The sequence below is a fragment of the Erpetoichthys calabaricus genome, chromosome 18, assembly GCF_900747795.2.
Source record: "Erpetoichthys calabaricus chromosome 18, fErpCal1.3, whole genome shotgun sequence".
Taxonomy (NCBI): Eukaryota; Metazoa; Chordata; class Cladistia; order Polypteriformes; family Polypteridae; genus Erpetoichthys; species Erpetoichthys calabaricus.
The window spans coordinates 15,211,160-15,280,368 of NC_041411.2; the positions used below are offsets into that span (position 1 = coordinate 15,211,160).

Below are 69,209 nucleotides of genomic sequence, written 5' to 3' on the forward strand. Positions count from 1 at the left end.
GTTTGTGTTTATATTGCATTTATTGGTGCAGTTCACCCTCAGACCCCAGAAACAAGCTATAAACTTTTTTTCTTTTTTTTCTTCAACTAAGTTTGCATCTGCTTGTCCTTGGAGTTAAAGAGATACTAATTTATGTTGACTTGAGTTGATAGTACAAAAATCAACATAGCTGGTTGTGGGGGAAATTTGTTTCATAAAGTGACAGCTTCGACTTGCATTTGCTGGATATGTGTTCATTTAATTTCTAGGGAATGATATGTTCTCATCCTTGCATGCTCCCAATAACCGCTATCACTGAATTATGTTCACTTTGAGAATATTTATTTTTACAAGCTTTCGAAAAAATGTGTGAAAACAGATTACCTACTAGTATCTTTGGAGTGAAAATAAGTTGCAACCAGCCACTTTAAAAATGCATACTGGCATTTTTTTCTCTCCTCGTTAAGTAGAAGTAAGGAAACTGGAGAAAATTCTGAAATCTGAAAAAAAAAAAACATTTTCTTAAATACAGCTCATGCTAGTTAAGCATGGAGTTTTAACTAGTAAAGGTAGAAATGGACTGCTAAGCATTTCTAACAAATCTCCATGCCTTGGTACATTTCAGTTTATTGTTGTGATGAATGTGATCAACCGTATGTTCCAAGGGAGACCATAGTTGCTAAATCTGTTTGCCAATTCCATTTAATTTAACTTACGAAAACTTCCAAACGGCCCTTTTTAAGAAACTAGTGCAAGAAGTTTCTCAGTCAAAGTACCGGTTTCCAGAAGTTTTCTGTTAATTTGATGAATTGAAAACTTTCTTTCAGAGGATTTTTTTTATGCCCAGCATTGAAAACCTATGGTCTTTGGAATTCCTATATTTATTTTATGTTTGCTAAAAAACAAAAACTGACTCTATTTAACAGTGTGATGGGGGCACTGCTATGTGCAACAATTGGCTGAAACAAAATACTAAAAACACAGTTCTTCATCAAAAGCAAAACATTAATAATTAGTGGGATGTTTAACAAGGGGAACACAAATTACAAAAATAAATCTACAGTGTGTTAGCACCCCGAACTTTCTCTCCCTTCTTAGTGTGTGTAATTTCTCTAGCTATGCTACCTTCCTGCCAGAATGCCCTGGCCACTCTCTAACCTCCAGACTTCAGGCTTAAATGCTATCTGCTGTTTGCCTTTCTTGGAACAAGTTTAAGAGCTAACAACACTTTGCAGAAATTCCTTTGTATTTCCTTCCAGAGTGTTTTTGCTCACCTCTTTTTTTAATATGTCCCATGACTAAACTTTTCTAGGGTACTGAAGAAATTATTTGCAACATATGCCACATATTATCCACAGGAGCATCTTAAACTGTATCTGATCCTCATTTTTTCCTCCTCCTGGCACACCACAAAGTTAATGTTAACTTGAGCACCATCTTCTGCTCTTTAACTGACCATTTTCAACAGAAATTATGTTGAGTTTCACATTTCCTCAGGTTTTTCACGTATCATTAGATTAGCTAAACTTTTTATTAATTGCACGGGGAAATTCAAATTCATACAGAAGCATAACAATAAGGATACAGACTAACAGGACAAATTATTACAGCCAATCAATGAATCTAAGTAATCAATAAAGTAAACTTAACGAGTATATTGGGTGGAAGTATTGAATTGTCTGATAGCAGTGGGTAGAAAAGACTCCCTGGGGTTCCTCTTAGCACACTGTGGTGGAATGAGACTGTGGCTAAAAGTGCTCCAAATAGGATTGTTTTTTTTTTTTTTTGTGCCATTTCTGACATTGATGCCCTAAAATGAGATTAGGGTTGGTTTTAAGCATTTACCTTTTGAAATAATCTGTAATGTTTAGAACCCAATTGTCTATAACAAGAAATTATTTTCTAACAAACCAAAATTGCATCTAAAACCACATCATTTACAAAAAATGAGTAGATTCTTTTTGATCTTATTTTCTAATGAAAGTCAGTCACATTGGCATGCTACCTAAAAAACAGAGCAAAACTATACTTGTAGAAAATGTATATTTTTCTAATTAATCTGTACAAAGCAATTAAATGTTACCACCTCCTCGAAACGTGGATTCTAGACATTCTCTTCTCCAAATGTAAGATTGTAGAATGCTCTCCTTGTCAAAAATTCACTCTCGTTTCCCCATCACTGTTTGTCCTTCTCAAATGAGAGAGCCTGACTTCTTCCCTTGCAAGAAATAGTCCAGTCTGTGCAGATTCTGTGCTGAGATCCATTAAAATTTAATATGCTCCCAAGGTGTTCCGTTTCTTGTCTTGTTTCTTTTTTCTTGTTATGTTAATTGGATGATTATGCTCACATAATGGCAATTTCTGCAAGAAAATCTGTTTAAAAAATCAGTTTGGTTCACTTATTTTACAAAATGAAAGAAATTGAATGTTTTGAAAATGTTGTTTCTATGTGGGGTGTTGTGGTGTGTGTTTTTTTTATTTTTTTTATTTAAGGTAAAGTAATATGCCAAAACGGTGTCCCAAATCCTACAACTTGGCTTTTTTTATCTCAACTGTTAACATTGTGCAGATTTATCTCTACTACTTGGTGTTCCCAGTCTGAGCCCTCGAGGCTATGCACATTGTCCACTTGTGCTGTTAACGTGGACAGATTGCAGGCTGTCGAAGCTGAATATTTCAGAATTATTTAGCACCTTGCAGACTACTACATGAAATGTTATCTCTGAACAGGGTACTCTTTCTAGCTCAAGTTACCATTGTTTTCAGGAGTTTTGCATGACATTAGGCCTCATTACTTTTAAATATTGAGTCTTTTAATCCATCACATATAGTGAATGACTTGCTTTTAGTGTTCTCGGCTCCAATTTCCCTGAGGTGCAAATTAGACTCCCATCTGTTGTTCTGAAGACATTTTTTAAATCTAACAATTACTTTTTCAGAGATTTTATTTTTAGACCAGTAGTCCAGTGTATTGAAGCCAGTTTCTCTGTTTCTTTCTACATCCTTGTTCCATGAGGAGTTTGGCGGAACTCCTATTTTGACACGTGAAGTATTTCATCTGACCACATGATGGCACTGTTCACCTCATTTCAAATTTCAAGCGTCGGCTAGACGCACGTTTGGTAGTACAAAACATTTCCAGAAGTATTAACATTCTCAGTACTATAAAATGCATTTCTGAAAAGTGTTTTTACAGTGCAGCATAGCACTATCACAAAGCCGCAAAAGGCCATAACTTACCCAAAATCTTTTTCTTGTGACTCAAAAGGAAATCAATTCTTGAATACATCAGTTCCACCAAAATGAAACACATTTCTAGTCGGAATGCATCTTCATCTGTTCTGCTGACTTTCTATACCACCACTAATCTACTTTTCCACTTGAATCAGCATGCAGTTACCCTTTGCAGTGCTTTCTGAGCTGGTTCCTACACGTTCAGCAGTTAGAGAAATTCTGTTGTGGTCTTGCCACATAAATGTGTTTGACAATAATGAAGTTAAGGATTCAACAGATGTGCAATTTATCCCTTTATCAGTCATTATAATAGCACATCACCACAATTTATAGAATATGTGCTCGACTAATTACGACTGTTGGGTGATGACTTTTGCTTCACATGGTTTACACAGTGATTTATATGCATACATTGTTTTGAATGTACTGTACAGTTTTTTGGCTGAGAATTTACTTAAATCTGCTTTCATGGTTATTGAACTGTACATGAACCTTTTGAGTGTTCAAGACACCCTTTTCAGTATGTGTGAAGACACATGTGAAGATATGGATGCCAAGTACAAAGCTTTTGGAGACTTGATGAGGAGAACCTAAGAATTGGTCTTAAAATTATTACAGGCCAAGTATATCTTAAACCTATATTACCTATACCTTAAATCTATATACCATGCATGTGATGGGGGTTTGAAAAAACTAAATTTAAATGTTTATAAGAGCAAACAACATGGTAACAGGTCTTGAAGAATGCTCAGTTAGTCTTCCTGTCTGTAGAGCTTCTGTTCCTTGTCTTCCTTCACCACCACCACCCCCAAAGGGGTATTCTGTCCTCCCTTCACATTTTATAAGGCATCCAGGTTTTGTTTAATGACCTTTATAAATTAACCAAACATGAGTCTGTGTACATTCCTTTGACAGACCTGCACCAACTTCAGGACTGGCCTTTATCAAATACTTGAAGACTCTGCACAACATGAGTTTGAATTAAGTAGGACTACTAAAATAATTTTTGTCAAATCATGGATTGTGTTTAGCCATGTTGCATTTCCAAAAGGCACTTTTCCGCATTTATTTTAATCTGGATCATTTTCTGAGAAATGTCTGGTTCCAAAATTGCATTATGTAGTTTTGCCAAATCCTTAAGTAGCAGTGTTCATTTCTTCCTACCAAAAACAAATTTAAAACTTCTTGTAAGTCATAAATAACTGGTTTTGGTGAGTCTCACTATTTCAAAATTGCACTTAAAACATGACCTATTTGAAAAGAAAGGTCTGTTTTGTTTTGTAGACAATGTAAAGATGGTAATCAGTAGCTTTGGGCCACCAGATGGACTTCATTTTATTAATCTTTTTTTTTTTTTTATCGATGCAAAGCCTTGTTCTTTGGGAAGAGTGGACACTGCATATCGATATTAAGTTCTGAGTATAAATCAACAACCAACTTTAATGGCTTTTTTTAGATTAGAAAAATTAAAGGTGGGAGAGAGAGCACATGCCATGATGGAACACAATGAACCCTAATTTTTTTAATAGCTGAATGAAATGCTGTTTCTCAGAACGTGATAGAACAGCAGAAGATGGCCCTTTAGAGTCAGTAAAAAGTAATTAGTAAATTTTTCTTTTTTGTAGACATTTATTCAAACCCACTGTATAATTACATGGTACTAATTTTGACTTTGTTGCCAGTACAGAATTTAGATATTTAGCAGTTTTTAAGCGAAGAATGTACCAATTTTAAATCGCCTTTATAACATTGCCACCGAATATTGCTATTGGTTATTTGGTATTGATGCTCCAAACCCACAACTTCAGGAAACCCCCCCCATCACCTGCCAATTGTAAATGTGTTGTATGGTCCATGTGTATGTGTGTGTTCTTTTTGTAATTTAACTCTTCAGATTATTAATTGTAGTTGTATTTGTGCCTCCATCAAAATGTGCTGTTTATAATAGCATAAAAATAATTTGCATGTTAGGCTGTTAGTTTATATTTGTCGTTTTTTCCTCAGGTGCTTGTCATTATTCATGTTTAACTTTGGTTTTGTGCATTTGTATTGCCTGTCTGTAAAGAATATCCCGTTGACACAAGTAGAGTGACATGAGCCCTGTGGGAAAACAAACCGCTCTTAGGCTCCAACCTGAGAGGTCTAAAAGTGGTTGGTTAAAGGTAGTGGCTGTTAGAGAGGTTATTGTGGGAACCACTCATGCTTGTAATGTTCAGAGGTTTCCCAGTGATACAAGTATACTGACACTCTGTACACAGTTGGTTCTTACCCTTGTGCCCAGTGCCACAGGAATAGGTGCCAGCGATAGCCATCTATTTTATGGAATTGAGGGACATCCAGAGTTGGACGGAGATCACTTCCAATATCTCTTGTTGTTGAATCATGTGGAATGCAAGGGTAGAGCAATAAGAAGCATTAAAAAGGTAATAGTAGATGTAGAAGCAGTATTGTTTTTAGGTGAGCTCACATTTTGATTGTTGTGCAAACAATGGTCAAAAGTAGTTTTGAAAATGCCAAATTGGGAGCAACTTAGGAATCCAATCAGTGTACCAGGAGAATGATGCATAAGGTATATGCCAGGCCTAGGCAGGCTGCCAGTTCAGGTTGTATACTGGGTTTTGGTGCTACATTAGACAAAGGAAGGATGGCTGCTATAGTATTGCCCTTAAGTCTAAAAAGAGCACAGAAATGTGTGCACAAGTGAAGCATATGTCTGCCTTTGAGAAGATGAGACCGTATGTTAAGCTTTGCTGATAGATAATGAAAACTGTCAAAAAGAAGTTGTAACCCATTTGAATTGTATAGTGCATGGTTGGCTGTTTTCCTATCAGGCTTTAGAAAGATTTCAAATACTCTCATGCATTTTTTAGTTTTCTGCTACACTACACCTGTCCTTCTGTTCACTCAGATAGGACCTTGTTTGCGTCACACATCAAGTCTGGATGGCATATAACCATGCTTTAGTAGCAGTGAGTGCACACAGTAAGACTAAGCTGTGTTTGTGAATTGGCAAGCTAAGTAGCATTGTGTGAACATAATTCATTTATTATAGAATATATGTGAATGAGTAATTTGTTCTTTTAAATTTTGAGATTAAGGTATAACTTTAATTTCTTTCCCAAATTCTGAATATATTTAATAAATGCAAAATATAGATATAAGTGGAAATCCAGTCCTATATTGTAGAGCTTCAGTATTGCTTAGTTATCGTCTAAATGCCATTACCCACTAAGAACACAGAAAAATTGTCAAGTGAGCGGCAATGTTGTTCATCATTAGTAATGTTGCAATGTTAGTGATACTGCTCCACAATCCTGTCTTAACTAAATCATCAACGTGAATCTGCCTGTCTTGTTGCTATGACAAGTTCTCCATGAACCTTTCCCTTCATGCTGTATTCTGTACATTCAGTCTTCCAGCTCTCTATACCAAATTATCACAGTAGTAACTCTGAAGAATTCATTTTTAACTGCCAGCACTTGTATGAATGTTTTCCTCCTTGTTTTGAGTACTGGCACCTTGTCCAGGATAGCCTTGGATTTGTAATAGTCTAGTCCAGACATGGATGTGCTAGGATGATCTTCTTGATGGGAAATGTTTAAAATAGTCACCGATTAGTGAAAAGTGCACTTGATCCCACAAAATAAACACAAATGACCAATGTGCTTAGTCGCTCCACTGGCCATCACACACCCACTTTGTATAATTTAAACCCATGCCCCTGCCCCTAACCCTAATTTTTCAACCTCTATCAATCAAAATCCCTCAGAGCTTCAAATGCTAACCCAGACTATGTTTTCTCCTCAGATCTTAAAGGTAGGTTTGCTCTAACTTAGACTAAAAATAAAATGAAAGATACATTAAATCAGTCTAAAGACAGGGTTTGCAAGAAGCAATCTAGGGTGTGTGTGTGTTTATTTTTTTCTTTTCCTTCTTTTTCTCTATGTCATAATTATAGGCAAATGAAAGCAACTGATGCCAGTGTTCTTTATTTGTAGGACAAACTTCTAATTTGGGGCTTGCTGAGTCTTTCATGTCTTTTGTTATTTTTAACTGCTTGTGGATCGCTTGTTCTAATAAAATAGAGCTGGTGCTTTGAAGCCAGCTGAAAAAAATTATCCTGAGTTAGCAATTTTTTAAAACCAAATACTACCAAAAAATCTCTTAACACTGATTTATTATGAGGAAAAACTGCTCAGCTGGTAAATCTCATTTTAATTCTGGATTGCAAAATAGGGATTCCTTTATCCATCAGTAGTTCCATGACTAACCTCTGAATTAAAGCATGGTGGTCTTGTGGACTTTATGGATACTTATATGTGCTATATTGTCAATTAAAGCAACCGTTGTCACATACGGGGTAAATGTTTATTTTATTAGTATTTGTATGAAGGTGACTGATTTGACATGCACAACCAGGGGATCTACTTCCTGCTGATTGTGTGTGTGTGTGTGTGTGTGTGTGTATATATATATATATATATATATATATATATATATCTCTTGGCCAAACATGAAGCGTGCCCCCAGAGAAAGAGGTTTGCGGGTGGGCGAGCGAAGTGAGTAGGGGCAAAGCCCCCTAAGTGTGTGTGTGTATATAATATTTTATGTATGTGTGTGTGTGTATATGTGTGTATATATATTATGTATGCATGTATGTACAGTACTGTGCAAAAGTTTTAGGCAGGTGTGAAAAAATGCTGTAAACAAAGAATGCTTTAAAAATGGAAGTGTTAATCATTTATTTTCATCAATCAACAAAATGCAATGAACAAGAGAGAAATCTAAATCAAATCAATATTTGGTGTGACCACCCTTTGCCTTCAAAACAGCATCAATTCTTCTAGGCACACTTGCTCACAGTTTTTGAAGGAACTCGGCTGGTAGGTTGTTCCAAACATCTTGGAGAACTAACTACAGATCTTCTGTGGATGTAGGCTTCCTCACATCCTTCTGTCTCTTCATGTAATCCCAGACACACTCGATGATGGTGAGATCAGGGCTCTGTGGGGGCCATACCATCACTTCCAGGACTTCTTGTTCTTCTTTACGCTGAAGATAGTTCTTAATGACTTTGGCTGTATGTTTGGGGTCGTTGTCCTGCTGCAGAATAAATTTGGGGCCAATCATACGCCTCCCTGATGGTATTGCATGATGGATAAGTATCTGCCTGTATTTCTCAGCATTGAGAACACCATTAATCCTGACCAAATCTCCAATTCCATTTGCAGAAATGCAACCCCAAACGTTCAAGGAACCTCCACCATGCTTCACTGTGCCTGCAGACACTCATTATTGTACCGCTCTCCAGCCCTTCGATGAACAAACTGCTTTCTGCTACAGCCAAATATTTTAAATTTTGACTCATCAGTCCAGAGTACCTGCTGCCATTTTTCTGCACCCCAGTTCCTATGTTTTTGTGCATACTTGTGTCGCTTGGCCTTGTTTCCACGTCGGAGGTATGGCTTTTTAGCTGCAACTCTTCCATGAAGACCACTTCTGGCCAGACTTCTCCGGACAGTAGATGGGTGTACCTGGGTCCCACTGGTTTGTGCCAGTTCTGAGCTGATGGCACTGCTGGACATCTTCTGATTTCGAAGGGTAATAAGGTTGATGTGTCTTTCATCTGCTGCACTAAGTTTCCTTGGCCGACCACTGCGTCTACGATCCTCAGCGTTGCCCGTTTCTTTGTGCTTCTTCAAAAGAGCTTGAACAGCACATCTTGAAACCCCAGTCTGCTTTGAAATCTTTGTCTGGGAGAGACCTTGCTGATGTAGTAGAACTACCTTGTGTCTTGTTGCTGTGCTCAATCTTGCCATGACATGAAAATGTCTTCCATAACCTCACCTTGGTAGCAGAGTTTGGCTGTTCCTCACCCAGGTTTAAGCCTCCTACACAGCTGTTTCTGTTTCAGTTAATGACTGTGTTTCAACCTACATGTGACATTGATGATCATTAGCACCTGTTTGGTATAATTGGTTGATCAGACACCTGACTATAATCCTACAAAATCCCTGACTTTGTGCAAGTGGACCGATAAGAATTGATGCTGGTTTGAAGGGAAAAGGTAGTAACACTAAATACTGATTTGATTTAGATTTTTCTTTTGTTCGCTCACTTTGTTTATTGTTATCAATTTACAAAATGCAATCATTATTTATATTACTGAAAGCATTCTTTGTTTACAGCATTTTTTTCACACCTGCCTAAAGCTTTTGCACAGTACTGTATATATATATATATATATATATATATATATATATATATATATATATATATTATATATATTATGTATGTATATGTATACATGTATGTGTGTGTGTGTGTATGTATGTGTGTGTGTGTATATATATATATATATATATATATATATATATATATATATATATATAAGAACACCTCTCCAACTATTAAGCGCATATATATCCATAAACATATATATGTATGTATGTATATACTGTATATATAATATGTATATGCGCTTAATAGTTGGAGAGGTGTTCTTTTCCTAGAATTCGGCACCTGTTTTTGTCTTAACATATCTTTGCACATTGTAGCCAAACCGTTCTATTTTGACTTCATCAGTCTACAGGACATGTTTCCAAAAGGCTTGTTTAGATGTTCATTTGCAAACTTCAGCCTCTGTATTTTGTGACTAGGACACAGGAAAGGTGTTTTTCTGCCGACTCCACCATGAAGGCCATATTTGTTCAGGTGTCTCTGCATAGTAGAAGAGTGCACCACCAGTCAAGGTTCTGCTAAATCTTCCTGAAGGTCTTTTGCAGTCAAATGGGAGTTTTTATTTGTGTTTCTAGTAATCTACCGAGCAGTTCTTTCAGAAAGTTTTCTTGGTCTTCTAGACCTCAATTTGACGCCACTGTTCCTATTAACTGCCCTTTCTTAATAACATTACAAACTGAGGAAACAGCTATCTGATAATGCTTTGCTATGTTCTTGTATTCTTCTCCTGCTTTGTGAAAATAAATTATTTTATTTTTCAGATTGCTAGGCTGTTTCTCTGAGGAGCCCATGGCTGCTGATTGTTGGGACAAGGTCTGAGGATTCAGATAATTCATACAGCTTTGTAATCCGCATAACCGGGGGTTTCCTGACAATGAACGAGAACAAACCATAGTCCTAATGAGCTAATTTAGGTCTGAGACCTCCGATATCTTGGGATGCCCAAACGTTTGCATGGAGCTCCTTTCCTTTTTTTTTTTTTTTTCTTTTTTCTTTCACAAGGCTGCAACCAACTTTAGACAAACGATTTCACAGGGTGACTTAAAAAGAACTCAACACTTAACTACCGAATAACAGATTTTTTTTTTTTTTTTTTTTTTTGTATCATGAGCGTTGGCATGCACCAAAGTCTAGAGTTAAGTTTGTTGTGTGGGGTTTTTATTTATTTATTTTTGTTAGCCAGAGATGGAGCACCTTGTAGCTGCTGTACCATCAGTTGAGTGTAATGTGCTAATCAGTAAGAAAAGGCATAAACCGGTGGTCTCCAGAATTGAGTCCTGTGGCCCACTTATCAGCTGGTGATCTGATTTTTAACTGGACTCCTGCCTTCATTAAGCAGTTACTACTTGTTTTCCTGTTTTTTTTTTGTTTGTGTTAATCCAGAAGTTCTAATATTGATTTGGTACATTTTCATTGGAATGTAGCAAGCATTTTTAGTTACACATACTTGAATTGTTTTTCCTTCTTTTTTTTTCTTTAGGATTTTGCTCTTTTATATTTCTCTTGTTTAATTCTTTTCTTACTAATAAGCACACAAGTGAACCTGACCCTGAAGATACTGCTCTACTTCAGCCTTCAGTGTCGCTTGTATCTGTATGTTTATCTACTCATCATTTTGAATGTGGATACAATTAATGGAGCAGCTTCATATAAAAAGGCGATGAATTCAACAGAATAGGGTAAAAGAGAGCAATAGCAAAAATACAGCCTCAGTTCATTTTATATGTACAGTAAATATCACCAATTTTTTTATTTTTAATTTAAAACGGGAAAAGAAAATAGTCCAGTTAAATAATCAAATTAATTGCGAGTAATGAGTGACCTATTAATTTGTGGAAACTGGGTGGAACAAAAACCTGCAGCCACATAGGGGCCCTGAGACTGAGCTTAAAAACTCCAGGATGAGACTACATGTTCATATGATGCTTAGTTACTGAATGATACGTTTTTGACAATTTCCAGTTGTTTTTAAGTCACCCTGTACCTTGGGGTTCACATACACACATACTTTGAACAGTTTGCCCCTTTTTTGAGATCTTTGAGCACCCAGAATAAATCCACAATGATGCAGTTGGAACGTGTAAATAGTAAATTGAACTAAGATGCCTGGAGCTGTGAGGGGGGCCACTCCAAACCACTGTTCCATATTATTGATTACTTATTTTCAAAACCGAATGCAGAATTTCTGGGGGTCACATCAGGGAACAAGACAGAAAGTAGCTCTGGAGAAGGTGCCATTGCTTTGCTAGGTATAACCATACACACACCATCAATCATTAACAGACTTTTTTGTAGTACCTGAATCTGCATGAATTTGGAATTATTGAGAACTCATACCGACTTGAGGAGGACCTGAACTAAGGTCCTTCGTGCTGTGAACTGACATCCCAAACCCAAAGTATTGTGCCATCCCTCTGATGATTCATTCATGGCAGCGCACCCAGTTGCATGTGCACACACTCTAATATGCCTCTGTATGAATAACCTGTGTGCTCAATACAAACTAGGGTCAGGCCATGACTTTTACATGTTCACCTGCAGACTAACTGATAGTTGTTACTTTCATGTGTTTTGTTCTTGAAATCATCCAAGTGGAGGCGAGTGTCCTGAATCGGTTGCCACAGTCGGTCTTTTAGCAAAGAAACGTCATTCATAATATGTAACTGAAGCCAAACGCCAAGGATGAATTACCATGTGATGAAGCGATGATGAATCTTTTTTTTTTTTTTTTGTATTTGGTATTATTGTCCTGTTTACGTCTCTTTAAAGCATCTGCACTAGGCAACATTTTAAAAAGAATGACTCACTAGCTTCTTCAAGTCAGTATGTGTTAACCACTTCTTTTAAATCTGAGTTCCTTTTATTTTTATGAGTCATTTAGAAGGAGGAACAGGAACACCACAAATTCAATCTTGATGTGAAAGCTTTATGAAGAATCAAAAGAAACTTGAAAGTTGCAGGTAACTTGGAGGACCTGCAAAAGACAACCGAGTTTTCATTTACACGGTAGCACCCCTTGTAAGTATGATTTGTGCATATTCCTTGTTTACACACGCCATTATAAAATGCCAATGATGAACTAGTGTCATGTCTACAGTTGATTCCTGCCTTTTGCCTGATTGGTTCCAAACCCCACGATTCTGAACTGGAATTAAGTGAGTATGAAAATGGGTGGATATATGGATTATAGAATAGAACAACACTGGTAAAGGCACTGTGTTCATTATGTGTACATAGAATTAAGTATTCAAATAATATCCTTAACAATGAAACATTTTAGCTTTATTTTGGCAAATTTAGCAGTGTAATTATAGTGAAAATATTTTTTTTGACTTTTTAAATAAAGACACATTTTTATTTAGGAATGAGACAGATTATTAGTTTCCCCATTGACATGTGATAGCTACATTTCCTTGTACCTGTAGTAATAATAATAATTCTTTACATTTATATAACACTTTTCTCACTACTCAAAGCACTCAGCAATTGCAGATTAAGGGTCTTGCTTAAGGGCCCAACAGAGCAGAGTCCCTATTGGCATTTACAGGATTTGAACCGGCAACCTCTTGATTGCCAGTGCAGATCCCTAGCCTCAGGGCCAATGACAGTAAAGTTGAATCATCATCATCAAATGAACTTTAAGAATACACCAAAAAGGCCCTTTCGTTATTAAAACTGCTGAAACAAGAAATAAAAACGTGCAACAAGTTAATGCATGACAAATTCAATGGCAAAGGAGGCAGTGCACATAGGTTTTTGTTCAACATATCTATCTATCTATCTATCTATCCATCCATCCATCCATCCATCCTAACTACAGGGTCACGGGGGTCTGCTGGAGCCAGTCCTCACTATCTGCTTATATATACAGCCAGACATTTGGGTAATTGTAAGTGCAAAATTATAAGGAACAATCCAAAACTTATTAAGATTGGGGCAGGCATTTAGTAATTTTGCCATTGATTCATCCCTCCTGCTAAATAACTAAAAATTATTTTAGTGATTACTTCATAATTCCATCCATCCATTTTCCAACCCGCTGAATCCGAACACAGGGTCACGGGGGTCTGCTGGAGCCAATCCCAGCCAACACAGGGCACAAGGCAGGAACCAATCCCGGGCATGGTGCCAGCCCACCGCAGGACAGACATTCACGCGCACACACCCACACTAGGGACAATTTAGGATCGCCAATACACCTAACCTGCATGTCTTTGGACTATGGGAGGAAACCGGAGTACCCAGAGGAAACCCACGCAGACACGAACCCGGGTCTCTTAACTGTGAGGCAGCAGCACTACCCACTGTGCCACCGTGTCAGCCAGTAAAGTTTAATTCCAGGTCATTGGCAAGCCTGGGTAGGTACTAGGGTTAAACCCGATCTTTGGTACAGTGTTATTCACTAGAGTAACTGAGATTCAATCCATTTGGCCAGAGTATAATATAGGGTTGTTTGCTGAATGGGGAGTCCTGTGAATTATGTTGTCTTTAATTTTGAATTCAAGCTTATTGTCAACTATACTGAAATTATTTAATGCATGTCTCTCACAGAGTAGTGACAGCAGTATAATGACTAAAAACATAAGTTGTCATCTGCCAGAACAGAGTAGGGGCAAAAGTGATTGTGTGCGGACATTTTAAAGGTTCTTAGTAATCTTGTTTGACTTTCTTGGACAGTGTATCTGAAGAGAAGTTCAGTTCCTGAACTGAGTAGGTGCAGGATCTGGATTTTCTGTTTCCAGTTAGTATGGCCTTTGCTATATGCCTGTAGAAGAGTGTGAGTATGGATATTTGAGCTTTCCTCGGACAAGAACACTGAGCTGTCTTCACAAAAACTGAGAAGTGTTGTGTTCACTTATATTGATACTGACTCTTAAAAAAAAATAATTAAAGCTGATGATCCTCTACAGGGCAACCCCCCTTCAGTTAGGGATGCCTCCTCCTTTTTGAAGTCAGTGGTTAGCATCTTGGCTTTGATATCTATATGTGTGTATTGATCCACTGGCTTACCAGACTCCAACCCCCTTATCTATAAGAACAGAGGGCACAAGGTCAATATGTGTATGGGAATGAATTGTGTGGATCAGCTGTTTTCTGCATCTGCCACATTATCAAATTGTTGGTTCATTGACTCCATGTTTTTGTGAGTTAGTCTCTGTCCATCAGTATACACCCCTCTGACTTTCATCCGTCCTGAGCATTCAGTGGCCACTCGTTCAAGGCTTCCTGTGCTTGCAATGAGTGACAGAGTACTGACATTTCCTAAAGCGTCTCATTTGACTGATTGAGCCCCCGTCACCATGAAGCAGTCATAAACACTCAAACATAGTTGGCAGACCCCAAACTCATTTCTGTCCCCATGGATAGCACTTGTGAGTCTCACAGTTTCAATATAAGACCCAATACCACCAGCATCAAAAAAACATCTAGGAGTACTGAAACCCCCAAGATTTTTTTCTTGTCTTTTAACTGATGCAGCTATGTCTAAATCAAAGGTGTAAAAGAGCATTTGGAGCCAAAAAAGGCTTTCCGGAGTTAGTCCTGAGGTATTTGTGGTGAACGGAATGAGAAAAAATTAGACTATTTCATGGGTGGAGAAATATTGGTCAGGAAAGGCAGATGCATCCACCAAGGAAAAGGGTGGGGTGAAAAAATGAAAGGTACAGAATGTAAGTAGGCCCGAGGTCAGTAACGTCTCAGTCCTTGGCTCATCTTACTGCTTAGAGTACAACATTGGTGCGCTCCACCCAAAGCTAAAGCAAGGGAAGACTGGCAGAGTGACGTGGAGTGGGGTGTGGGAAATTTATGGTTGGTTTTAACTTGAGCCTCCCTGCTGAAATGAAAGTCTGACAGTAGCGTTGGCTTATATCCCAAAGGAAAAAAAATACAAGGCTAATCCCGCTTATGAATGTTTTCATCTACCAAAGAGCACATACAGAAATAACAGAGCAAGTGCATTCATTATTTTTATTCAATATGTCATTAGTATGTTTTTATTGTTTTGTGCTTGTGTGGAGTTTTTCCATTTGAGTTCTTTAGGTTTCCTTCCACATGCTAAAGAGGTCCGTCTGTAACTTGGTCCAGTATAAGTGAATATGCTGTGTAATAAACTGGCACTCTGTCCAGGGTTGGTTCCTGTCTTCTCTCCTTTGTGGCCATAATCAGCTTTGGTCCAGCTGTAATCCTGAATTGATTAAATAGGTTGGACCATTGAAGCTTGAATGGATGCCCTTTGTACTTATAGCTTCACTACATAGTTTATATTTTGCTTTGTCATAATACCAACAAAAATTTGTTTGCAAAAAATGTACAGTAACTGGATAAGCACTCATTGAGTAGAAAAAAGTAGGTTCACTAAACATGGGGGAAGCTTAGTTATATATACAAATAGATACATGGAGGGAGAGAGCATCATTCAAACCCTTTTCAAGTTCAGAATAACAAAGACCTAATGTTTCAATTCACTGCATAAACTAATAGTTTTCCACCAGTGTGTCAAACTTGCCATTTTATGAAAAAGAAGTAAAAAACCACAGATTTCCAAAACATGAAGAAAAGTAGTCTGAATGACTGGTGTCATGGGCTTTGGGAGGGCTCAGAGTTACGTCAATCCTATTATTCTTAAATGTGACTCTTGCCTAATACAATAGCATGTGGTGGTTGGTGCCATCTCACTGGTCCTCCACACTGCTTTTGAGCACCTTCATGAGGTGAGATGCCTTTAACACAATTGCTGTTCTTGACACGTAGAGGCTGCGGCCTGCACTAAACCACCTGCATTTAGAATGGACAAATGGGGTGTGATCTAGAAACCCAAAATGAATACTGATTTAACTGCACTACCAGAACCTTCAACTGCCTCTACTTCATCCCTAGAACTCCTCACATTTTCAAAGTCACTTAATCCATGGAAAACTAGCATCAGAGACCTCAAGGGTAACTTAGAGCTCTGACATTATTCTGACATGGCCTAAAAGATAGATAATTGCACTGTAAGCATTTTAATTCCTACATCTACCTTCCTACGTTACCATGAATCCGCTCCAGGACCTGCCTTTAGCAGGATTAAAACGAAAGTATAAACAGCTGAAATATAATATAATGCCTTCCTCATCAACAACAACAACATTTATTTATATAGCACATTTTCATACAAAAAGTAGCTCAAAGTGCTTTACATAATGAAGAAAAGAAAAATAAAAGACAAATAAGAAATTAAAATAAGACAACATTAGTTAACATAGAAAAGGAGTAAGGTCCGATGGCCAGGGTGGACAGAAAAAACAAAAAAGAACTCCAGACAGCTGGAGAAAAAAATAAAATCTGCAGTTGTTCCAGGCCACGAGACCACCCACTCTGGGCATTCTACCTAACATAAATGAAATAGTCCTCTTTGTATTTAGGGTTCTCACGGAATCACTTGATGCTGATGGTCATTGCTAACAAAAACCCTCCCAAGACAGGGTACTCCATGGTGGTTGGAAATAGAAGATCCAAAAGGTGTCCTTAGCATAATAAAAAAGAGGAAAGATAGCAAGTCCGCAATGTATTCTAATATAGAGGAGTTATTGGGAGGACCCAGTCTTTATGGTGGTAGTTAGAATTTGCAGGGAATTCTCCATTGGTAAGAAACGACAGATTAGTCGTAATGAGTTTCTGTTCAGTGTGATAACAAAGAGGGGTTTTCAGGAGTTTGCCTGATGGTGTGGTGATGAAGAGGAGTCTTAGGGAAGACCTTGTTAACATGACTATGATGAAGATCCTGTCATCACTCTGTCTCACAAAACCTGTCATAATGGTTGGCACAGAAAGAAAAGACCAGTTAATGCCGAGAGACACTTAATTTGAAGTTAGTTCTTTATTGGTCTAATTATTTTCATTTCAAATTGAAGTTTCAAAATTCAGTCCAGAAAAAAAAAATGAGCAAAAGACAATCCATTTAATGAACACATTATTAAAAACATTCCAATGTTCTATGAAGGTATAAATATAAGAAACAGAATATTTGATGGTTTAAAAAGCACTGCAAGAGCTTTAGGGTGGCATAGCTGCTGGTGTGGAAGAATGTAATTTTTATTGCAATGTTCTTTTCAGAGTAAAGCACCTTGTGATCGTGCAAAGTGCTAAATAAATAAGGACTGAGTGAGTGAGTGCTTGTGGCTCGTTGCGGTGTATCGTTTGTTACCATATAGAACACAAACTAACGAATTGCAGACTTGAGGTGAAGCTCCCTTCTTGTAAGCATTTGTTAGTGGTGATGTGATTTAAAAAAAAAAAAAACCCTAAGTGAAGTAGAGAAGATGAAATCGAACACCTCCATGGAATGGTGAAAACCTGCCACGTTGGGGTATGGGCCTCTGAAGCAACAAAGAGACTTTTTACAGAGCTGAAAGAGAAACGTCTTTTGACAAGAAGCCACCAAACAGTCTCGGACACATCCATTACCAAGCACATTCTTTGAAGGATATGTAATGTAAGTTGATATAAAAAAGACATTTTCATTTCCCTGGGACCCTCCTGAACAGCTTTGGCAGACTCTCTTGGGTCTCCATAACACACCTGGTTAGGCCACAAGGAAAAAAAACTCCAAATATGTTCCTTATATACTGATCACAATTTCTATAGCAATATGATATGATATGATCTTCCTACATGCACCCTTCCCCTAAACTATGGTTAATGTAACATAAGATTAAACTAAAACATAAAGTTGAGATACATACTGCATTCCTTTTTTTTTTTTTTTTTTAAATACGGTTTCCTACGTGAAAGATGCTGCAATGCAAATTTGAGAATTGAAGAAATAGTTAATGACTGATACTCATGACAAGCTGTAGCCCATAGAGTCTCATGTGAACGAACGAATACAAGAATCTTATTCTTTAAAAAAAAAAGTATAGGTGTTTAGAAAACAATCTACAGTATACACAAGAACTGCATAAGACTCAGTCCTACTCTTTGGCTTTGTATAAAAATCATTGAGCGTCTGTGAATGCTTTCAGTAAAGCATGGAGTGAGTGAGGCTCCAGTGCAGAACGTTACCCCACATTTTCCGTATCGCCAGGCTCTAAAAAACAAAATCATAAACAGGTTCAACCTCCACGAGTGTAAGCAAAAGAAAGTGAACGTTGGAATGTTAATGGTTACCCAAAGTGAAGGAGCACTTGTCAATATTCCACTGTAGGCAGGTCACTGGCATAAACGGAGTCCCTGTTACCAACAGTGTCCCATTGAAGGGGTTCTCATATTATTTCCGATGATCAAAATTTGAATCTAAGAAAAACTGTAAAAGCAGACATTTAGGAAGCTAGAAACTGGCACTGTGGTGTTTTGTCATGATGAACAAAGAGCAGAGCCTTTGGGTTCACTTATCCGCTGCTTGTCCGTTCCTAAAATGCAGTGGTCTCCCCACTAATATTTGGGTACCCTGGGGTGGCAGAGCTCTGACTTTCATCACATAGTGCAGCTGTGGTTGGCTCACTTGTCACAGAAGCACCTTGTACTTTCTCAGTTTCAGGACAAACTGTTTCCGGGGTCTCCTCACTGCTGGCCTGAACGACTTCTTGGGTCTCACAGCCGTTTGGCTGAATCACTTCCTGGGTCTCCTGGCTACTTGACTGAATCACTTCCTGGGTCTCCAAACTGCTTGGCTGACACTCCTGGTTGCCGTGGTGAACCCCTGCATTTTCTGGATTGACCAATTCAGCCTCTTGACTTGCAGCTTTATTCTGAATGTCTTGACAAATGGATGTAGCTGGTGGGTCTGAGTTTTGGGGAGTTGTTGTTTTATTCGGACAAGCCTCTTGCAACTGATGGTGACTGATCTCTGGGGACCTGTTCACCGAAGGTGATGATAGTGTGAGAGAATCTTTTTGTGTTTGTAAGGAGTTTCCTGGAAGTTCAGTATTGCTTTGTGGAGCTGTGACTTCTGCATTTTGCTGGGATAGTTTAGGGTCTTGAGTGTTCAGTGGAGCCTTAGAAGGAGATCTTAGGCTTTGGGCTGCTGCTTTAATGTCTGCTTGGAGCTGCTTAGTGGAATCCACCTGTTCCACTTTCTGGCAGTTAGTGGTCTTCTCCGGTATTTCATTGAAGCTTTTGCTGCCTCCTGACTTATCCTGATGATCCACATATTTTTTGGTGGGAAATGATGATGGATAATAAGCATTGACTTTATGTTTATGGCGAAGTACGGAAGCACAACAAACGATAAAAATGATGACTGCTAGCAATGAAGCCACAACGATGATCAGTAACATGTTCTCCTGAAGAAACTGCACAATCTTGCGTAGGTTGAAAGGCTTCAATGGAATTCTTGTGGCACTGGTAGTCACTGTAGTAGAAATCTGAGGAGTGATCTCAGTTGAGTGGGTTGTAAAGACAGAAATCTCCTCGTCACCGCTCTGTTCCTCGGAGGTCATGGCTATCGTAGAGTGCAGTGATCTTGACTCACAGCAGGAGGGCCACATTAGCAAGAGACACGGCATGGACAGTAAAAGAACCCTTCTACCCACGCTGCCATTGAGCCTGAAATGTAAAGATGGGGAAAAAACAAATAAATTTTTTTTGTTTTCTTAATGCAGCAGAAGTTAACATTTCAAGTAGACAGTTTTGACCTGTCCATCTACCCTCTAATGGAAACATACCAACATGTCAAAGTTTTCATGCATAAGTCATAGTAGAGATTGCTTAAAAAAAATGAAACAAAATGAAGACCCTTGAAAACATTTATACAGTAATGAGCTGGAGCTGAAACTGTCACAATGGAGCAGAACTGTGGCCATGAAGGAATAAGGGGTTTGTTTTTAATCTCATTTATTTTTAACACATAATGAATGGGTGGCGTGTTTTGTATTTTATAAAAATATTTTATAGGAAAGATAGAACACGGTCCGTGTGTCCAGGCCCTCACAGTGGTCTTATGTATGAGTGAATATGTAGATACGTACATATATGAAAAAGATGGACTAAAACCACAGGCTGTTATGCCCATAACGTTCCTACAAAGCACATGTTTTTAAGTGGTGGTACATTTTTAGGGGTATTAAATAGTTGATGAAAGGTGACCGTTTTTTTTTTTTTTTTTTTTTTTATCCCCATGTATACAGAATCTTTTTATTTGTATTTTTTCTATTCATTTTTAGACCTGCTTATTCCAGTACAGTGTCATGGTAAAGTTTGAGGAAGACGTGACAGTATCAGACACAAGACAGTAACCAGCCCCAGAATGTATGCCAGCTTTTATATTATGTATATAATATTGTAAAATTTACACCAAATACTTTTAACAGTTTTTTTTAGAAATACAGCATCTGCTAAACTGCCTCCTGTGCTACAAACCTACAAGAGTCTTTGATTTACTGTAGACTTGTGGTTTGCGCTTTAAAGTATTAAGTATTAAATAATATATGCAGCATGTGCAGCATTTGATTTATGGTTCCCTCAGAAACCGAGCTAAAAATGTGACTTGCTCGTTCTGCGATTCCAGATGTTTCTGTTTTCCTTAGACTAGAACTTTTCCACTGACTTGTCCCAGATCTGATTACATACCTCAGTCAGATGTGGTAAGTCCAGCAGGTCTGCTGCCTGTTGCACTGCGTTCATACACCTAACTTACTGTACCTGTGATTAATCGGAGTCTGATATTTTTCTAACATAAATATATACATATAAATGTTTTTTCAAACTAGTCTAATGTGAACTTTTCATGTCTTGTAGGCATTTGATAATTCCTGAAGTACATGCTGTTGCGTCAGTGTTCTACCATTTAAGCTGTAATGTAAAGCGCAGTATTTGCCGAGTTATTGAGCTATTATGCCAGATGTCTAAATGGAAAGTATTTATATGTAGCATTTAATATACGGTGGATTTGATGTACCTCACCCAGGTCATTTCCGTAGTATCTCAGTAACATCCAAGAGGAAAAATAAAAGGTTCAACGTGTCCCAAATGCTTTGTTTAAAATAGGATTTACAGTATAAGAGTGGATCTGATAATTAAAGATGAGGTTGTCAAGATCTCCAACGGTGACAGATTCTCAACAAAACACTCCTCGTGTAAAGCACAGCGCAACTTTTTAAATCATTGTGGCCAGTATCAGGTCAGGATCACAATAGTAAAAGTGTAAAACCATCAGGCTTCTAATTATTTTATGAACTTCAGAAGATTTTACAAATTGTAAATGGCAGCTGTGTTTTTAATGTGGTGATCACAAAAGCATCAGTGAAGTAAAAGATAATGGAGTTAGTGCTGTTGATGTGGCAGGAGAGCTCAACTGCAGGTACGATGTTTGGACAGGATACTGGAAACAAAAGGCACTCTCGTGTCTAAAACCTTAAAGCTGCTGTAACAATGCAATATGAACAGACCTTTAATTACAGCAGACCCACATTATCATATTAAATCCTTACTATGAATAATAATAATACATTTTATTTATTCATAGGGTCCTGCAGTGGGTTGGCACCCTGCCTGGGATTGGTTCCTGCCTTGTGCCCTGTGTTGGCTGGGATTGGCTCCAGCAGACCCCTGTGACCCTGTGTTCGGATTCAGCGGGTTGGAAAAAGGATGGATTTATTCATAGGTGCCTTTCTAAGCACAATAGATAAAACACACAATACAAACAAAACTAAAAATGCAAAAATTAAAATCAGACCGAGCAATGGTAATCAAAGAGAAAAAGCAGTCTTAAAGAAATGAGTTTCAAGTTTAGATGTGAAGAGTGAGAATGATTTGATATTTCTAGGCTCAGATGGTAGAGAGAGTGGTAAGACGGGCGAAGGGGACAGTCAAGTGGATGGAAGATCTAAGGGTGCGAGAGGGAAAAGCAACATGGAGGAGGTGGGACAGATATGGAGGGGCGAGGTTATGGAGAATGTTAACAGGAGAATGTTGAAGTAAGACAGCAGTGGCTATGTCTGAGTCATTCGAGCAGTCTCTAGACCAAAGTGGTTCATTCTTTACTCGGTTTGATTTTCATTTTATCCATCCAGATGTTCTACTTTCAAGACTGTAATGAAAAGCCATTGTTTAAATTTAGGGTTTTGGCAACAGGAAAAGCATGGAATATATAATATACTAGCAAAATACCCGCGCTTCGCAGCGGAGAAGTAGTGTGTTAAAGAGGTTATGTAAACATATATATATATACATAAACATATATACTTATATATACATATCTACATATACACATATCTACATATACACATATATATACATATACACATCCACATATATATATATATATATATACATATATCAACATATATATACACATACATATAGACACACACATATATATACATATACACATACAGACACATATATATACATATACATATTTAAATATCTACATATATATACACATATATACATATCTACATACATACACATCTATCTATCTATCTATCTATCTATCTATCTATCTATCTATCTATCTATCTATCTATTGTCAGTTCAGCACTCCGGTTGGAATATGACCAAGCTGTGCAAGCTTACTGTTAAGAATGCAACGTATAGTTGTACAGGAGAAAAGCAATCTTGCCTCAAATCAATGGCAACCTTTTGTAGGTCTATGAACTTAATTTAAACTTTAGGTTTACACGGTGCTCTGTTTCCATAGTACCTGCACTCATGAATATATCTGTATGTGTCAGTCGCTGAAATCCCCGCGCTTGGCACCGGCGAAGTACTGCTTTTAAATTTTTATTAAGAAGAAAAGAAAACCTTTTTAAATTGAGGTAAAATATACCACTAACAATTTGTTAAGGATCTGTTTTTTTGTGTAGCTGACTTCACACAGCCTCTCCGCTGTTTTATAAACGAACGTCATATAAGGTGTTCCTTTTTCGTTGCTTCGCCAACAGAAGCCGCCTTTTTATTTAATCCTGTTTTTATGATTGTTCTGTTTGTATACCAGTTTGTCAGTTCAGTACTCCGGTTGTAATATGACCAAGCCGTGCAAGCACACTCTTGAGAATGCAACGTATAGTTGTACATGAGAAAAGCAATCTTGCCTGAAATCAATGGCAACCTTTTGGAGGTCTATGAACTTAATTTAAACTTTAGGTTTACATGGTGCTTTGTTTCCGAAGTACCTGCACTCATGAATATGTCTGTATGCGTCAGTCGCTCAAATCCCCGCGGTTCACACCAGCGAAGTTCTGCTTTTAAATTTTTATTAAGAAGAAAAGAAAACCTTTTAAAATTGAGGTAAAATATACCAATAACAGTTTGTTAAGGATCTGTTTTTTTGTGAAGCTGCCTTCACTCGAGTGATCACTTCGAGCTTTAAGGCTGAGAAATCGCCCCGTAAATGCACACGTTTAATTGCACATCTGTTAATATGTATGCTTACACAGTATTAAAAGACACTCAACAATTAACGTCATTTACCTTCGTTCCCGTGTTTGACTCGTGCTGTAAATCTCTTCCTTGTTTTCACTTCACGTGATTACGTAGGAGGCGTAATACGTGATGACGCGATACGTGACTCCGCCTCCTCTATTAGAGTATATGGACAAAAAACAGGTTCCAGTTATGACCATTACGCGTAGAATTTCGAAATGAAACCTGCCTAACTTTTGTAAGTAAGCTGTAAGGAATGAGCCTGCCAAAGTTCAGCCTTCCACCTACACGGGAAGTTGGAGAATTAGTGATGAGTGAGTCAGTCAGTCAGTGAGTCAGTGAGGGCTTTACCTTTTATTAATTAGTATAGGTATATATTTGCTCCAGGAGACCCCCGTGACCCTGTGTTCGGATTCAGCGGGTGGGAAAATGGATGGATGGATATATATTTTTTTTTCTTTGCAAGAAGTGATGTCTCTAAATAAGCATTGATGTAGGATTTGTTTTGTTACTAGAGGCCACTAATACTGGTTTATAATATTTCACTGGTTAAAGGTTTAATTGAATAAATATCAGACAGGGTGATTGTGTCCCCACTGGGTATCTGCACTCCCTCCTGGAGTCAAAACTACAACCTCCCCTGGTTCAGCCGAGATAAACGTCTGGCCAACCCTGCTGAGCTAAAGGACCTCCATCTGTAGGCTGGGAAACTACAATCAGTTTCTCTGTGTGGGGTGGTGATGCCACAACTTAATTTGCTTTTTGAATTACAGACATTAATTAGACTCTTCAGGCACTGCCACAGTTGCAGGGTTCTTTCTGAAAATGACAGACACTGATGTGTATGAGTTGTATCTACTGTATATTTGTGGTTTATTTAGCATATGCATTTACCCAATGCGCTATACAAATACGGGTTTATGGTAAAGTTTGTTTGGAATGGCCTGCTAAGAGAGGACGCCCTGCCAAAGTTTCATTTTGTACATACTAATAGGAAAGTCTACTTCATTTTTATGTCTATAAAAACACAAAAGGTGCCTCATGAATGCAGAGCAGTTATGGCTTCTTGTATACCACTGCCTGTGAAAACTGGATTAATGCCTCTGTAATATTACTAGCGGGATGTTGTACCTGTAATGGATAACATGGTAGAATGAGAAGTGAGGCAAAATGGCACCTTTTATTGGCTAACTGAACAGGTTACAATATGCAGGCTTTTGAGGCAGCTGTGGCTCCTTCTTCACTTGTCTGAAGGCTTACATATTTGAATGCGTTCAGTTGGTCAATAAAGGTGTCGTTTTGCTCCACTTCTCAATTCCCCTGTAATGGTGAGTTGTTTACGGCTCAGAAACAGATTGGCACAGATTCCAGGGTTGCTTTCAGCCTTGTGCCCAGGGCTGCCAGGATGGGCTCCAGCCCCCCGTGACCTTGAATAGGATTAAGAAGGTTTGAGAATGCAAGCATGCCTTGTGTTACAGTGTCATAGCTTTGTAATGAGTAAAGCGTTCATCCCTACAAAGATTCAGGTTTGCTTTGTCGAAAGTGGAGGGTCCATCACACTAGAATCAGGAAGGATGTATGAAGAACCAGAATTCATACTCACATTAGAAGTGACCTAAAGGAATACCAAGTTCATTGCAAAACTGGAAAAGAAGTGGCTGAGGTGTTTTGGAATCTGATAAAGCTTAGTTTGAAAACTCTTTTGGTAAAACCAAGGTACTAGAAGGAATGGTCATGAAATACCTTTTTCTCATTTTGCCTGGTTGGAGATGTTGTGTAGAGTTTAGCAATTCTTATTCTAATCATTTCACTGAATTTCTAAAGAAATGATTATTCTGTAATAATGTATGCCTAAGCTATTCAACTTTAAAAATATACACTTACACGTATCCCTGTAGAATCGGCACACGTGTCCTCTAGAGGGTTACTTCAGTAAGAAACACGGTGGTCTGCTGTGTATAAAGAATAGCATCCATCAGCATATCGTCAAGAACTCTGTTAGCAGTGTCTGCCAAAGAGCGGGGTGGTCATGCTAAAGATCTGGAGATAAAAGAAGAACAACAACGCCAACCTTTTCTGTGTTGTTCTTACTAAAATAAAGGAAAAATGGCCTGCACTGGTAGCCACTGAATTAGCAAAAGTAAGATTATGAAGCTACTAGAAAATGAATTCTTTTACTAAGAAACCATTTGGAGCAGGGGAAGTGCAGCAATTATTATATAATTAAAAACAGACATCGGGAAACTCAGATCAGGAGTCTGAGTAAAAGCAATTTGAAAATTACAGATGGTGGAGACCCTTCTGCTAATTTATTGTATCAAACTTTTAGACGCCATAGAGTTCGTTATATGTGCAGGCCAGCAAAATAAGGAAAGCCTCAAAATGTGGTACACGTTAGTGAAATATATTCACAGGCAAAACAAAGTACTTGGATATGGCTTAAAATGTGTTTGTGTGTGTGTGTGTGTGTATATAAATATATATGTGTGTGTGTTTTATATTTTGCATGTTTTAAGAATTGTGCAGACAGCAGCTGTTTTTACAAATCTGTACCAGCTGTGTAGGTCACATGATGTACATTCAGATATCGAAGCTTTACTGTAAAATCTGGATGGGCACTTCAGCCAGTGTTTAAACATCTCGCCCCGCTCCAGTGTGGTACTGAGGTGTCCGGGGGCCTCGTAGTGTGGCGCGTACAGCGACGCACTGAAATCAGCGCATGCTCCCGGCCTCCTCTGTCTGTCTCTGCACAGTGGATTTGGATCTTAGCACATATCATTACTGGCTTTCCAAAATGTTTGCTGCTGTCTGTGCAGCCCTGCCATACCCACATATTAGACCGGAAATGATAAAGTTAAGGCTGTCTTGTGGGAAAAAATGTCATGCAGGCTATTTTATAGACTACTGTATGATCATCGTGGTACCAACTTTAACGTGGGGAGGAAGGGTTTGGTGTTTGTGTGTCATGAATCTGACACTGCCTGACAGACACTTTTTTTTTTTTTACTGTAGTTGGAAATTAATGAATTTTTCATGAATTAGTTGAGAAATGAACATCATATAAGGCTGCTTTAAAAATGAGAGATGTTCTCATACTGAGGCCACAAACATTGAATTTGCTTCCTGTAAGCGTGGAATTTAGAAAACCCAGTGAGCCAAATCATGACAAGCAGCACAGACGTTGACGTTGACTTGTGTTTGTGTGTTTCCAAAATCAGGAGTGCTGCTTCAGCAACAACCAGGTTGTATTCTGGAAACTACATGTGTGGTTATTGGTAAAGCTGCATTGGGGCTTTATTGCAGTGATTTTACAAAGTCCAGCGATGTCTGAACATTCAGTATTTATCTGCAGATGGACTATTTCAGCATGACACTCCTCTTTGGTACGCCACATCTACTGGCTACCATTGAAGAAGGAATACACAACCAAAAACAGTGACTACATGCTGGAGCATTAAATGATGTGATGCTAAATTTACATCATATAGTAAAATGGGGGTGGCACGGTGGTGCAGTGGGTGGCACTGCTAACTCAGGAGACCTGAGGTTCGCTTCCCAGGTCCTCCCTGCGTGGAATTTGCATGTTCTCCCCGTGTCTGCGTGGGTTTCCTCCAACAGTCCAAAGACATGCAGGTTAGGTTGCTAAATTGTCCCGTGTGTGTGTGTGTGTGTGTGCCCCCTGCGGTGGGCTGGCACCCTGCCATGGAGTTTGTTTCCTGCCTTGCGCCCTGTGTTGGCTCCAGCAGACCCCCGTGAGCCTGTAGTTAGGATATGGCGGGTTGGATAATGGATGGATGGATGGACAGTACAATGGCCATCTAAAGCAGGCCAGGCTTTCTCTGATGTAAAGAAGCCCTAAACTGAAAACTGGAACAGCAGGGTCAGCGGTCAAACAGCCTTTAGGGGGCTTACCAGTTTATCTTCATCACTTAACGTTACAGATAAATGGAGAACATGAAAGCTACATAAGTATAGTAAATGGGATAGTATTCACGCTGTCTTTTGGAGTTATAAGCCGTCTTTCCATGAAAAGTGTCAATATTTTTGTATTTGTAGCAGGAATCACCGCACACTGAACAGAATCCATTACCTGGAGACAAGTGAGAGTTAATCTATGAGCAAGACTTCATAACAAGGCAAACCAGAACTCCTAGTTAATTGTGCAGGAAGTTAGGAATTTGAAATGAGTAGCAAAACTGATATATTTTTAAAAATTTTGAAGTCATTGGCTTTCTCGTTTGCCTCTGCCATTGCTAATCGCACAAAATCTTGGGTGCATCATCATGTTATTTAAGTGTGAGCGTAGCTTCGGTGGCTGGTGTTAAATTTGTTTAAAGATAAAAGGAAAGTGTCTTTATGAAAGAGATTATTTAAAAATTAAAAGGAATTCAAGGTTTGACCTTCATATCATTCTAATAAACGTGAGTTTTGATCTTACCTGCTAAACACAAAGCACTTTGCTACTTTAGTGTTTTGAATTGTGTTCTTGTCCGACTCCAGCTCAGCTCGGTGTCTTTTGTGAGTCCCTGCTACCTGCTGTTATGTTATATTTATTGTATTCACTCAATTCATTTTGATTTAAATTGTTAGACACATACTGTGAAAACTGGAGAATTCCTATGGCTGACTCGTGGTTTGTAGTTGAGGTGGTGGCTTTGGACTTCTCATCCCAGTACTGGCACAGCGTGACTATGATGAGCAAATCTACTCACCCGCCTGTGTCACGATTGGAAAAACAAAAAGAAATAAGTCATCAGCTGATTGCTACATTTTCCCAAGTGTCCTTGAATAAAGCTATCCGTCAAAATAAGCAAATGTGGTCGACTATTTACCGAACAGTACTGCAGTATTGTAATCGTGGAAAGCTTTACTTGTCATAACGAGATTCTCTCTGCCATTTCCTTTTTGTTCTTCATTTGTGTTTGTGAAAGAAGAGCAGTGCTGTGCAATAAAAAAGAACAAATGTAAATCCTGGACTTGACTCGATTTGGATTCTCTAAGCACTTGGATCAGAAAGCTAAGCTGATTTCCAGGTTCAGCAGGAAATTTTTTTGTTGACTCTGCGCTTTTGGAAGTTCTAACTATTTTAGCAGACGGGAACGCAGTAAACAAGTGAGGACTATGTGTCCCACTGCGGAGGGCCCAGCTTGTTCTTGAAAATCCATTTGGCAGATGTTTATGTCGTGTGTGTGTTTTGTTTTTTCCTTACTACGCCTTTTTAGCTCTTGGACTTTTCAGTATTGACAAATACTCTGTTGCTGCTGCCTTTTGCTTCAGGCCTAACAGATTTAAATGACCTTTTCTAGCTGAACAGCAGACCTGCACCTCTACAGAATGTGTTTAGATTGCAGATCAGCGACAACCAACTTTCTAAATGAAAGGAAACTCAAGTCAGGATAGAAGGGGTGAGACTGAGGTAAAGTAAAAGGTTGGCTTTACTCCCATGATATTCTCCAGATCTCTCTTTTAAAGGTTGCAGGACATTAGCAGTGAACAATGAAACAGAAACTCTCCGTTTTCTGAACTTGGTGTTACTCTGGTAGTATCAGTTGCAAGATAGAAACTAATCCTGGACTGGAGACTTGTAATGTGGAAAATGGGCTGACGGGGTAGCCAGTGGGACTACAAGTTATTTTGTGGAGAAGTAGACCCGAGATAACGTCTCTCTTAACAGACTGAGTGAATCAACGGTCTGCTGAACTCGTATCTGACATCCGTAGCAGAATCCTAAATGCTAAGTTAAGATGATACTAAAATTATTAACTAGAGACTGTTTCCCTCCATCGTGGGGTGTGTGCACCAGTGTCTCACAAAACATTTTTATTGTTGCAAAAATATTTCACATTGCCACACGCAATGGACTGAAATGAAAAGGAAAAAAATAATATAAAGCAGATACCGAACAACTAGAACCAAACGGATCTGTTCATAAAAGATCTGCCGAAGTTCTTACCAACTTGTGTGCCACAGAATGAGGGTTCTTACCGCAGAACACATCCTGAACCAACGCTGTGCAGAGCATCTCAGGAAAGTGCTTTCCAAATTCCTCACAATACCAAATTCTTTTCCTTTGTTATTGTGGTAGGTGTTCAGATGTCCTGACAGCGTTTGTGGTGTGAAGCTCCTGATGATAGTGAGTACAGTGAACGACGCTGTGTAAAATAACAGCTGATAGGTAACAAATGTCGTGCCAGTCCTGAGCAGAAAATCCAGAAGTCACCTCAGTAATACACAATCACTCTTGTTGTACACTCGTTTTAAAGAGTGAGCTAATTCATTTCCTAGCAAATGCGTAGTTAGATGTATTTTTCACCAGGGTTTGAATGTTTGTAGAGTATTTTACTTTGGCCACTACTGAAATCTGGCTAACTTTCAAATGCTATGTTGACAATGGCCGCTAATCTAGAAGCTGTACTGCATTCGCTTGTAAGCCGTGTAGTGAAAGTCTGCCAATGTGCTGGTGACCAGGCAGGTTTGGAGCACCCGACTTGGTGACCTCTGATGGGGCTTTGCAGTTCATCACAAACTTATCTGTGTTGCCTTCCTCTGCTGTTACTGACACAACAAAGGTTCCCATTTTTAGATTTTGTAGGATTTCACATCTTGCCTTTTATATAGTGGGTCCTTTTAGCCGTTTTAGGCTTGTTAAAGTGTTGTTGTGTAAATAACAACATGAGAGAAGTACGCTGGTTTGTCAGTCAGTGGTCCGCTGAAGGGGGGGGGTGTCTGAAAAGCCGAAATCAGGAGGTCCGATAAACAAGTTATTTTATTTGTGTCTTTGAGACATCTGTTTTCCATTTGTGATGAAATGCCATCATTACAAGAGCACCAGTATTCGTAGAGCGATCTGCTGCTCAGTTAAAAATATAACGGGCAACATCTGTGAGCATCTCGGCCCAGACAGGATGTGCTACTGATTAAGATAATGAGCGCAGCGTTAAAGCACAGAGCTTTGTAGGAAATTGAGGCACATTAACAGAAAGCAGGACCTGAAGAAAGTTAATTAACAAAAAAGAAAAAGAAGCTGTTGGCCCATCAGAGCTCATACTTTATAGTCGTATTTGAGGCCTGGCTGGTTTGTAGTAAGTTGTCTAGGACAGGCTTTCATCGTCAGTCCAGCCACGTATTGTTTCATGCCTATGTGTATGAGACACTTGTTGGTCTAATTCCAAATGATCTTCCGAAGATACAATATTTTTTCCTTATCTAGATTCATCCAACGTGTTAACATTATAAACGTGAATCATCCAGGATGACCTACTGAAAGACTAGAAGGGCTTGAAAAAGCAGAAGACGTTTCTAGCTTTCAAATCGGATAAGTCACAGAAAAATGTTAGGCCTCACATATCGTAAAACAGAAGAGATTCTTGTAGAAAGGTCACCGTAAGCAACTCCTGCCAGCCTTGGGTTTCAGTAAGAGAAGAAAATCATTAAAAAAAAGAAAACTATTCCAGATCTGTTTCAGTCAGAGCTAATCTGAGTGAACTTCAGACAACAGGCCTTTGTGTTTAAAAGGCTCCGTGCAATTTCTTTCTTGATCTAAGCTCAACATAATGAACGTTTTTATTGCACATTTTTTACAAGATGTGTCGATATCAGGTATCGGAAAGAAACCCTCTTGACTAACGACTGTCTTAGCAATCAAATATTTAAGCCAACTCTGGATACGTATTAAAACGGGCTAAGGAGAAGAGTAAAATCCTTTGTTTGAGGAATGAAAAGTATTTAAAGAAAAAAAAGAAAGTTCAACAGCAAAATTAGACATTTCTAATTTTTTAATTTCCAGTATGGAATTACTTTTCATCTGTTTTTCCAAAATAAATCAATATGTTAGTTGTGGAGTAAGAAAGTCTATTGTTTTCTTATTTGTTGTGTCAGCACAATAGCAACAGACCTTCAAAATAAAGTTGTATTTTAGCTCACTTATACCCATTATACACAATAGGTAATAAAAGAATGAATAATAACGTCTGTAATAGTTGTATTCCTCTGTACAACTAAACATCAACTTTTTCTTTAGATATTTGAATATAATAGAAAGTGTTTATTTTGTAAAAGTGCCGAATCCCATTTTATACATTTTGCCTGTGGCTGAGCTGGCGCACTAAACAAATCTGTAGTGCCAGTTGGGAGTCCGACTCATAGCCACAAGATCAGGGCTCATCATGGAGTTCATCTGCTCTCTGCCAGAATTTGGTGTGTTCTCTTTGTCTGGGTGGACTTTCTCCATATACTGTAAACCAAAGATGTACTGGTAAGGAGTTGTGTGAAGGTGTGTGCCCTGCAAAGGACTTGCAGCCTGTACAGATGTCGTTCCTGCCTTGAGCCCAGTGCTGCCAGGGTAGGTTGTTGCTGCCTACATCACTGTAATGGAGAAAGTAGTTTCATAAAAGTTGACGGGTGGATGGAATTCCAATATTCACCGTTCTATAAACATGTATTATGAATCCTTTCTCATTCTATAAATGTGCAGGTTATATTAACTTGAGAATATGTTTATGATGCTGGACATGCAAGTATTCATTTTTTGACTGCACTGTATGCATGATAGTACTAGAGCTGCTGCTGCTACTATGTGTGTGTGTTTTGATGTGTACTGTGGGCTTCTTTTATATTGCTGATAGTTGCAGTTTTGTGTGTGTGTGTGTGTGTGTTTTAAAAATTGTGCAGATATAAGCTTCTCTCTCTCTCTCTGTATGTATATGTATATATATGTGTGTGTGTGTTTTGATGTGTACTGTGGGCTTCTTTTATATTGCTGATAGTTGCAGTTTTGTGTGTGTGTGTGTGTGTGTGTGTGTTTTAAAAATTGTGCAGATATAAGCTTCTCTCCCTCTCTCTCTGTGTGTATGTGTATATATATATATATATATATATATATATATATATATATATATATATAATATATATGTGTGTGTGTGTGTTTTCCTTAAAATGCTCAAATTCCCTTAACGCTTTCTGTTCTCTTACTCTTCAGTGTTCAGCACTCGCAGTGTTAGTTCTGTAATTCTGTGCCACCATTGTCAGTTACTGATATAAAAAAAAAAAAAAAGAAAAAAGTTCCTTAACAAAATATAACGAACAAAGGCGCAGAGACCAAACATTTCTCCGAAATAAAAATAACGGACTCAGGGGAATACCGCACGGGCGCAGCGCCACTGAGAGAAGGTCTTTTGTGTTCACAGCTGTTCGGGTCCCGTTTTACTGCCGCCTCCCACCTTTAAGCTGCGGTCGCAGCCTCCACGTCGACGCGTGGCGTTTTCCTCTTCCCCTTTTTATTTCCATTAATTGCACAAACGCGAGTTAAAACAACAACACAACTCCATCGCTTCTTTCAGCGCCGACCACTGCTGGCCTGCAGTCCCCGACCCCGCCGTCTGTGTATTGTTCTCCGCGGCCGCGCGCGCGCGTCCCTTTGGCCCAGACGCTCGTCTCGTGTGCGCGCGCGGCACACCCTTTGCCCCCTCTACCCACGGTGCTGGGCAGCAGATGACCGGTTGGCGTTTTTTTTTTTATGTTGTGTAAATAAATTTTTTTAACCATTCAAACAGCATGTGGTTGGCATGCTTATTAAAGCGTTTGGTGTCACGTCCTAAAATCCCACTTAAACAGTTAGTGGTCAAAATTACAAGTGAAAATAGACGCGACAAAACTGTAAGAGCAAAGGTAAGCCAGCAAGAGACCTTTTCTTGAAAATTTAAGTGGCGTCTGCCTATGTAACTTATTGCAGAGTTTCATTACACGTTGGGGAAAATATCTGAAGTCGTGTCGTATTTATTATTATTATTATCCTCCACTCCGTGACGGCTCACCGCGGCGTTAGACAATACTGAGAGAGCGCCGCGCAGCTTTAGCTTTCCAGTTCCCCCGTTGAATGTGTGCAGGCAACTTTTATTTTATATGAACTTATTACAAAATTCATAATGCTGTCATTTCTGTGTGTTTTTTTGAGCTAATGGTCAGATTATAGACCCCTTTGTTAAATGCAATACCAATTAAGGACACGTGTATGTTAGGATATTTTAAATTTCATTTTTTTGCTCAGTCAAGTCTTTAAAATGTAAATATGGTCATGAAATTAGTTCCTTGTCATTTACCTCTATGCCCCCACCTTAATGCTCAGATTACAGTTAAAGGAGTAATTTGGGTCGAAAATAGTGAATTAAAATGAAGATCATTTTAATTTTTACACTGTGCTAAAACGTTCACAATCTTTGTTGATTTTTTTAATATAAATTAATGTAAATTTCACACTGGCACAGCTTTTTAAATACAAATCTCGAACAGAAGAAAGCCAGCTAAGTGAGAGTTGAGATCAATAAAAATTAAAAATAACACGCAGACGTGGAAAACTGTTTGAATGAAAACTTCTCTACAGAGTAAATAAAAAACCAGGAGTGATCTTGATAGCCACCACTGCACGGGCACTTACAGTGTGGCATGCATTGGGTATAATGGACTGGCACCCTGGGTGTGTTTCTGCTGTTCCCTATGACCCTAAAGCAGATAAGCAGGTTAGAAAGTGGCCGCTGAGTGGTATTGTCTGCACTCTGAGAACAATTTGAAGTCGATTACACGTCACATCCTAGTAGTAGTTAGTCTGACAGAACATCTCTTACTTTGTTAAAATCCATGCCTTACATCTTCTTTCTTTCGTATTACGTGTGTTTCTTTGTTTTCTTTTAAAATTGTGTTCAAGCAATTAAAAAGTTTTACATCCTTTGGTCTACCATTAGGACCAATATGTGCCAGGTAATAATAATAATATTTTATTTAAATGGCGCCTTTCCCGTGTTCATGTAAATCAGCGTACGTGTGGATGTTTTTGTACCTACTTGTATGCAGTTGAGTAATATTTAAAAGTTAGGGATTATGTGCTCTTGAGTCAAAGTTTGCTTTCTAAATGTATGCGTTCTGCCTTTATTTAATGACTTTCTTATACATCTATTTGTTCAAAAGTCATGTCCTACATTAATTACATTTCACATGCGTTGAGGTGAGCTGTGATTTGGTGCCGCCGGCTTGCAGCTGACCTTCTCAGTTGCGTGTTACTTGCACACCGATGCTGCCCGTCGGCTCACTCTAATGGTTTCAGTCCCTTGTCTGTCTGTGAAGAGCCTGCACATTTTCCTTCTGTCTGTGTGATGTTTCTCCAGGACTACGGTAGTTCTTCCATGTTGATCCCACTTCTGCTCCAGACTTGTGCTGTTGAGGTTGATTAGAGTCCAGAGACCGGCCGAGCAGAACTGTGTGATGCGGAGAGCCTCCTGATCCATGCATTAGAATAAGCAGTTTTAGGAAATGAATAGATACCTCAGTGACTAAATAGATACAAATAGCCACGTGCAGCCAAAATATTGCAAACTTGTCCCTTTTCAACGCTAATTCAGCTTTTCTCATCTATGATGTGATGGGTTTCTTGTCTCTTTAGTCATTCATGATGTTGGTAGCGTTGGCCCTTTTTTCCCCAATTGATTTCATCTGCCAAGCTTCTTAAACAAAAAAAATAAGAACGTGGCAAATAAATCACAGACAAACGTGCATATGGATGTAAACACAGATATGCAGCACGTTTAAAAGCCATCAGTCGGGTAAGCAGTGTGTGTGTGTGTGTGGAAGGTTTTTTATTACAAAAGAATTGACTGCCGATGTTCCAAAACCAACGACTTTACACGAGAACAATGTAACCTGAGGAACGCCGTCGCTCACTCGTGTTCTAAGTGTGTGTTTTATTCACTGGGACTGAAAGTTGATGTTTTAGTTTCCCTGAAAATATTAATTTGAAGCAAAGACTACAAGTAGAAATTCCTACTGAGAGAGGTTTCAGCATTGTATGAGGTGTCGAGTGTTAGCCCTTTTTATTTAAGTAGAACCCACTTTATGTTTATGTAGCATCGAGTACAGAGAGAGGCGCCGCAGGTACTTACAGTTTACAGCTCCTCGGTGTTTGTGTCTTCTTCATGGTATTGATGAGATGATCGTATATCCTTAAATACTACAGCAAGGTTTGGATTACTGTGACTTTTTCTCCCCCCCACGTTTACTGCTCTTCTTCTTTCTCTTTGTCTTCTTCTACGAGTTGCTTTGATTCAAATTTTGTTGGAAAAAAAAAAAAACCCCAAAACTTTCCGCCTGCAGGACTGCGTCTTCCTCCCCTCGGCGGATGTTGAGCGGAGCCAGCAGAGGATTTTATGAGCAGATTGTTTTGATTAGACTCGGTCTCAATGTGGCTCAGAGAGAGGGAGAAAGAAACACCGCAGACTTTGTGCAGCTGATGGAGTCGCAACCTTTTAAACAACACATCTGTCGGGGGGGTGCTAGGGTCTGTGCTTCTCTTAACTGCTCAGGGAATAACTTCAGTGCGGCCAGAAGTCCTCACCAGGGTGAAGCACATGGCCTTTCTTAGTCGGCGCCTTGCAGATTTCATTACAGCACGAAGCCTTCAGTGAGCTGCCAGTTTATTTCATGAAGTCACTAATTCTTCACCTAAATGCTGCAGGTGACAAATGTCCTGTGTGTTGTCGGTGCAGTAGGCTACGCTTGGGCAATCGATAATTGTTCTGAAAACTGGACAGGCCATTATGTTACAATAGCCGGCTACATCACTGTATGCACATCACACACACGTCACTGCAGTACTCGGGGTACGACTGACAGCTGTGTGAATTGTGTGTTCTTTGTTTTAATCAGCAGATACATCCTGCTGTTTTCTGTTAAAAATGAAAGCAAATGCCTTATAAATGAAGAACAACTGTAGACCCCTGTATTACTAACTCTAATTAACAAGTTTAAAGAGAATCCACAAACTATTGGAAAGAAGCTCTTAATAGAAGTGGTCAATACTCACATCCCATAAACCCAAATACGACCCCGGTGAGTTGGTGCTGATCTGTTAGACAGCAACCTGGAAATGTCAAACTAGAAAGAAATCCAAAGTAAAAACCAACAAGTGCGAACTCCGTCATCCCAATGCAAAATGTGGTCTGGCGGGTTTTAAAATCGATTTTTAATATTTTTTTTTTGTTGCAAATCTGTTTTTATTTAAACAAAACGCACCGGTGACGTCTCTTGTGTTTTTGCACTTGTTGCTCCAGTTGAGCGTTGATTCAGCGCGTCCCCTCGAATGCTGCACTAAATACGGGGTCTGCTCTTTAAAATACAACACCATTTACTTCTGTAGAGCCCAAAATCACACAAGAAGTGCCGCAATGGGCTTTAACAGGACCTGCGTCTTCACAGCCCCCCCGCCTCGACTCTCTAAGAAGAGAAGTTAAAATGGGAGAAACGTCAGGAAAGGCAGGTCAAGGAGAGACCCCCGGGCTATTAGAGTTCAAGATGGCCAACTGCAATTGTGTACGATGAAAGCTGCCCTTGTGCTTTTTGTTATGGACGTCAGGTTTTGAATATTTTCATAACACTTTATTAGATATGCATTTGTTTAAACATCTTTCATTATAGTCCTTACCCTTAAAATGCTATTGTATTAAATGTTAATGTGCTAAAGTATCAGAAAATATTTAAACTAGCCTGACAATGAAGAAATGAATTTCAGTCGACTATTGGCCTCCTACATGGTGGCGCAGTGATGGCGCTGCTGCCTCACAGTTAGGAGACCTGAGGTTCGCTTCCCGGGTCCTCCCTGTGTGTAGTTTGCATGTTCTCCCCGTGTCTGCGTGGGTTTCCTCCCACAGTCCAAAGCCATGCAGGTTAGGTGGATTGGCGATTTTAAATTGGCCCTAATGTGTGTGTTTGGTGTGTTTGTGTGTGTCCTGCGGTGGGTTGGCACCCTGCCCGGGATTAGTTCCTGCCTTGTGCCCTATGTTGGCTGGGATTGGCTCCAGCAGACCCCCGTGACCCTGTGTTCGGATTCAGCGGGTTGGAAAATGGATGGATGGATTTGCCTCCTACAATGCAATATAAAACTTTTGTAATCCTTGAATATGCATTTTACTTTCCTGCAATTCTCTGAAGACGAGGCCAGTTATTGGACACAATCAAACCGTGCAGGCCATCGACAGACTCGGTATAAACACACCGCACCGGATACAAGTCTTTACATTTACTCATTTAGAAGACACTTTTATTCCAATGGATTTACACTGTAAGGGTATGAAAACATTTCTGTTAGGACCTTTGACGTTCAGTCGCTTTCACATTTTGGAGATGCACATTTATATTACAGTTCAAGGGAAGTCGCGTGTCCCCCTCGTGCGCTGGCTGTTTCGTGATGCTAATGGCTGTAGGAGTCCATTAGCACTTTTGTGGGACTCTGATAGCCCAGTTAATGAGCTGTGAGGCCTAAAGACGGTGGGCAGCTCTGAGGTCCATTAGCAGCTCTGAATTAGACACATGGGATTTGCTCCATAAAAGTAGCCTTACAAAACTGGAAGGGAGGGCCGGTGTGCCTCAAGTGTAAGACCCTGTTGAATTAAAGAACGGCTATTTTCTTTTTACAGAGGTGACACGTAAACAGTCCTTTAATTTTGGATTACAAACATTTTTTTAATAATAATTCTTTACATTTATATAGCGCTTTTCTCACTACTCAAAGCGCTCAGCAGTTGCAGGTTAAAGGCCTTGCTCAATGCCCTATTGGCATTCACGGGATTCATACCTGAAACCTTCCGATTGCCAGTGCAGATCCGTAGCCACCACTCCGCCTTTTATTCACATGATCTGTCAGAGATGGAATGTACCTTCAGAATTACAAAATTATATTTAGTGGCAGAAAGTGTATATGGATACCGCCAGAACGGACCAGTACATGTTTAAATGTTTCTTTGGCCTTCTGAATGCCCAGATGTTCTCTGGAGTGATGAACCCGATGCCTCAGGCGATGTTTTCACGTCTTCCCAGTTAATCATATCCAGTCTTGCCTTTGAGACCATTCCACCCAGCAGGTATAACCAGGGAAGGGAAAAAAACGCACTTTTCATATCTCTTGGCCTGGGCCTTGCTGCACATCTCGTAGGCCGTAAACCACAAACAGATTGAGGTGGAAGAGAGAAGGACCTCCTTACAGTCCCGGCAGGCAGGTGTTGGTTTGGCCCGAGTCCTCTTTATCCCACGCCTGACGCCCTTCTGCTGACTGCTGTAACCAAGAAAACATGAGGTGCAGATAAACGTTTTTAATCCTTGTGCCCCCCCCGGTAGTCATAGTAGATACAGTATATCGTTTTACCAGTGCATCAAGTACCATTTTATTCTTTCTTAAAAACATTGATTGACGTTCTTGTTCAAATATAAGCAGTATTGTGTATTTATAAGAGCCCCATATCCAGTCAGGGGACGATGTGGAACATAAAGAGCAGACGGGGCTGGTGCTGTCCACAGACTGGACTTCGTGAGGTGACATGGGTCTGTTGATGAATGTAGCCATCTGTTAGAAATGTTCGATCAGTCCATAGCGGCCAGTGTGTTCCATGCTGTGGTCTCCCAGGGGAGTAACCAGAGCTCAAAAGATGCACAGATGCCTGAATGTACTTCTCAGGGAAGCCTGTGGCATCACACGACTAACTCTGGACACACATGAAGCTGTTATCTTGAGAGATCCCCTCCAGGACGCGCTCTTTAAGCACTTCTAGCCACAGGCCCGTTCCTCGGAGTGTCTTTACAGATGGCTGCTGTCAGGAAGGTCCTGGCCTGGTGAACGACTCTGCTAGCATTTCAGGAACTGAGCAGCCATATGAAATGTTAAAGAGGAAAACAGAGAAGTTGAAGCAACCCTTCACAAAGTAAATGGATTAGAAGTTGAGGTGGTACAGAATGTTTTCTTTGTTAAGGTAGAAGACTTAAAAAAAAATTCAACTGCGCTTTTTAAATGGAAGTAAAATGGAAAAAACCGTACAGTGTGCACATTTCAGAACATCTCCGTGTGTCACCAAGCCGTCTCGTACAGACAGACTAACGTGTCCGTGGCAATCACTGATTTCATATTTTATGTGAGTACACCTAATAAGTCTAGTTCGTACGTAACCCCTCTAATCGAGCCCCCCATTCAGCACTAGTTTAAATACACGATTTAATGTTTCATAGGGGAACCTCCGCTGCAGGTTTCTTTTGAGCACATGCCTGTTAAGCAGGAATTGCGTTTATTGTTCCCCTGACATGATCAAAAATATCAATGTCACATTTAGGAAGTCTGACAAATCCTCCTTTAATTTTAAATAACCCATCCAGTCATTGAGAGTGAAACCCTTCTGGCACATTTCTGAAATGAACTCACTTTAATCTGCGCCCGTCTCTTCTCGAAACGTTCTGTCTACCGTCCCTTCAATACTGCGACTTTAAGAGGAGACACAATACACAGATTCAGTGTCCCTACACTGAAGCCATTCCTCACTCCCCTGTCCCCTAGAGTTTTGTATTGTGCTTAGTGCTGTAAATTTGTTCAAATGCGGAGAACGAACTTGCAGCCATCTTTCCAGGTGTGGCCTCACAGGTTAGACCCTAGACCGCTCAATAACTCGGTACGCTGTTCACGTTTGTTTTATTCTCGTGTATTTTTTACTATCTGCTTGTGGACAGGAACAAGTCAAATCGAATTGCTTTTCTTAATTTCTTTTAAGGCACAACTCAAATGTTAAGATCTCCCTCACTGCGTAGACATATCTGATATTTTGACTGTTAACGTTAAATGTTGTTAAATGGTCCGACTCAAACCACCTACAACTGAACACCAGCAAAACCAAGGAGTTGGTGGTGGATTTTAGGAGGCCCAGACCCCTCATGGACCCAGTGATCATCAAAGGTGACTGTGTGCAGATGGTGCAGACCTATAAATATCTGGGAGTGCAGCTGGATGATAAATTAGACTGGACTGCCAATACTGATGCTCTGTGCAAGAAAGGACAGAGCTGACTATACTTCCTTAGAAGGCTGGCGTCCTTCAACATCTGCAATAAGATGCTGCAGATGTTCTATCAGACAGTTGTGGCGAGCGCCCTCTTCTCTGCAGTGGTGTGCTGGGGAGGCAGCATTAATAGGAAAGACGCCTCACGCCTGGACAAACTGGTGAGGAAAGCAGGCTCTATTGTTGGCATGGAGCTGGACAGTTTAACATCTGTGGCAGAGCGAAGGGCGCTCAGCAGGCTCCTATCAATTATGGAGAATCCACTGCATCCACTAAATAGTATCATCTCCAGACAGAAGAGCAGCTTCAGCGACAGACTGCTGTCACTGTCCTGCTCCACAGACAGATTGAGGAGATCGTTCCTCCCCCAAACTATGCAACTCTTCAATTCCACCCGGGGGTGTAAACGTTAACATTTAACATTATACAAAGTTATTGTCTGTTTTTCACCTGCATTATTATTATTCTTTAATATTATTTATTGTATCATTATGCTGCTGCTGAAGAATGTGAATTTCCCATTGGGATTAATAAAGTATCTATCTATCTATCTATCTATCTATCTATCTATCTATCTATCTATCTATCTATCTATCTATCTATCTATCTATCTATCTAATATCTTGCCATATTCCAAGTTGTATTTGCTGCTTGCTTATTTTGATGTTGCACGGTGTCTTCATGTAGTTGTACATTTGCAAATGCATGCAGCTTGTTGTGAATATTAATTCTGAGTTACAAATATTAATTAAAAAGAGCAGCAATTGAAGCATTGAGGACACTTACTGTATCTGAGCTGCAGCTAAGTCAGAGACGGACGTTCCTCATGTTAGGGGTGTCGTTTGAGCCAGAAGTCAATGTTTTAAAATACGTACATCTTTAATATGGATCGGTGAAATCTCAAAGTGGCTTGAAAGTTGTAGAGGATGCACGTCGTATCCAGTGTGCGATGCGTGACTGTAGTAATGAGAGACGTGTTTTAATATCAAACAGAAGTTCAATGTTAATTAAGCTTGACGGAGTCCTGGCCTTCCTTGGCCTGCGACTATGGAGTTCTCTTCATTGACGCGCTCATGCAGGAATTCCTCAGCAGCTCTTAGCAAACCGCCTGCTCTTGGACTTGTTTAGGTTGGCTGGAGTATGAAGTCTGTTAGCGCTCCTCTGAGCCTCTCGGCCATCAGCCACCCGCGACTTTGCTGTGGTGTGCGGCTAACTAGCACGAGGTGTCTTGGGCTTAACCTTCACAACTTATAATCTATCACTTTTGTAACATTTCAGCCATACGTAGAACATGTTTTATATACTCCATTGTTTTAAGTTGGTGTGAATAAGTGATTTTCTGAAACGTTGCAAATCTAACATTAGCTCACTTATTAAGTTGTGAAGCACAAAGAGCTTATACGTGAGAGCGAGAGACGCTGGAGGACGCCGTCATTTTGTGTTGTGGACTCCGCTCCACTCTACAGTCTCACATTTATCTTTGTGAAATTCACACAGCGAGACGCAGGCCTCTCCAGCAGCGCGATGTTTGTGCGCATCGGCGTAGAGCTTTGTAACGCAATGAAGGTTATCCATGTAACTGATGGTACGTCATTGAAGAGCTGCTGTTACCTACCAACTAAAAGAATCACAAGTTATATATGATTATGAGCTGATGACTTAGAATGTTGGAGACATCTGAAACTTTTTTGCAGAATTCAATATAATTGAATTGTTTTTTTAAATATAAGAAGTTTGAATACATTTTCACAATTTAGATGAGAATGTGAGCGCCTGAACTCTTACTAGAAATCATTGGTTTTAGTGTTTAGGACGATTCTGCACCATTCTTGAGGTACCGAATAAAAACACTTTGAAATGTAAGGTTGAAAAGTCTAAACTTCAGTATACAAGTGAAACGCGGAGCGACGCCGTGTGCGGTCACACTGGACGGCTGGTTCTCGGTGTTGCTCATTGTCTTGTCTGATGGGACATTTGCATCTCGTGCTTTCAGTCTTTAGCTCTTTTCTCAGCATGCAGAAGTACAAGTGAAGGGTTTGCTTATTTCACTCAGCAGTAAGGAGACAAATGATTGTCCTTCAGTCACCGACATTTATTTTGGCCCTTTGAACCAGAGTTGTGGCTCATAATCTATAATCATTCAATCATGTTTGTGTCCTGTAGCAACAGACAACGTATCTCTTCAAATATATAAACGTCTGAATAATGGTCTGCTACCCATGCTGCCCTCCCTCTGATGGATGTCCTCCTTCTACTATTAAAGCTGAAGGCACAGCTTAGGGATGATGTCTGCACTGTGAGCTCTCTTGGTATTGCTCACGTATTCTGATGGTTAACTACGCTGATGTTCTGTTTCATGTCGAGTATCTGTTCTCATTACCCACTCCGTCTGATATTAGGTTTCCTATTCTGATTTTACTGCGGTGGGCTGGCACCCTGCCCGGGGTTTGTTTCCTGCCTTGTGCCCTGAGCTGGCGGGGATCGACTCCAGCAGACCCCCGTGACTCTCTGTTAGGATATAGCAGGTTGGATGGATGGATATTCTAATTTTAATTGTAGTGAGACGTCACGCAGAATGACCCCTCTAACTGGCTACCTAGAAAGATTACAATAAGTAGGACTGCCGAAGCAACTCAGGCCCCTTCTTCAGGTGAGAAACTGGAGTTCAGGTGTTTATAGACACACCAGGACAGGTACAGCTTTGGAAAACCTGGAAGTGAGACATCTTAGAAGGGGCCTGAGTTGCCTCGGCAGTCCTACTTATTGTAATCTTTCTAGTTAGCCAGTTAGAGGGGTCATTCTGCTTGACGTCTCACTACACCCATAATGGCTAACACAGTACAACACCCCAGTACTAATTTTAATTATGAAATTCTACTGCTTTGGGTAAGGAATTCTGTCAGACCAGCCGTGCTGCTCCTCGTCTCCACGTAGGACATTTAACACACGTTTGTTTCATCTGTTTGAAATTCACTTTGTTAAAATACGTTTTTGTGTATTAGATAGATAGATAGATTATTATTAATCCCAAGGGGAAATTCACAATATTCACTACTGTTTAGCAAAATATGGAAATGTCAGATCCCCTAAACTATTAAATGTTGTAGCGTTTAGGACAGATTGCACATAACTTGCAGGATTGTAAGCTTTCATCGCACTTGTCAGGACTGGCAGGGCCAATTTGTAGCTTGCTAGAATTATGAAATCTTGATAATTGACATTTTCAGGATGCGCTCTGTAAAGTTTGGTCTGTTATATTTTCAGTACTTTTTACACTACAGTGGTAATTAAGACTTTATATCTCAGATTTTATACTTTTATACAACATGCAGGCTGTCGAGTCAACTCGGCCGCTTCTTCAGGCCTGTAATCTTTATTACATCTGAAGATCACATCTCGCCTGAGTGCCTCGACAGCCTGCATGTTGTAATATTTCTTAGTTAGCCAATAAAAGGAGTCATTCTGCTTGACGTCTCACTACATCCCATAATGGCTGACACGGTACAACACCCCAGTGCTACAAAAATGAGAAAAACGAATTACTGGCTTAAAGAGGCCTTCCCTCCATTGTGCCGGAGACGACGACGCCTGATTTCTGCTTTTTATTTTTTTAAGTGAAGGAAAGGAAACTTGAATTTTGTTAACTAAAACTAGAAAGTTCTAAGTGTAGCTTGTATGAGTTTTGTTTTGTTTTAAATTGCTTTTGAACTTCTGATTGAACTTGCACTGTTTTAGAGATGAGCTCAAGCACATTTCTTGGCTGTCTTCATGGTCACCTAGAAGACGTTGGTGACATAAAACGAACGTAAACATGCGTGTCCATAACTTATTTTTTCTCCAGCTTTAGTCTTTGAAGGTTTCAGTAGCCATCACGACGCTTTCCCATGATGAAGTCTTTATTCCGTGTATCCGCAGGTCACTGAGTGGACTCTTCACCGACTACACTTGACACATTTAAATGGCAACTGGAAGAAATCCTTTTTTATAGTAAAGCTTTAACCGTCTTTGTTCTTCCACTTGCTTAGATTTATTTGTGACCAGAGCCTTCCATTTAATGTAATAAAGCAATGCCAAGCATAGAGAAATGCAAACATGGCAGGGAAAGAAAAAAAAATAAAGTATTTGTGGATTTTTGGTTGACGGAGTGAAGGCCAGACATCCTTTAGTGGTCGGGTACAAAACTATTCAGCGTCAGATCGTCGCCTTCGTTTTCTTCCAGGGAGGCAATAAGAAGAGCGTTACTTTTTGGTAGCTTGACTTTCCTGGGCATTACTTCGCTGTCTGGTAGGAGAGATGATATACAAACCATCTCAGTCCCCAGAGAATCCTTCACTTTGTACGTTTGTTTATTACTGGAGAGCTTGGTGCACAGAACGATTGTGCTTATTATAAATGCAGTTGCAATCCCAGAGAGCACAGCAATGGCGATCAGACAGTGGCTCACCAGTTTTCCCCTCTTGGTCGACTCGATTGTGCACTGCGCCTCCCCTGCACTGGTTGCTGAGCTGTTGACATCAGTTTTTGCAGCCATGGTGGGTCCAGGTCTTCTTGATGTTCCTTGTGTACGCCACTGCACGTTGATCTCCTTAGACGAGTTTGTCACAAGCACTGCAGACGTACCTCGCGCAGTTGAGGTGGAAGGAGGCTCATGACCCACAGTTGTGCCTGAAGATGAAGAACCTAATTGGACATCGGAATCTTTTGTTGTTCCTTCCTGAACTTTGTGTGGACCAGTGGGGTCTGAATCATCTTTGGCTTCTGCGTTACCTAATGGAGTCGACAGACCAGAAATGCGCCCTTTGTTATTTGACGGGGCTGTGCTTTCAGATGGAGCTGGTGGAGTAGATTCCTTTTCATTTGTGGTGTCAATGGCCGGATTGCTTCTCACTTCTGTGCTTTCTTTGGATTCTTGCAGCAAAGTAGAGATGGGAGTTGAGATTGTAGATGTTTCTGCGCTATGGCCCAGTGAAGTGTTTGTTGCTGCTCCCACCATAGTTGTATTCCTGGGGTCCTGATTTGCAGCAGGGGACACAAACGCAAAGATGACTGACAGAGTAAACCAGAGACTGGCCATCTCAAGACTGCGTAGTTACTCTAAAAGAAAAAACAGAAGATACTTTAGTATCACTGTAGCTGCGCTAAGCAAATTATACTTCTATAGTCTCTTTATATAACACGCTAGCGTGGCAGTCCGTTTGTCTGTCCAGGATTTTAAATCACCTGTCGCTCGCAAACCGTTTGGACTATTGACCTGAAATTTGGTACACATATACTACGTGACGTCTACTGTCCACTTTCAGGTGAGGATTGACCTCCAAGGCGATTCCTCTTTTTATTTTATTGTAGAATCGACTCTCGACAGCAGCCAGCAGGGTGGCCGTGTGGTACATGTGTATGAGCGCCGTTCTCGTTCCCTACCACCTTCGCCATCACTTCCCCTGCCTCTTCATGTCATAAATCATTCTTGACGCTGATTGAAGACTTAAGTGCCAGCTTAAATGAACAATTAAAGAAAAGTACCAAGTAATTGTAACACAAACACTGACTTAATCGGTTTTAGCGTGAAAAGATGGCGATGGAAGAAGGGGGCCACTAGGGTGGAGAAAAGTAGAAGAGCTGCTCAGGAAAGAGCAAGTGTATCAACCTCTGAGCAAACGAAAGATAAACGTACAGATAAAGAGGAGGAAAACTGGGAATGTCAAGTGTATTCACTGCACGTTATCGTTACCAGTAATAACATAATACGGCACGGTGGCGCAGTGGGTAGCGCTGCTGCCTCGCAGTTAGGAGACCTGGGTTCACTTCCCGGGTCCTCCCTGCGTGGAGTTTGCATGTTCTCCCCGTGTCTGCGTGGGTTTCCTCCGGGCGCTCCGGTTTCCTCCCACAGTCCAAAGACATGCAGGTTAGGTGGATTGGCGATTCTAAATTGGCCCTAGTGTGTGTTTGGTGTGTGTCCTGCGGTGGGTTGGCACCCTGCCCAGGATTGGTTCCTGCCTTGTGCCCTGTGTTGGCTGGGATTGGCTCCAGCAGACCCCCGTGACCCTGTGTTTGGATTCAGCGGGTTGGAAAATGGATGGATGGATGGCCTGTTATGTAATGGACACTCTATAAAGATTGCGTACAGCAGGATGGAAAGTAATGCCAAGGTGCCAGCATGTGTAAGTGAAGAGCTGCTAAATACAAAGAAGCTTTTTTAAGCATCATGTGACTGAGCCTGACAAGTGGCACCTTGTTGATGGCACCAGGGTTTAAAAGATTAGACAAATACTACAGACGGTACTTTATAATCAAATCAGATCTCAGCTTTCTAAACTCCAATCTCACAGAGGCCTCCTGAACTTGGCCTTCATATCACATCATATCATACAGGAGTAACAATTCAAGTGTTCTTCTCTACGTTACGTTTTCACACCAGCGTAGCTCATGGTTTGCTGAAGGCGTCTCATTTTAATTTTTGCATTCCGGTTATCATTTGTTTGAGCTTCACTACTCCGTTATGAGAAATGTGCTAAACAAGGGGATGCGCCATCTTAAATACGCTTAGTGCTGGGAGTTTTTCAAACGAAAGCCAAAGGTCTCCATCTACCAAAGCAAAGCAAGTGGTGCGTAAAACCAGCGGAGAGCGGCTCGGCCTAAATGAGGATGTGAGATGTTTTTGTGTCTCCTGTCTAAGGTCAGTTTGTCCGAATCCCATGGCTGCTGTAGGTGTGTCTCATTTTTCTTTCCAACCACAGACTCTTTCCTCAAGTAGAACATCAGTGAAAATCCACATGCAGCCATAAGAAAATTAAAAGTCATTGCCAACTGTCGACATGACATCCAGAAGCACCGCGTCTAATGTAATCAAACGGTCACAGCATTATTAGGGCAGCTGATGTACGCGACGTCACCCTGACTGGCCCTGAAGCCAAGCCCGGCTGATTCCTTTTTGTTTGCAAGCCACCATGAGTTTGGTGACGCGGGTCTACTTTGTGTCCCTGATCCACCCGTCCCAAGAAGTCCTTCTACATAAAGGTCCACCGGCAGGTCATGTTGTGTGATACTGTTAATGGCTCTTGAATGTGTGTGTGTGTGTTTGTGGGTGACGCTGGGACTGGACGGTTATGTCTGTGTGATCTGCTTGACCACCAGGTCTGTCTCTGTGTTCGTGTTCAGTTTAAATCTTACTGATCTCTTGGATTTCATTGAATGCTTGCAGGTTGACGTCCCTCACGGAGATCAGAAAGCAGAACAAAGCTAACTGTCTGTACTGCTGGTTATTAACTAAGAGGTGGGAGATTTCTCTGTGGGGCTCAAGTCCAATCCCCCCAACCCCATAGCCCAAGGACCTCCGGTTCGGTGAATTGACCCGCGGGTGTGTTTGGGGTGCATGGCGCAGGTTTTCATCCTGCCTTGTGCCCAGTGATCGCTGGGATACCGTCCAACTGCCCCACAATGCGCCTGTAAAGAGGTCTGCACAGCCTGTGAGGGACATTTAATTAGAATTTAAAACCACAAATGGCAAGCAGCTAAAAGTAAAGCTTCTCACAAAAAGGCAGCTAGACATTAGTGCAGGGTAGTAAAGAGTTGCTGACCATGGAAGTACCCCAAAGTACACGAGGGGCCTGTGTTTGGGACAGCTGCCCCAAGCAGTTGTGCTTAAACTCGCCTTTAATTAGTGGAATTGGATAACGTCATCGGCAAACGGCAGTTCCTAAACTTTCTACCTTCCACACCCTGATATCCTGCCCATGAAATTCACAAACAGTAGAGAAGATCAGACACACCCAAGGCCGAGCAGCCAAGTACTCTGTGCAGGTACGGCGACTGATGAGCACACAGCAAGACCCCCAGGACCCCCTGTTTTAGTGACACAGCATACGCACAAGTCCATAGAGCAGACGTAGACGGGGCTGGCAGCCCTGCTTAGGTCATCTGTGCCAGGACTGAGAGTTAGTCGGTCCACTACTCCATAGCTAGGACTGATTCCTTCTGAAAGCTCCGATTTGGAAGGAGCGACAGTCGCATCGGAATCCTTGTTGCAGGCGAAGTTTCTTGGGTGCTTCGGCTGTGGACTGTTGACATCTCTCTGTGCCCACGGGTAGTGTAACTGTGTCTGTAATAGGTGCCCAAAGTCGAGCAGCTACGGAGTTGGCAAGGCAGGATCCAGCACGAGTCAAACACCTAACATAGAAATCTCTCTGTTTTCAAAGTTTAGTGAAAATTTAAAAAGGAAACGTCACAAAAATTCAGAAAAAACACACAGAATTAAAGGCAAAAACGGACAAAAGGTTTCTCCTGTTTCATTACAATCTTAGCTCTTATTATTTTCTACTTTTCTGTGGCCAACTTCCATAGGCTTCACTTTACTACGTCGGCACGTTCCGTGCATTCTGTACGTTTTGTCCTCCAGGCCTTATTAACTGCAAGGCAGATCATAAAAATGAGGGACAAGAAACAATTGAAGAGCTCAGTTCCAAAATCAGCTAAGTACAAAAGATACATTTTGGAGATAAATAGGAAAATCTGGGTCCGTAAGCAGATTTTGAAACTAAATCCCCAAAACTATAGCGCTACACTGTTGCAATTAGCAGGTTTTGAAGCTCAAACATATTTTCGGCACATGACCAACTGCATGAAAAGTCACAATCACGTGTTCACTAAATTTTAACAAAAGGTGTAATTAGCAGATTTTGGAACTCACATCTTCAATTAGAATATTCCATTTACAATTTAGTTATAATAGTCTCTCATTGACTATGCTCTGATATATAGGCAGACATTTTAATTTAACTAAGAAAATACTTTTATCAACTTAACCTAACTTATAATAAATGGCTCTCGCAGGAAGGAAGACGTGCATTTAAAGCCCCCGTAGGTTTGGCTTTTCTCCTGCAATGTCAGACACACGAGAGGAAACGCCGCTCGTCACTTGTTACCGTTATTTCCTGAGTCTCCGGAAACGCCGCTTTCACGTAGTTGAGAGAGTCTTTCATGTGCATTGAAAGCCTGAGTGGGCATGAGTACCACCGTCCACTGGCACTGCGGCCTCCTTAGCTGACTTGTTACCAACCTCTGAGGTCAGTGATGAAGATGAGAGCAGAGTGAATGTTAAATGATGAAGTTCATCGTCAGGGAAGGAATTCCCGTCCGTTAGTAGAAAGGCTAAATACCCTGCAGTGGCCCTCATTTACGTGTCCTTGGCAGCTCAGTGCCATCTGCATCTGGCAGTGCAGGGGCTAAGACTAGCGGTCTGCCCAGAGCCCACCATGTGGCCACTTCTTGTGTGCGTGTGTGTTGTCTTTTATGATTTCTGCACTTCCTTTGAGCTGAAGACCAACACAAAAAGACCCCTTGCTACACCCCTTTGTTTTTTGCACCCCCAGTGTATCTCGTGTACTTGCTGTTGATACATCATATACAGCTCTCTATTATAAAAAAGAAACAACTTGCGACGAGATGTCACCTTTAGAAGAGAGACACAGAGACACTTTCACGTCCCGCGAGACGGGCAGGTCACGTCCTACACATGCAGCGCAGGTTAGAGATGATGGAAGTGTGAAAATTCAAAAGTCTCAAAAAAAATGGAGAGTAAAGATCACATTAGTGCAAACAAACGGAAAATATTACTCGGTGAAATAACGGAACAGCGAAAAGAGATCGAATGGTGTTTGAGGATGTCTGGGGGGAAAAGAGAGACAAGGCAGTGACTTTCAAACGTTCAAAGCGCCGCACAAAGCGCAGGTCACGCGACACGGGAGCAACAGCAAGCCAGCAGCTGAACGAGCAAAGAGGAGGTAAAGAAAGCAACTTGTTATTTGATTCCTGTCGTATCGCCGTTAAAGAGGGTTTCAGAGGAGCGAACAAGTGTCCTTTGGTGTGTTCAGACCCCTTCTTCACAATGGCAGATAGCACTTTGGGGGAGAGGTTGGCAAGCAAAGTGAACAGGGGGCTAAGCCCCCTATGTGTGTGTGCGTGCGTGTGTATACAGGTAGACTGATAGATGTACTGACACATGAGCTTTGAAGGAGTTCATTGTGCATAATGATGAATGTTTTAAATCAACTCTTAACTGTTAAATTTGTCTCTTAGACTCTTGTGCTGCTTCATATCTAATTAGTTAAAGTAGTAATCAGCCAACTAAACAGCGTACATACTCGCGTATAAAAAAAATCGATCATAAAATCAGACCCCAACTTATACGCCCGTTCAAAAATACGACACTTCATTTTGTTTTTACATTTTCTTGCCTCCTCCGATCTCTCATCAGTTTCTCAGACACATTCTTGCAGCAGCGCGGTTACCAATTCCTTTTCACCACTTTGACTTTTAATTTAAAAGCAGCTTCATGTTTTGTTCTGATCGAATGCTCCGTCGTAGATAAGGGATGCTCTTACGATAAAGGTGTATGAGGGTGTGAGATACACAAAATGGTGCAAACGTCCCTTCGGAGTAGTTCAGGTATCACCATGTGGTCACGTAGGCACAATAGAGAGAATAAAAAGGCCGTGTGCTCCGTGGTTACTCTCCCAGATTAGCATATCATAATCTCTTGGACCAACAGCATTCGACTTTAACAACCAACATTATAAAGTACCGTAAATTATACATCAAAATCAAGTCCCGACTTATCCGCAGGAGAACTTGAACACGAGTATATACGGTACTTGTTAGCTGTAGTCCTAATTAGTTCAGAATCAGAAAACGGAAAAAGGAAAGCTTGTCATTCTTAAAATTCTGCTCGATCCACTTGTATTTGTGGCAACCTTGTGGGACACCCTTGGGATGCATTCTAAGATTGAAAACCTGGAAGAACTTTCTGGAAATGAGCGATGTGTTCACACAAACACAGACATTCAGTTCTTGTGTATTGAGTACAGAGTTGAGTTGATTAGCACTATAAATACTGTTAACTTGAGTGAGTGATATAAATCAATCCCATGAGTACTGGCGTCTAATTGGGAGACCACCGCAAGGAGTGTCAAAGGTCTTAGGACAGTTTGGAGTGACGGGGGTTTCATGCCCTCGCAGGTCACCACACCTCAATACCCGGACCCCCAGGAGGACAGAGACCTGCGGCCTTCTCACCCCCAGTCAACGCTGTAGGCCAAAAGTAACTGAGTGACGTCTGATATCACACGATCAGCGGAGAGGACAGGCACGTGTGAGGTTCTGTGTAAGGACGTTCACATCGTGGGGGAAACGCAACATTTGGGATAGAAGTGTTGGTCGCTCCTCAGGATGAATTTACTGCTCTACACATTTTATTACAATATACAAACATCAAAATCAACTTGGACTTGGAGTCAAACTCATTGTTTGTAGCTCATTCAGCAGAGAGTTAATATGCAGGGTGACGAGTGTGAAGAGTCGTCTGTGATGAAGGACGAGTGCTCTTGTGGTTTTTAGTGATTCCTTTATTTTTGATGTCTGTGCTCTTACGTCTGCCGTCATTCCTGCACAGTTTATTGATGGAGAGTTTAGCAAGTCCTGTCAGCGTTCTGAGGAAAGAAGGTGCATTTCATCAATAACTCGCTCTTGTAAATGAATATTAAAGCACTCTATGGCCGATACTTTTTGGAATAATCGGAAGATCATCGTTAATAATCAGACAATCCAAGTTTGTCTTTTTCCTCTAAAAGTTGATTTTTCATAAGGATTATGCATGGACTACAAAACTAAGTTCAAGCTGATGGACAGGCTACAGTTAAATAGGCGTAGTTGTCAACGGCTGCCTAGTGGACTATTGACATCTTTCAGATAAAACAAAAGATCTCGTATTGCTAAGGTGGACACGATGCCAGCCGGCATTCCTCAAAAATATTTCCAGTCAGCCATAAAGCTGATTGGCATCGCTCATAATGCGCTCAAAGTGGAAAGTGTCAGACGCTAATGAAGAAGTGCGGCCTGCGTTGAGATGAGCTGCGCCTCCAGTGATTTGACGTCGGTACTCTCATTACCTACAGCTTCATTCACACGCTACTGGAAAACTTCCAGTCTGGTTTACATGCTGGTCGCGATACGGAGACAGTCGTAAGTCGAGCGGCTGATGATGTAAAGTCTCGTCAGAATTCACACATCTAACCAGTAACTCTCTTTATACTGGCAGCTTCCTAACATTCTCCTAGTTGCAGCATTTCTTTATATTGAGTTTATTTGTCAAAGGACGACATTTGCTGGGCACTTCCTGCTACCGTGTCGCCACCTTGCTGCTGTGGGGGTCCCTGTAGTTGTAGCCTCCTCAGCGTAGCCAAATACCTTCTTCAAATTATGAGAAATGGCTAAACGTATTCATTGACCCAGACATCCGATGAAATTGCAATTGAAAATTTTGTTTTTGAGAATTGGATTAACGGTTACTTTTAATGTTAGCTTTGTCTTCTGTAACAATGAGAGACTTTTCGGCGGCTTGGAGACGTTTTACATGAGCGGCAGAATTTTTATTTATGGACAATTGAGCGAAGCAATCGTTGTATCCATGACTCACTCTCGACGCACAGCTTTGTAAATGAATACCACAACTCTCTGTTTCATGACGGGATATCAGCAGTACTTGTGTGTGTTGGATTATGTCGGTACCTGACTCTACATTTGTTTTTTAGAATGGAAATAAAATAACAGACCTAAGAATGAAGTCAGTGGATGGCCAGTTTCCTTTACGTCACTCTTACCTGCCGTAGTTTGATTTCCCTTTGTATTTTATGACAAGTCAATTAATGTTAGTGAGGCGTTGTTGTGATGTGAGATTTTGCATATAAGTTGATAAATATTTTGTATGTCTTTATTTGTAATTTAGGCAAAGCAAATGTAATATTAGTGTTACATTAGTGAGAAGCATCCATGTTTAGAACCCCAAAACCAGGACTGAGTCTATTTGAATTTTATGACGGAGTTGGTGGAAGTGCCTTAAACAAGTTTGATAATTGTTACTCTGTAGTCTCTCAACCCCCACAGGAAAGCCAGGCTTCACCTTAACATATGGTTTTGGGGAATGGCAGGTGTTAAGATGTTCTTTGCCCCATTGGTCTGAAGCATGGCTGTTTGGAATTGGCTTGTATCAAAAGCCTTTATGTACCATGATGCCCTATTGGCTGTAGGGGTTGGACAGAAAACCCATAAATTTGCTTGCTTTATCTCACCCTCTCTCTCTCTTACCAAACTGATGAACTGGAAAGGACAACACAATGAAGAGCACAGCTCGGCAGCCATACTGAGACAGGCATGTGGCCTGTTCTGAAGAAAGCTGACGTCAAATGATACCTTAACTAGAGACATTTTAAGTAACTAACAAGTCTGTGTGCTGCCTGAAACTACACATCACCATTTAATCAGGTTGTATGGTTGCAAATACAGTAATCCCTCGCTATATCGCGCTTCGCGGCTTCACTCCATCGCGGATTTTATATGTAAGCATATTTAAATATATATCGCGGATTTTTCGCTGTTTCGCGGGTTTCTGCGGACAATGGGTCTTTTAATTTCTGGTACATGCTTCCTCAGTTGGTTTGCCCAGTTGATTTCATACAAGGGACGCTATTGGCAGATGGCTGAGAAGCTACCCAACTTACTTTTCTCTCTCTCTCTCTTGAGCTGACTTTCTCTGATCCTGACGTAGGGGGTGTGAGCAGGGGGGCTGTTCGCACACCTAGACGATACGGACGCTCGTCTAAAAATGCTGAAAGATTATCTTCACGTTGCTATCTTTTGTGCAGCTGCGTGGTGCTTCGCATACTTAAAAGCTCGAAGGGCACGTATTGATTTTTGCTTGAAAAACAAACTCTGTCTGTCTGTCTCTATCTCTCTCTTTGTCTGCTCCTGACGGAGGGGGTGTGAGCTGCCGCCTTCAACAGCTTTGTACCGGCGGTGCTTCGCATACTTAAAAGCCAAACAGCCCTATTGATTTGTTTGCTAGAGATTGTTTTCTCTATCTATGTGACATTCTGTGCTCCTGACACGCACTCCTTTGAAGAGGAAGATATGTTTGCATTCTTTTAATTGTGAGACAGAACTGTCATCTCTGTCTTGTTATGGAGCACAGTTTAAACTTTTGAAAAAGAGACAAATGTTTGTTTGCAGTGTTTGAATAACGTTCCTGTCTCTCTACAACCTCCTGTGTTTCTGCGCAAATCTGTGACCCAAGCATGACAATATAAAAATAAACATATAAACATATGGTTTCTACTTCGCGGATTTTCTTATTTCGCGGGTGGCTCTGGAACGCAACCCCCGCGATGGAGGAGGGATTACTGTACTCAAATGTACTTTGCACATTGTTACTATTTATGAATATTATGTAGTTTAACTTCTGCTTGTCTTTTACTACACCTAATTGCCTGAGGTTATAGATGTAGAAGGGAAGGTAGGGAGAAGTTATATACTATAATACCTCATAAACAGTGATAAATCTGTGAGATTAGAGGCATTCTGACAAAGGCTACATATTAATAATACAATAGGGGAAAGTAGAGTAAAATATTACTCTACCAAGACAAAACATGCGTTTATTCATTTAGATTGTGGATCAGATCACAGAAATCTGCAGAGAAACCAACTGTGAAAGGGAAGTGACGTAAGGTCACGTTAAAAAGTTACAGACATTTCTGAATTTGAGACGTGGGCTTAGGAAAACCTTGAGAGCCTTGTCATAGACTCTGAATCCAAATATACGAGACGCACCTTGGAAAAGCCGCGGCTTTAGTTTAGTTGAGCCGCTCTGTTCAGTAGGAAGCGTAAACGCCACATGGCGGTCTGGCTTTGTATCAGGTGAGTGAGTTAGTGTTGGCACTGAGGCAGCGTGAAGCCTCGCGGGGGGCCGAGTCCTGGAGCGACTCTTAATCTGTGCAGAGTTAAACTTTGGGGGAGAAAAAGAGACGAGTATGTGAACAGTAAAAGCATGTGCAGCTAACTTACTGCCCAGTGTTGGCGCCAAGTCAGAATACTTTCAAAACACTGGACTGCAATTCTCTTCAGCTGACATCTGAGAGTCGAGTATTTAGTTGAAAACGACACGCAGGCAACGAAACGAAGACAAACTCGCACAGTACTGGATACTCCGACGTCTCTGAGTGAGTTTTGAACGTGTAACAGTCGAGTTACCGGGACTGACCAGCGACTGCCACCCTGTTGACGTGAGTTCAGCCAAGTCAGACGTTGAAAATCAAAAATTCGACGTACAACGGGCCAGTCAGTACGTCTGTGTAAATTGCACTTTGGTGATATTGTAGGAAATCTCTGACTCTACTTTATATGGAATCGAGTACATTACTCTGTGTAATAAAGATTTACTAATGTGGTCTTCACACCACCTTCAACATCCTTTATCATGAAAAGTTTTGATTGTCTTTTCCATAAAACAATGTTGTTTACAAAATACGATTTTATTTCTCAATATTTTATATTAAATCTTCTTTTTAAACTTATCTTATTTTGCTCTTTCCCTAACCCACCAGTCACCTTCGTAAACTTATTGAGAATACGTGGCAGCCACTGTTGTTGTGGGTGAGTCTGTGCTGCGATGCCAGGACCGCTCTTAGTCCAGATGGTAAGGGCAGGGGGAGCAGATCATTATTCACTCATTTGGTGGCATTACTGGCTGGCATGTGAATAACAATACACAGGTGAGAACTGTCACTGAAGGTCACATTTCAAACGTGTCCTCTCAGAAATACTAGAGTATGACAACGGTTTACAGCTGACTGATCAGTCATTACGTTTGGTAAGCTGGAATGATGAGGGTCTCAGCAGTGGGCTTCTATATCTCGGCCCTGAGGTCAGTGTGATCTCCTAACCCACTTGTAATCAGGGCAGGGCCGTGGCACAGATGGCACCTCTCTCATTAGTTTTCAGGCACAGGGCAGGATTGCCGCGCCAGCCTAGCGATGCCAGTACTCCTGACCTACACGTCTTTGGACTGTGGGAGTAAATGGAACTCCATGAGGACATGGGGAGAACATGCCAACATACACTGGTGTGCCAGGCTTGGCTGGAAGAGAATTTGTGCGAATTTCCAGTAGAATCTCTTAAAACTCTATAATGTCAGAATATGAGTGTGCTTGAGAGCCTGGTTTAGGTGGGCTACTGACATCGTAACACTCGGGGTCCCATTTTATCAAGGATCAGGGCCTCTCAGACCCAAGGATGCTTGCCTGCCCATCTTTGAGACGGCTTTCCTGTTTCTGTTCGTCTTACTACACCACTCTTCCTTACAAATGGCCCGATTTTAAATGGCTGCCCCCTCTGAGGTAACTGGTCCTTATGGCCCACCATACTCTCTTGTCTGGCAGGCTCCACTAATACATGAACACTGGTCAATGACAAGCTTTGTTTTGTTTTAATTTGTTCTACACGTATTGTTGAGGACAATTATGTGGGGACAAACGATTGTATTTGTTGTGCATGAAACTAAAGTACGCACTAGAAAGACGGCAGAACACTTCAGTGAAATCCCCAAAGCGGATCACGCAGACCCGAGCTCAACCAGCTCTTAAGTGGCGCCGTGGAGGAGTAGCTGCTGATCGTAGTTTGGTCCATCAGTGCTGAAGGAGACGCTCAGTAAGCGATGGCAGCCGTGGACAAAGCGCGATTGTTAACCACAAACACAACGTCTTTACCGTTAGTCCACTTCCTCAAGTGATTTTCTTTTTAATGGTGTAATTCTAATCTTAACACTTACTCAAATGAAAGAATCACATTTTACTCTTTATAACTTGGCAGGAAAATGTTTCACTCAAAATCAGTGAAGAGCAAACATTCAGGCAAAAAGAAGCAGCAGCACATTCTTGTGCCCCTACACTCCCCAGCAATGTGTCATTTAAATCTATTATAATAAAAAAAACAATCCTGTGACGAGATGAGACTTTGCGCCAAGAGATTTAACCGCGCAGGGGGCCGGAAATAAAAGACAAAGAGTAGAAGACAAAGTAGAACATCGTAAAGAATTCAAAAACGTTGGCACGATGCACAGGCAGCACAGGTTAGAGATAATGAAATACGAAAATTCAAAAGTCTCAAAAACTGATAGTAAAGATCACATTAGCGGTAACCAACGGAAATTATTACTCAGTGAAATAACGGAACAGCGAAAGAGATCGAATGTATGGACATAAGTGATATGACAGAAGTATGTAGATATTGTAAGGCTGTAAACTTTAAGTCGGAGACTCGTAGATCGTTTAATTCATGTTGCCATCTGGGAAAAGTAGGGTTTGTACACAATGAAGTGAGCGTCTGAGACGTGAAGTGGCGGGTGTGTAGCGCCAGCCGGGGGGGGGTTGGCGTGGGTGTTTTAGGACCCTTTGCTCAGTTCTTGTCAGGTGGCTTCACAGGTGTGCTGTGGTCCGTCTGTGTTTCCCAATTTTCTTTACTGAAAAAAAAAATCAAAGGGCTGAGTGCTTGACGTCTAACTAAAGAACGTTCAGACTGCACATGACGTGTCGCATGGCGTTCAGTTGTCACCTGACCATTGTGGAGCAGCTCGTGTCGTAAGGTGGTCCGAGTTAAACCATTTAAGGTGGTCTGTCCAGCTGTGTGGATGCCAGTGCCGTAGTTCATAACAACTGCCGCCCTTCCTTCTCGTGGTCCGTGACCGTAGAGGAGGGTCTGTGCAGGACCAGCGTGCCAACCATAAAAGAACGAGATTCAGTCGACAGAGCAAAAAGGGAAAGGCACCAGCAGGCCTTCACCGCCGATGGAACTGCCAAAAACCAACAAAAGAAGGACCCCCGCGCTCACCAACAAAAGAAGGACCCCCGCGCTCACCAACAAAAGAAGGACCCCCGCGCTCACCAACAAAAGAAGGACCCCCGCGCTCAGCATTTTGGCCTTCCTTCTGCTTTTAGGACGCGTGTTTTGTTTTTTTTGCATTAAAGGCCTTCTGAAAGTCGCTCTTCTTTTGAAATAAATTATTCAAATAAAAGAGAGAAGTGAAAACTCATCTTTTACGGTGAATGCGCTTAGAAACCTCAAGTAAGAAGACCACCGAGTCCTTAGTGCCACAGCGAGTTTTCCTGTCTTACTAAACTCCAACTGCTGGGACCAGAGAGAGTCCGGTGAGGTTACCCACACACAGCCCACCCTATTCTGGATGGACTTCAGCCCCCCTGCCCCATGGACGCCGTGCCCAATCACCGTTCGCCTGCTGTTTTCTCCTACGTGCCGCTCGGCCCACTCGTGTCCTGCCTTGAGCTCAGCACCCCAGGACCCTGAATTGAAATGCAGGCCTGCAGTTTAGACCTCCAAGGGGCTTCTGTTCAAAAAACAAAACCAAAAAAATAAAAGTAGAGCTTAAAGATGGCAGAATAGACAGATTTGTCTGAAGAAACAGGGGGTTGTGTTTGTGTTTATAAAACGCAGCGGTGGGCACACAGTTCGCTCCTTTTGAGTTAATAATCCTAACCTGCACGTCACTCGCCACACAATCCGCTGTAAACCTTCTTTTAGTGTGTGTGTAATACTAGGAAGGCTGGGGGGCAGCACTGAGCCCCAGACCCCCAGCACAAACACAAGTAGCTGGCATAACAACTGAGCCCGGCGGTCCACCGCCCTGCTGCTCCTCCAGTCGAGTGTCGCCGTCTCCACTTTCAGCTCATGGCTCGCCTGGACAGGGCAGTGCAGCCCCCCTTACTGAAGACCACTTATTTCCGGCGACGTGATAAACACTTCAGGGTTATAAGAACATCAGGGAGATCCCATGCCCCCCGCAGTGCCCCCTACTATCCCCCGGTGATCCCTCCAGACACTGGGGGGGGTGCACTCACCCCATTTAGTCCATCTTGGCCAGGTAAGGACTCCCCCTCTGTCCTGGGTGGGATGCCCAAGTGTCCTCATGAACGCCCCTTTTACATATCAGCTTTTTGGACGCACACAACCCACCCTCCCGCTCAGGCCAAACTAAAGTGTCCATCACCAGGAGCGGACCTCCATGTTTAGATAAAGGGGTCCTCCATGTTCAGTTTGTGAAAGGAAACATGAAAAGCAAGCGGCAGCCATTGGTGTTTTTTTCTTTAACGTTTGCTCAGCCCAGAGAGCCGCAGTTTAGCGCCCACTAAAGCAGGGGGTCTGCTGGCACACTGAGAGCCTCACGATGGCCTGCCCACCTCAGATGGCCTCTTTAGGGTCTCAGTGTGCTGCAGTGCTCTCTCTGGCCCCCCATGTGTGTTGTGTGACTGGCGTCTCGGTTGTGTTCGCCCGTATTAAGAGGCTCCTACCTTGGTAAAGCTGACCAGGCAGAGGCTGGCGGTTCAGTAATTTCCAGTGTGAGGGTCTCCCGTCCGCTGCCCCGTTACATCTGATTCTGGGTGGGTGTCCTCGTGCGTGTTGTTCACTCGCAGCATGACGCTGCCAAACTGCTACCTGCTCTCGACAGCACAGGAAGTGCGTGAGCTTCAGTTCACAGAAGCGGAGTTGAGGTTTGAACAAAAATAGCCGAGCTGCTCACTCACTCTTATTGCAAATCAGAAGTGACGCAAGTGTCAAGTGACGGATCATGAAGAGCAAAGGGAAGGAGCTTCTCGATTCATGCTCTGCAAAATGACATTCTCCTCAGGTTGTGAACTAAAATCCGAGAACCCGAGCGCGCTGTGCCAGCACTCAACATGAAGTGAGGCCGAGGGTCCTGGTGGGGCGCCATCAATACAATACAATACACAGAACAGAACAGAACAAATCCTCAATACAGTATAAAAATAAAAATTTTAGAAGTACTGAGCAGAATTTAACAGTAGATGATATCACATAATAAGATTTGGATTTGTTTAGAATCCTGGAGAGCTCATCCATCAAGCTGCCTCCCCCATTTGGCCATTCCACAGGTGAAACAGTGCTGGGCCAGCCAATCCGATGAAAGGACCCCTCCTTCCCACGATTCCTGCGGTCCTCCATCAGGGATGACTTTACCTTAGGCAGGCAAAACAACTTGGCAGGTGAGTCGTGGCACCAAGTGCCACATTTGAGTACCTAGAAGAGAAACAGAATAGGTGAGGGTTAGTATCAAATTATAACAATCGTGTTACTTATGTTTTAGTGCTAATGACTAACAACAGAGATGCAGTCTGTACAGTTAATCAGCAGCTCTAGTCAGGGTGTGCTAAACTGAAGTAGTGAGTCTTCAGCCAGGATTTAAATGCTGAAACCGAAGGGGTATCTCTTATAGTAGCAGGCAGACCAGTCCACAGTTTAGGGGCCCTGTAACTAAAAGCTTGACCTCCCACCGTTATTTTATTAATCCTTGGAATCATAAGCAGACCAGCATCTTGAGATCTTAATGTGCGCTCTGGTTTGTAAGTCATGATAAGTTCCGACAAGTAAGCCGGACCTCGACTATTTAATGCTTTATATGTTAAAAGGAGGATTTTGAAATCTGCCCTAAACTTAACAGGGAGTCAGTGTAAGGATTTAAGAACTGGAGTTATGTGTTCGTATTTTCTTGTTCTTGTAATAATTCTTGCATTTTGGATTAACTGGAGGCTGCACAGAGAACATCCAGTGAACACCGCATTGTAGTAGTCAATCCTACTAGAGATAAATGCATGAATTATTTTCTCAGAATACTGTTTATTTAGAAAGCGCCTTAATTTCCTAACAATGTTAAGATGGAAGAAACCTGATTTGGACAACTTTGTAATATGCGCTTTAAATGACATGCTAGAGTCAAAGATAACTCCTAGATTGTGGGCTGATTCAGTAAAATTAATGGGGATTCCAACCGAGTTAAATGATGACAGAATATTGTTATGATCAGCGTCATTCCCTCCAACAATTAACATCTCTGTTTTATCTGTGTTTAAAGACAAGTAGTTCTCATTCATCCACTCCTTTAATTCACTAACACAACTAATTAAAGACAACATCGGAGAAACTTCATTTGATTTAAATGAAAGGTATAACTGGGTGTCATCTGCATACGAGTGAAAATTAACATGATGTTTGCTAATGAGAGATCCCAGTGGAAGCATGTAAAGTGAAAACAGTAAAGGTCCTAGTACTGAGCCCTGCGGGACACCATATTGAACTTCTGTGTATAATGATGGAGTCCTGTCAGCACATGTCTGTACATATTGGAATCGATTTGATAAGTAAGAACTAAACCAAGCAAGCACGGTGCCTGTAAGCCCCACATCATGACATGTCACTCAAGCTCAGGACGGGGGCTTCCCCTCCTGGCTGTCCAGCGGCTCTGTGAAAGGCGACAGGAGAGGAGCGGACCACCAGACAAGGACTTGTTCACCCGGCCCTCCTCGCCACCCCCTGATGCTGGTCTTAATGGTGCGGCAGCCAAGCGGCACTTCACGCCATCTGCACCCGCATCAAACAGCCTTGAGAGGTGAAAAAGGGAAAATGGCCACCCTACTACACGCGACCCCCTTGTGGAGGACTTGCTCAAGCTGCTCGCTGCCCCTGCCAACATGGCATCCACTTACTGAATGTGCTCCTGGCTCTGCCAGATACGACAAAAGAAAAATCATTTAGTGACCACCACTCTGACTCGTCAAGAGACCACTGCTGAAGAAACTTGCACAGCGTCGGTTTTAGAAACTGCACCCCCTGTAAAACATACAAACCTGAGTTCGACCTCTATGGGGTCCCACCGGATCCAAAAAGCTTGATGTAAAGGAGGCCCAGGTGGGCTCCACAGCCCTCCCTCCAGGTCACACAGAAGGTAGATGGCAGAAGCTGAAGCAGCAGCCTTGAGCTTTACGATGGTGTGCTTATCGGACCCCCACGCGGTAGTTCACAAGTCTTGGTGTTCCTGTAGGCAGGCCGACGCTCACGGTGGGCTTCTACCACGTAACTGATGGCGAGTGTGTAAGTGGAGTCCGCCCTGGCATGTCACACAAGAACAGGTTGGTTTATTTGTAAGTTTAAAGAATGTTTTCAAATCCGTCAGCTAAGAAATACAAAGCTGTGGGTGGGCTTGAGCCCCCAGAACAGTCTGAAGTAGATCTACAGCATCTTTCCACAGGATGGGCCCACTGTCCGCGTCACCGTCAGACTCTTGGCTGTCTTTCGGTTTTGGTGTTCCAGCCACCTCCTGGCCGCACCAGATGTAAGGTGGGCACACTCGCCCCTCAGGGCCAATGCAGGGGTCCCAGCTCACCAAACTCAAAGGAGGTCTGCACTTGTAAACTGGACCACCGTGGCACGGGGACAGCAGTGAAATGTGCAGAGACCGAGTGCCACTTACAGCAGGACACTATGGACGTCTTTCTGATGTCTGTCCCTTGATTGAAATCTTGAGCACAGCACAGTGACACAAGGGCAAGGCCCTGACAGGACTTCCTTCTGACGCCGCGTCTTGTTCTTTATTTAGTCAGGCTGAGGACCCCCGGAGCGACGGATAAGCGGCGGGTCGCACTGCAAAAGGCACTCGGCCTGTGGACATCTGTACACAGTTTGGGGACATGAAGTTGTCGTCACTGAGTAGTCCAAGACCCTCCTAACCAGACAGACTGTCCTCAGCTTCTTAATTGGAGTAGAAAGCCTGAAATGGTGGAGCACGCAGTATTATTACATTAATTGTTTTTAAATATATTTAACTGGATTGAGGCATTTTATGCTCCGGTTACATTTTTGTTTCAAAATGGCACATTGGGGTCCCCACAGACCCTGCTCGATCTTTTCCTAACCCCTGTGATCCATGCCAGTCGTGGGCCTGATAAGACACTGCACAGTAACAATGGCAAGTGTATTCATTCTGGACCACACTGGTGGGCCGTGTCTGTCCCCCTAGTGATTCAGATCACCCACCCCCCTCCTTGGGTGGTCCATAACTAGGGTCCTGTTCTCTACAAACCCCAGCAGTGAACCTAAAGGTCCTTGTCCACGTTAAAGCTCTGTAACGGTGTGCCCAGCTGCCCTCCAGTGTGATGGACTGTCACCCAAGGCCACTGTTTCTGCTGCACAGCAATTGCAAATATCCCAGAATAGACAAAGAAAACTCCAAGTACGGACTCGCCTCGTACAAGAGAGAAAGAAGACGAAAGACTGCAATGGGGAGAAAACACTGCAGCTCATCAGCCAAGACCACCATAATGTAGACAGAAGGAGGACCCTGCAGTTCTCGGCCTCTCATTGGTAGTTTTATTCTCCAAGTACAGACCAAGGACAATCAATGAGCTCTGGCTGTGCGCTGAAGACCTTTGTGTGTGAGATGACGTGATGAAGATGAGGAGACAGCCCAGCACTGCAGCTTCTACTCCCTGGCATGGGCTGCTCGAGATGTTAAACCACACGGAGCACAACTTATATCGGACCACCCACGGAGCACAATGCCTCCCACTAAATTCAAGTCCAGACTCACATTATCAATGTCAAGCCACAGCCTTCTTTAACTTTTCGTCTCTTTTTCGGTGGTCTTCTTCCCTCACCCTTCTCTTCAGGAGGTTCAGTTGGCCGGTCTGTAACCTTCCACCTCCCCCAATAATGTGACCTGCTGCATTATAACGTCGCCCTCAATTAATTTGGCAGACGTTTGAGTTCCACCTGGTATGCTCCACATTGTTGTTCTCCAAGTCTCCCACTCCGGCTCTTTTGGAGGTCCTCCTATCTGTCGTCACTTGTCACTGCTTTGCTGGTCTCCTTCTTTTCCAGGACTTGTGCTCAGCTCTCCCTTTTTGAAACTCCTCACATGGTTTCCCCTCTGGCCGTCATGTGGGTCTGCCCTCCTTAACTCCAAGTGGGGTTTTCACAGCTGAGAGTTTAAACTGAGAACAGACCTGCCAGACAAGAATGGCACACCGGGGGGCCAAGAAACACCCGACACCTTACCTGCTCCAATACTTGTGCCCACTTGAGAAACTGGCTGGTTTGAACCCCCCCAGTGTGCTCAGCTCTGTGTTGTACAACATGCTGACCCCTCTTCTCATCTTCATCTTCAGTGTGCCTTACTGCACCAGGACTCGTGAGGTAAATGAGGAGTGAAGACTAAATGACGACTGAGTTTGTGTGCCAGGAGGACGATGATTTAAACTGAAGTAGAAGCCCGAGATGCGATTTCAGAAGTGGACCACCCAGCTGTTCACACTGGAGTTGTAGGCGAGACACTCATTACTTGACCAGCAGGAGTGGAGGTGTGGTGGGCTTCCACAGATCTGCTCACTTCTCCAACGTGACGAAAGCACCAAAGTGAGACGAGACCCCCTTCCCATGAATCCGCTAAAGTGGACCAAAGCCAACGGCCATCTGAGGCTTGGCCTGCCAGGTTTAACTTTGTCACACCTCTTATGCAAGACAGTACTTATGGGGGTCATTATCTGAGGGTGGTCTTGCATAGAAAATAGCAGCACAGACAGGTGGCGAGTTGGTCACTTAGAACGAGCAGATAGACGGGGGCTGAGCATGGTCCAGATAAACAGACAAATGCATTGTGTGAGGGTCCTCCTGGAAAATCAGACACCATCTGTACCACTGGAGAAGGCGAGGGGGAGATGTTTACTGTGGCACAGGGGGCTCCAGCCTGCACCTGGCCCCTGCCCGCTCATCTGATTTCCGCTCCGCCATACAGAGTAGCCAGTGGTTGCCTGTGCCTGCAAATGTCCCTGTGGGGGTTTTTCTGTATTTTACAGGTTTTTGTCTCTTATGTTTCCATTTGATTTTAAAATGCGCCTTAAAAAATGGCTAACGAGCGTCAAGTTCAGCGTGTAGCGGGAGGTCACTCGGCGTACTCAGTTGGACTTGATGAGGGTGGGCTACAGATCTTAGGTCTCCGCACAGGGAGCTTGGGTGCCGAGAAGAACACCAAGGAACATCTTCACTTCCAGGGGTTTCTAGCAAACTGAACTACCCCCTGAGTGGACTTCATCTTCACGTCACAAAGTGTCAGCCCACCCCGGCAGTTGAGGGGACAGCACAACTGCTGAGCTGGGGCTTCTGGTAGACCCTCAATAAGACAAGCTGAGCCTAAGACCCCAAGTCGTCTCTGTGTCATGGGGGCTGTTGTGGTGCTCTGTGTCCTTCCTGAACATGTGTCTCTTGCACAGGGTAACTTCTGGGTTTACGTGAACCCACCCCAGCTTCTTCATGCTTCTGAAATCGAGAAAGACCAATAGCATCATCCCCCCCCCCCCATCTGTGGCCCCCCTTGTGGTTAAACTTTTCCCTGGAAGCCTCACCTGATGCTCTGAATTTTTCTACTGTTTAGGTGGGCAAGCATAGCTGCTCTTCTGTTGAAGTTTGTGAGTAGAGAACACAAATAGCAACTTTAGCCTAATACTAAAGGTGACCTGTGGTCCAGGGGATAAGGTGATGGACCCCGAGACCCAAGGTTGGTGGTTTAATTGCCAACCAAAGCCCCCAATATCCAGGTGAGTGGTTGAAGCTACTCTTATGTTAAAGTGTGGAGTGGAGAACACTAATAGCCATTTTAATCTAACATCAAAAGGACCCCATGGTCCAGGGGATAAGACAGCAGACCCTGAGACCCAAGGTTGGTGGTTCATGGACACAGAAGACCCCACTACTGTTTAGGTGGGTGGTCCAAGCTGCTCTTCTGTTGAAGCTTGTGATTAGAGAACACAAATAGCAACTTTAGTCTAACATTAAAGCGGACCTGTGGTCCAGAGGATAAGGTGATGGAACCTGAGACCCAAGGTTGGTGGTTCAAATCCTACCTCCAGCAAAGGGTCCCCACAGAAGCCCACCACCAATGTCCAGCTGAGTAGTTGAATCTACTCTTATGTTAAAGTGTGTGAGTAGAGAACACAAATAGCAACTTTGGGTCATTCAAATCCCACCTCCAGCAGAGGGTCCCCACCACTATCCATGTGAGTGGTTGGATCTACTCTTATGTTAAAGTGTGTGAGTAGAGAATACAAATAGCAACTTTAGCCTAACTCTAAAGGGGACCCGTGGTCCAATGGATAAGGTGATGGACCCTGAGACCCAAGGTTGGTGGTTCGAATCCCACCTCCGGCAGAGGGTCCCCACCACTGTCCAGGTGAGTGGTTGGATCTACTCTTATGTTAAAGTGTGTGAGTAGAGAATACAAATAGCAACTTTAGCCTAACTCTAAAGGGGACCCGTGGTCCAGGGGATAAAGCGATGGACCCCGAGACCCAAGGTTGGTGGTTCGAATCCCACCTCCGGCAGAGGGTCCCCCCCAGAAGCCCACCACCATCCAGGTGAGTGGTTGGATCTACTCTTATGTTAAAGTGTGTGAGTAGAGAATACAAATAGCAACTTTAGCCTAACTCTAAAGGGGACCCGTGGTCCAGGGGATAAGGCGATGGACCCCGAGACCCAAGGTTGGTGGTTCGAATCCCACCTCCGGCAGAGGGTCCCCACCACTGTCCAGGTGAGTGGTTGGATCTACTCTTATGTTAAAGTGTGTGAGTAGAGAATACAAATAGCAACTTTAGCCTAACTCTAAAGGGGACCCGTGGTCCAGGGGATAAGGCGATGGACCCCGAGACCCAAGGTTGGTGGTTCGAATCCCACCTCCGGCAGAGGGTCCCCCCCAGCAGCCCACCACTGTCCAGGTGAGTGGTTGGATCTACTCTTATGTTAAAGTGTGTGAGTAGAGAATACAAATAGCAACTTTAGCCTAACTCTAAAGGGGACCCGTGGTCCAGGGGATAAGGCGATGGACCCCGAGACTCAAGGTTGGTGGTTCGAATCCCACCTCCGGCAGAAGGGCCCACCACTGTCCAGGTGAGTGGTTGGATCTACTCTTATGTTAAAGTGTGTGAGTAGAGAATACAAATAGCAACTTTAGCCTAACTCTAAAGGGGACCCGTGGTCCAGGGGATAAGGCGATGGACCCCGAGACCCAAGGTTGGTGGTTCAAATCCCATCTCCGGCAGAGGGTCCCCCCCAGCAGCCCACCACTGTCCAGGTGAGTGGTTGGATCTACTCTTATGTTAAAGTGTGTGAGTAGAGAATACAAATAGCAACTTTAGCCTAACTCTAAAGGGGACCCGTGGTCCAGGGGATAAGGCGATGGACCCTGAGACCCAAGGTTGGTGGTTCGAATCCCACCTCAGGCAGCCAGGATAAAGGTGCCAGATAAGAGATCACCACTCTTTTGTCCCCACTTGCAGAGAACACTAACAGCACACTTACCTTCTTGTTCCAGCAGCTAACACAGCCAAGGTGATAAGGCATTGCCCCACCACTGCCACCAACAGAGTGTGGAGCTTCAGCAAATTATTAAAAACATCAACACAATCCAAATACACTCAGCCAGGTGCATACTAGTGTTAGTAAGCACTTTGCCCCACTAGGCTGATGCCCATCAAGTGCCCATCTGTTACTTACCACCACCACTGCTGCTGCTGCTCCTTTCTTGTCCCTGGGTCAGCATGGTGTCCATTTGTTGGTGTCTGCACATGAAGACTCTGCTCCAGTGTTGCAGTGCTGTATTTCTGCATTTGGATACCTCTAACTGGTAAGCTTCTTGCCCCCACAAAACTAAACATAACACCCTCTATCCACAACTTCGAAAATCACTGCAAAAGGGTTCAAGGCAGAGTACAGAACAGACAGGAGTGACAGGACAATGAGGGACACTTCAGGTCATGTGTGTGACCTCTTAATGCCGGTGCTGCTAATGAAGGGGCACAGATTAAAACAGCAAAACACAAATAGGCTGCTGAGCAAGCAGGCCAGTCTGACACTGAACAGATGACACCACATGCGTTAAAAGGAAGAGACGTCAAACAGCACACTGCTGTCAATGAATGACATGCAACCTGTGGCTCGGACTCTGGACCTGGCCGGCCCGGCTGTTGTATCTCAGCACCACTTGCCTAAAGCTCTTTAGAAACTCAAACACTTCCCACTTTGTACCACACACACATTTAGGCCCAAACTGAATGCCAGCAGACACACTGTAAACTAATTAGACCAGATACCAGATTTTAATAAAGAAAAAAACAAAGACACATGGTCTTAAAGGGGGGCCGTTAGGCACTCAAATGGTGAAACCGATAACTGCATAACAGTAACGGCAGTCATGGGAGCCCAGCTGACGAGAGACGGTAGTGAAGTGAACCCGTGACCAGCTGAAGTGCCCACATACCACATCTGCATGGATTCATGGGGCACACTCCAGCAAGTAGCTTTGCTTTACACAGTTGTATAACTTAAGCGTGTAGACGCTGTCACATTACTGTGGACCTACTCGCAAGCAATCAAAAGGACACAAAGGACAAAGCCAGAAATAGCCCAAGACCGAGAAGCCTGTGATGTCACCTCAGCCTGAACTGCTCTGACCTACTGTGCTCCCTTTCCTGAACGCAGTTTCAGACAATCCAAACTGACCAAAATGTCCTCCTTTGCAGAAACACAATTCACTTACTGCTTCGGACATCTGAACCTCAACAGAAGCAATCTGGAAAAAGAGGGGCAGCGCCATCTGAATACAACACCGGTGTAGTGGGCTCCATCCTTAGACACAGCACATCAGTAAAGGACACGAGGGAAGCAGAATGTGCCCATTTGTCTGAATTGTCGGTAACTTGCTTGTCATCGTCATCATCATCATCAACTGCTTAGGTCACCTTCATCTGCCTATAGTAAGAGCTAACCACACTACCTACTGAAGACAGGCAATACAAGTTGTGTAAAAATATTTGAGAGCTCTTGCCCT

General features: G+C 42.0%; 2 protein-coding genes across 2 annotated transcripts; both read right to left on the reverse strand.

Annotated features, from left to right (window-relative positions):
- Window positions 1-18,707: 18,707 nt before the first annotated feature.
- Window positions 18,708-35,861, reverse strand: tmem119a (transmembrane protein 119a). The gene is made up of 2 exons (XM_028824108.2): window positions 35,724-35,861; window positions 18,708-19,977 (listed from the first exon to the last, which is right to left on the reverse strand). Exons 1-2 carry the CDS (start codon window positions 35,756-35,758, stop codon window positions 18,843-18,845), a joined length of 1,170 nt encoding a protein of 389 aa, XP_028679941.2. The 5' UTR covers window positions 35,759-35,861; the 3' UTR covers window positions 18,708-18,842.
- Window positions 35,862-44,031: 8,170 nt separating this feature from the next.
- Window positions 44,032-60,063, reverse strand: selplg (selectin P ligand). The gene is made up of 2 exons (XM_051921330.1): window positions 59,833-60,063; window positions 44,032-45,740 (listed from the first exon to the last, which is right to left on the reverse strand). Exon 2 carries the CDS (start codon window positions 45,720-45,722, stop codon window positions 44,811-44,813), a length of 912 nt encoding a protein of 303 aa, XP_051777290.1. The 5' UTR covers window positions 45,723-45,740; window positions 59,833-60,063; the 3' UTR covers window positions 44,032-44,810.
- Window positions 60,064-69,209: the final 9,146 nt, after the last annotated feature.

Bases quoted from the DNA above. Each gene is read 5' to 3' on its own strand.
- selplg (XM_051921330.1), bottom strand. From the start codon at position 45,722: ATGGCCAGTCTCTGGTTTACTCTGTCAGTCATCTTTGCGTTTGTGTCC.
- tmem119a (XM_028824108.2), bottom strand. From the start codon at position 35,758: ATGAAGAAGACACAAACACCGAGGAGCTGTAAACT. The intron at 19,978-35,723 runs GTAAGTACCTGC...TTTACATTTCAG, and splicing joins ACACCGAGGAGCTGTAAACT to GCTCAATGGCAGCGTGGGTA.